Raw genomic sequence first — 72,089 nt, 5'->3', positions numbered from 1 at the left:
TTGTGCCCTCGGCAGGATCTGATAGACAGTAAGGCTTCTCAGCCTTTTTCTTTTGTAGATGTCTGTACTCAGACATGTTAAGCTTCTGCTTGTGCTTGACTTGTTTGCTCTGAATGTTGGGTCATGAGACCCATGATTGTAATATCTCGCTCCTTGGAGCCTATTGAATAAATACTTGAGTCATAGAGTCATGTTGTGATGCCATGTTGTATTTGCACATATCGAGCATATTGTGTGTATGTTATTGAAATGCTTGGTATGTGTGGGATCTAACAACCTAGTTATTTATCCTTGGTAGCCTCTCTTACCGAGAAATGTCTCCTAGTGCTTCCACTGAGCCATGGTAGCTTGCTACAGCTCCGGAACACTTAGGCTGACCGGCATGTGTCCTTCTTTGTTCCTGTGTCTGTCCCTTCGGGGAAATGTCACGCGGTGTCTACCGGAGTCCTGTTAGCCTGCTACAGCCCGGTTTACCGGAGTCCTGCTAGCCCAGTTGCTACAGCCCGGATTCACTCGACGATGACCGACACGTTCGTGGCTGGGTCATGTATGCCTGTCCCTGTAAGTTAGTGCCACTTTGGGTTCACTACTAGCCATGTCAGCCCGGGTTCTTTGTCATATGGATGCTAGCGGCACTATCATATACGTGAGCCAAAAGGCGCAAACGGTCCCGGGCCAGGTAAGGTGGCACCCGTGGGAATACCGTGCGCGAGGCCGCAAAGTGATATGATGTGTTACATGCTAGATCGGTGTGACTTTGGATCGGGGTCCTGACAATAGTATAAGCAGTTTCTTGCAATTTTATCATATTGGAAACATAGAGAGGTGGAGATATAGTTCCTCTCTCATAATAATTGCAAGTAGGAGCAGCAAGCACATGCATATCACATTCATCAAAAGTATCATGTGCAATGGTAAAATGACACCCATCAATATAATCCTTAATAAGCACAAACTTCTCCGATATAGTGTAGTTTGGAGAATTCAAAAAGATAATAGGACTATCATGCGTGGGTGCAATAGCACCAATTTCATGTTTAACATAAGGAACTATAGCAAGTTCATCTCCATAAGCATAATTCATATTTGCATCTTGGCCACAAGCATACCAAGCATCATCAAAAAGGAATATTTCAAGAGAATCAAGTGGATCATGATAATCATCATAGCAATCATCCTTCGGTAAGCACGAAGGGGAATTAAACAATGTATGAGTTGAAGAGTTACTCTCATTAGAAGGTGGGCACGGGTAGCTAATCCTCTCTTCCTCCTTTTGTTCTTTGCTCTCCTCATCATCTTTTTCATCCAATGAGCACACAGTTTCATCAATTTCTTCTTACATAGACTCCTGCAAAATATTAGTCTCTTCTTGGACAGCGGGAGATTTCCTCAATAAATGAATCAATATCGGAATTGTATTCATAATTCTCATAACAATATTTAAGTATAGCAAAATTTTCAGGTCTATAAACCGAATCATCAAAATCTTCACAAGTTTTAAACAAAGATTCAATTTCATAAGCACCCATAAAAGCAACAAATTCTTCTCTTTGCTCCTCATCATAGTAATCATATATATCATTAGCATAAGAAGCCAAGGTGTTATTATCATTAAATTTGCATGAAAAGGAAAGGTGTGGAGCCTTCATCCTAGAGCAACAAGTATAATCATATCTCAAGCATAGTTTCCTAGCATACCAACGCAACATATTGATAACCCACAAGTGTAGGGGATCGCAACAGCTTTCGAGGATAAAGTATTCAACCCAAATTTATTGATTCGACACAAGGGGAGCCAAAGAATATTATTGAGTATTAGTAGTTGAGTTGTCAATTCAACCACACCTGGATAAGATAGTATCTGCAGCAAAGTATTTAGTAGCAAAGTAGTATGATAATAAAGGTAAAAGTGGCAAAAGTAAAGATAATAGTTTTGTAGTGATTGTAATAGTAGCAACGGAAAAGTAAATAAGCGAAGCACAAGATGCCAAAATCTTGTAGGTGTTGGATCAGTGATGGATAATTATGTCGGACGCGATTCCTCATGTAATAGCTATAACATAGGGTGGCATAGAACTAGCTCCAGTTCATCAATGTAATGTAGGCATGTATTCCGAATATAGTCATACGTGCTTATGGAAAAGAACTTGCATGACATCTTTTGTCCTACCCTCCCATGGCAGCAGGGTCCAAGCGGAAACTAAGGGATATTAAGGCCTCCTTTTAATAGAGAACCGGACCAAAGCATTAACACATTGTGAATACATGAACTCCTCAAACTACGGTCATCACCGAGAAGTATCCCGATTATTGTCACTTCGGGGTTGTCGGATCATAACACATAATAGGTGACTATAGACTTGCAAGATAGGATCAAGAACACACATATATTCATGAAAACATAATAGGTTCAGATCTGAAATCATGGCACTCGGGCCCTAGTGACAAGCATTAAGCATAGCAAGGTCATAGCAACATCAATCTCAGAACATAGTGGATACTAGGGATCAAACCCTAACAAAACTAACTTGATTACACGGTAAATCTCATCCAACCCATCACCGTCCAGCAAGCCTACGATGGAATTACTCACGCACGGCGGTGAGGATCATGAAATTGGTGATGGAGGATGGTTGATGATGATGACGACGACGAATCCCCCTCTTCGGAGCGAGATTAGGGCTTGGCAGCGACTCCAGATCAGCCCTCCCGAGAGAGATTAGGGCTTGGCAGCGGCTCCGTATCGTAAAACGTGATTAAACTTTCTCCCTTATTTTTTTCTTGGTGAAACGGAATATATGGAGTTGGAGTTGAGGTCGGTGGAGCGTCAGGGGGCCCACGAGACAGGGGGGTGCGCCCCCACCCTCGTGGACAGGGTGTGGGCCCCCTGGTCTTGATTGTTTCGCCAGTATTTTTTATATTTTCCAAAACTTGTCTCCGTGGATTTTCAGGTCATTCCGAGAACTTTTGTTTTCTACACATAAAACAGCATCATGACAGTTCTGCTGAAAACATCATCAGTCCGGGTTAGTTTCATTCAAATCATGCAAGTTAGAGTCCAAAACAAGGGCAACAGTGTTTGGAAAAGTAGATACGTTGGAGACGTATCACATATAAATTTGATCCCATAATAATTTCCCTTTTTTTGTCAAGCGATAATCCCTAAAGTATTCAGTTGATCCAACGTGTCTACCCTAACATAATTGAATGGGGTTTTCTTAGGATTATCAAAGCAGTACATAATTTCTTTCACATAACGAGCATCAAGGGTTTTAGGAGGTTCCCCATCTCCATGAGTAGCAAGTACACCTAATTTTTTTGGTATTTTGTGTTCCATATCCATAACTAAAGATAAGAACAACTTAGAACAGCAAATAAAAATTACTTAGTGATAAAGTAAACAAGCGCACACGAGAATATTCACCCCACGCTATGACTCCCCGGCAACGGTGCTAGAAAAAGGTCTTGATAACCCACAAGTGTAGGGGATAATTGTATCCTCTTTCGATAAGTTAGAGTGTTGAACCCAACGAGGAGCTAAAGGTAGAACAAATATTCTCTCAAGTCCTATCTGCCACTGATACGACTCTACGCACGCTTAGTGCACGGTTAGTTTCATTCTAGCATTAAGAGATTGCTGCTTCCATTTAGCTAATAACTTTTTAAGATCATATCTATCTTTACAAGCAAAGATATCTCTAGCATCTTCCTCTTCCATAACATAACCCTCAGGAACAACAGGTAATTCATAATCAGGGGGAGAACTTTCATCATCACTATCATCAGTAATAGCATCTTCAATAATTTCATTCTCTCTAACCCTAGCAAGTTGTTCATCAAGAAATTCACCTAATGGCAAAGTGGTATCACGCATAGAAGTGGTTTCATCATAAGTATCATGCATAGCAGAAGTGGCACCATCAATAACATGCGACACATCAGAATTCATAGCAGTAGCAGGTTTAGGTGTCGCAAGCTTACTAATAACAGAATTAGAATCTAGTGCAGAGCTAGATGGCAGTTCCTTACATCCCCTCGTAGTTGAGGGCAAAATCTTGGTTCTTTCATCTTTCAAGTTCCTCATAGTGATCAACAGATATAAATCCCAAGTAACTCAAAGAATAGAGCTATGCTCCCCGGCAACGGCGCCAGAAATTAGTCTTGATAACCCACAAGTGTAGGGGACCGCAACAGCTTTCGAGGGTAAAGTATTCAACCCAAATTTATTGATTCGACACAAGGGGAGCCAAAGAATATTATTGAGTATTAGCAGTTGAGTTGTCAATTCAACCACACCTGGATAACTTAGTATCTGCAGCAAAGTATTTAGTAGCAAAGTAGTATGATAATAAAGGTAACAGTGGCAAAAGTAAAGATAATAGTTTTGTAGTAATTGTAACAGTAGCAACGGAAAAGTAAATAAGCGAAGCACAAGATGTGAAAAGCTCGTAGGCATTGGATCAGTGATGGATAATTATGTCGGATGCGATTCCTCATGTAATAGCTATAACATAGGGTGACACAGAACTAGCTCCAGTTCATCAATGTAATGTAGGCATGTATTCCGAATATAGTCATACGTGCTTATGGAAAAGAACTTGCATGACATCTTTTGTCCTACCCTCCCGTGGCAGCGGGGTCCTAGCGGAAACTAAGGGATATTAAGGCCTCCTTTTAATAGAGAACCGGAACAAAGCATTAGCACATAGTGAATACATGAACTCCTCAAACTACGGTCATCACCGAGAAGTATCCCGATTATTGTCACTTCGGGGTTGTCGGATCATAACACATAATAGGTGACTATAGACTTGCAAGATAGGATCAAGAACACACATATATTCATGAAAACATAATAGGTTCAGATCTGAAATCATGGCACTCGGGCCCTAGTGACAAGCATTAAGCATAGCAAAGTCATAGCAACATCAATCTCAGAACATAGTGGATACTAGGGATCAAACCCTAACAAAACTAACTTGATTACATGGTAAATCTCATCCAACCCATCACCGTCCAGCAAGCCTACGATGGAATTACTCACGCACGGCGGTGAGCATCATGAAATTGGTGATGGAGGATGGTTGATGATGACAACGGCGACGAATCCCCCTCTCCGGAGCCCCGAACGGACTCCAGATCAGCCCTCCCGAGAGAGATTAGGGCTTGGCGGCGGCTCCGTATCGTAAAACGCGATGAAACTTTCTCTCTGATTTTTTTCTCCGTGAAACGGAATATATGGAGTTGGAGTTGAGGTCGGTGGAGCGTCAGGGGGCCCACGAGACAGGGGGAGCGCCCAGGGGGGCGCGCCCAGGGGTGTGGGCGCGCCCCCACCCTCGTGGACAGGGTGTGGGCCCCCTGGTCTTGATTCTTTCGCCAGTATTTTTTATATTTCCAAAACTTGTCTCCGTGGATTTTCAGGTCATTCCGAGAACTTTTGTTTTCTACACATAAAACAACATCATGGCAGTTCTGCTGAAAACAGCGTCAGTCCGGGTTAGTTTCATTCAAATCATGCAAGTTAGAGTCCAAAACAAGGGCAAAAGTGTTTGGAAAAGTAGATACGTTGGAGACGTATCAACTCCCCCAAGCTTAAACCTTTGCTTGTCCTCAAGCAATTCAGTTGATAAACTGAAAGTGATAAAGAAAAACTTTTACAAACTCTATTTGCTCTTGTTGTTGTAAACATGCAAAGCCAGCATTCAGGTTTCAGCAAATATTATGAACTAACCATACTCACAATAACACCTAGGTCTCACAATTACTCATATCAATGGCATAATCAGCTAGCGAGCCATAATAATAAAACTCGGATGACAACACTTTCTCAAAACAATCATAATATGATATAACAAAATGGTATCTCGCTAGCCCTTTCTGAGACCGCAAAACATAAATGTAGAGCACCTTTAAAGATCAAGGACTGACTAAACATTGTAATTCATGGTAAAAGAGATCCAGTCAAGTCATACCCAATATAAACCAATAGTAATGAATGCAAATGACAGTGTGCTCTCCAGCAGGTGCTTTTTAATAAGAGGGTGATGACTCAACATAAAAGTAAATAGATAGGCCCTTCGCAGAGGGAAGCAGGGATTTGTAGAGGTGCCAGAGCTCGATTTTAAAATAGAGATGAATAACATTTTGAGCGGCATACTTTCACTGTCAACGCAACAACTATGAGATGGCTGATATCTTCCATACTACATGCATTATAGGCAGTTCCCAAACAGAATGGTAAAAGTTTATACTCCCCCACCACCAACAAGCATCAATCCATGGCTTGCTCGAAACAACGAGTGCCTCCAACTAACAACAGCCCTGGGGGAGTTTTGTTTAATTATATTGATTTGCTTTGATCTTTTTGGATCATGGGACTGGGCATCCCGGTTACCGGCCCTTTCTCGTGAATGAGGAGCGGAGTCCACTCCTCTTGAGAATAACCCACCTAGCATGGAAGATATAGGCAGCCCTAGTTGAAACATGAGCTGCTCGAGCATACAAAACAGAATTTCATTTGAAGGTTTGGAGTTTGGCACATACAAATTTACTTGGAACGGCAGGTAAATACCGCATATAGGAAGGTATGGTGGACTCATATGGAATAACTTTGGGGTTTAAGGAGTTTGGATGCACAAGCAGTATTCCCGCTTAGTACAAGTGAAGGCTAGCAAAAGACTGGGAAGCGACCAACTGAGAGAGCGACAACAGTCATGAACATGCATTAAAATTAATTCACACCGAGTACAAGCATGAGTAGGATATAATCTACCATGAACATAAATATCATGAAGGCTATGTTGATTTGTTTCAACTACATGCGTGAACATGTGCCAAGTCGAGTCACTCAATTCATTCAAAGGAGGATACCATCCCATCATACCACATCATAATCATTTTAATAGCATGTTGGCACGCAAGGTAAACCATTATAACTCATAGCTAATCAAGCATGGCACAAGCAACTATAATCTCTAAATGTCATTGCAAATATGTTTACTTCATAATAAGCTGAATCAGGAACGATGAACTCATCATATTTACAAAAACAAGAGAGGTCGAGTTCATACCAGCTTTTCTCATCTCAATCAGTCCATCATATATCGTCATTATTGCCTTTCACTTGCACGACCGAACGATGTGTATAATAATAATAGTGCACGTGCATTGGACTAAGCTGGAATCTGCAAGCATTCAACTCAAGAGAGAAGACAAAGTAATATGGGCTCTAAGTTAAATAAACAATCATGCATATGAGAGTCACTAAACATTTTCAATATGGTCTTCTACTCTCGACCCCCAAAGAAAGAAAGGAAATAAAACTATTTACACGGGAAAGCTCCCAACAAGTAAGAAGAAGAACGAGAAATCTTTTTGGGTTTTCATTTTAATTACTACTACCAGCATGGAAATTAAACTAACTAATTTTTTGTTTGTTCTAAAGGTTTATCAAACACACAAGAAAAAGGCTAGAAAAAGAAAATTAAACTAGCATGGATAATACAATGAAAGAGTATGAGCACCGACGACTACAATAGTGTGTGGACATGAATGTAAAGTCGGTGAGAAATACATACTCCCCCAAGCTCAGGCTTTTGGCCTAAGTTGGTCTATTGCCACGGACCGCGGCTACTCTCCCCGGTGTACTGAGAGGTGTAATCAGGATACCACTGGCTGGCCATCTTCGGGTCCCACTAGTAGGATGATGCACGATAAGGATCCAGTGAAGGCTCCAGCTCAGGCTCAGGCTCTGGAGTGGACGCTTGGCCTCGATGAGCGTACACCACTCCCGGCGTGACAAGAAAATTATCTATAGTCAAATCAAACAACAGAGGTGCAAGCAGTATAATAGTCTCATTGTGTTTCTTATTAAATCTCAGGTTATACAGAAGCATCTTATCTTCGTTGTCAATAATAAACTCATGTGCTACCATTCTCCTATAATCTAAAATGTAAGGAGTCAATATTGTCTCCTCTTTCTCATGGTGCCTAATAGGCATCTCAAAATATCTAGCAAGACGTGCAGCATAGATACCTCCAAAGATGGGGCCTTTTGTACGATTCAGGCTTAGCCGTTTAGCAATGACGGCACCCATACTAAAACTATTATATCCAAACAAGGCATGATGAAGAATAATAATATCAGGAACATTGAAGTTTCCACTATTTCCATGACCAATCAAGCATCTACTAGCAAATATGGCAATGTAGCGTAAAACAGGAAAGTGTATGCTAGAGATTCTCGCATCGGAACCCTTCTTTGGATCCCCTACAGTGATAGTGTTAATAAAGCCATCCACATCTTTACGATGTGGTTCCTCTAATTTTCCCTCAAAGGGTATCCTACATACCACGCAAAAATTACGTAAAGACATTTCCCTGAATTCATCATATAAATGAAATGATACTGAAGGCGGTGACTTCTTAGGATAATAATAAAAGTTTTGCACGAAAGTATTGGTGAGTAAGAGATACTGAGCGATCCGGTCGTGGAGGAAATCGGTGAGGCCTGCATTTTCGATCAAAGAATAAAAGTCTTCATAAATTCCAGCTTCTCTCAAGAAATTGTCACAGGGCCATTCACACGGCCGTACTTCCGCTATACGAGGAAGATTATATTTGGCCTTTTCCTTCTCTTTAGCTTGTTTTTCCTGGGAGCCTTGGCTAGAAGAGCCCCTCAAAAATCTCCTTAAAATTTTATGAAAATATCTGAAATTTTAGTAACTTCAAAATAAAAGTGAATAAAACTAAATAAGATTGGTAGCAACTACTCCTACAAGTGCCTAGAGCCTATATCATGCATTAGAATTACTGGGACCTCATAAATTTAACATGCAAGCTCAAGAACATGGTCACCTATGCAGCAAAAATTTGCAATGAATAAAGCACTAGAACAAAAACTAATTGGACCAATGGAGGAGTCACATACCAAGCAACAATCTCCCACAACAGTTTTGTGAATGGAGCTTTGAGCAAGGAGATCGAAAATCGCAGCAAAATGAGCTAGAACTCGTGCTTGAGCTGGATGGGGATTTTTTTGGGAAGAAGATGGAGTGTGTGGGTGCTGGCATAAGTGGAGGGGGGCCACCAGGGGCCCACGAGACAGGGGGTGCGCCCAGGGGGTGTGGGCGCACCCTCCACCATCGTGGCCTGGTGCTTGCCCCTCCTGCAGTGATTTCAGTGCCTAAAATCCTCAAATATTCCATAAAAAATCATACTAAATTTGCAGGGCATTTGGAGCACTTTTATTTTCGGGATATTTTTTATTGCACGGATAATTCAGAAAACAGACGGATAATACTATTTTTGCTTTATTTATTCTAAATAACAGAAAGTAAAAAGAGGGTACAGAAGGTTGTGCCTTCTAGTTTCATCCATCTCATGATCATCAAAATGAATCCACTAACAAGGTTGATCAAGTCTTGTTAACAAACTCATTCCGAATAACACGGAACCGGAGAAATTTCGAATAACACTAAGTTACCTCAACGGGGATATGAACATCCCCAACAATAAGAATATCATACTTTTTCTTGACAGTAGGGAGAGGAAATTCAAAACCTCCAATAATGATAGTTGGAACTTTTCCAATAGAATTGATGCTATGAACTTGAGATTGTTTCCTCGGAAAGTGTACCGTATGCTCATTACCATTAACATGAAAAGTGACATTGCCTTTGTTGCAATCAATAACAGAATGCAGTATTCAAAAAGGGTCTACCAAGGATAATCAACATACTATCGTCCTCGGCAATATCAAGAATAACAAAGTCCTTTAAGATAGTGACATTTGCAACCACAACAGGCACATCCTCACAAATACCGACAGGTATAGCAGTTGATTTATCAGCCATTTGCAAAGATATTTCAGTAGGTGTCAACTTATTCAATTCAAGTCTACGATATAAAGAGAGAGGCATAACACTAACACCGGCTCCAAGATCACATAAAGCAGTTTTAACATAATTTCTTTTAATGGAGCATGGTATAGTTGGTACCCCTGGATCTTCGAGTTTCTTTGGTATTCCACCCTTAAAAGTGTAATTAGCAAGCATGGTGGAAATTTCAGCTTCCGGTATCTTTCTTTTGTTTGTAATGATATCCTTCATATATTTAGCATAAGGATTTACTTTAAGCATATCAGTTAAGCGCATACGTAAGAAGATAGGTCTAATCATTTCAGCAAAGCGCTCAAAATCCTCATCATCCTTTGTCTTGGATGGTTTAGGAGGAAAGGGCATGGGTTTCTGAACCCATGGTTCTCTTTCTCTACCGTGCTTCCTAGCAACAAAATCTCTCTTATCATAACGTTGATTCTTTGATTGTGGGTTATCAAGATCAACAGCAGGTTCAATCTCTACTTCATTGTTTTTGCTAGGTTGAGCATCAACATGAACATTATCATTAACATTATCACTAGGTTCATGTTCATCACCTGATTGTGTTTCAGCATCAGAAATAGAGATATCATTGGGATTCTCAGGTGTGTCTACAACAGGTTCACTAGAAGCATGCAAAGTCCTATCGTTTTTCTTTTTCTTCTTTTTAGAAGAACTAGGTGCCTCTAAATTATTTCTCTGAGAATCTTGCTCGATCTCTTAGGGTGGCCTTCAGGATACAAAGGTTCCTGAGTCATTCTACCAGTTCTAGTAGCCACTCTAATAGCAAAGTCATGTTTATTATTTAATTCATCAAGCAAATCATTTTGAGCTTTAAGTACTTGCTCAGCTTGAGTAGCAACCATAGAAGCATATTTGCTAATGAGTTTAAGTTCACCTTTAACTCTAGCCATATAATCACTCAAGCGTCCTATCTCGAAAGCATTATTCTTTAATTCTCTACCAACATAAGCATTAAAACTTTCTTGTCTAGCCATAAAGTCATCAAATTCATCTAAACATGGGCTATGAAATTTAGTAGAGGGAATTTCAACTTTATCATATCTATAGAGAGAATTTACCTTTACTACCTGTGTCGGGTTATCAAGACAATGTGGTTCTTCGACAGGCGGTATATTAAGACCATGTATTTCTTCAATAGGTGGTAAATTCTTAACATCTTCAGCTTTATACCTTTTTCTTTCATTGATTTCTTTGCCTCTTGCATATCTTCAGGACTGAGAAATAGAACACCTCTCTTCTTAGGAGTGGGTTTAGGAATAGGCTCAGGAGTTGGCTCAATTGGTTCAGGAATTGCCTCAGGAATTGGCTCAGGAAGAGTCCAATTATTTTCATTAGTCAACATATTATTCAATAGTAATTCAGCTTCGTCGACTGTTCTTTCCCTGAAAACACAACCAGCACAACTATCCAAGTAGTCCTTGGAAGCATCGGTTAGTCCATTATAAAAGATATCAAGTATTTCATTTTTCTTAAGAGGATGATCAGGCAAAGCATTAAGTAATCGGAGAAGCCTCCCCAAGCTTGTGGGAGACTCTCTTCTTTGATTTGCACAAAATTATATATTTCCCGCAAGGCAGCTTGTTTCTTATGAGCAGGGAAATATTTAGCAGAGAAGTAATAAATCATATCCTGGGGACTACGCACACAACCAGGATCAAGAGAATTAAACCAAGTCTTAGCATCACCCTTAATGAGAACGGAAATATCTTAAGGATATAATAATAGCGAGACTTCTCATCATTAGTAAACAGGGTGGCTATATCATTTAACTTGGTAAGATGTGCCACAACAGTTTCAGATTCAAGGCCATAAAAAGGATCAGATTCAACCAAAGTAATAATCTCAGGATCAACAGAGAATTCATAATCCTTATCAGTAACAAAGATAGGTGAAGTAGCAAAAGCAGGGTCAGGTTTCATTCTAGCATTAAGAGATTGCTGCTTCCATTTAGCTAATAACTTTTTAAGATCATATCTATCTTTACAAGCAAAGATAGCTCTAGCAGCTTCCTCTTCCATAACATAACCCTCAGGAACAACAGGTAATTCATAATCAGGGGGAGAACTTTCATCATCACTATCATCAGTAATAGCATCTTCAATAATTTCATTCTCTCTAACCCTAGCAAGTTGTTCATCAAGAAATTCACCTAATGGCAAAGTGGTATCACGCATAGAAGTGGTTTCATCATAAGTATCATGCATAGCAGAAGTGGCACCATCAATAACATGCGACACATCAGAATTCATAGCAGTAGCAGGTTTAGGTGTCGCAAGCTTACTAATAACAGAATTAGAATCTAGTGCAGAGCTAGATGGCAGTTCCTTACATCCCCTCGTAGTTGAGGGCAAAATCTTGGTTCTTTCATCTTTCAAGTTCCTCATAGTGATCAACAGATATAAATCCCAAGTAACTCAAAGAATAGAGCTATGCTCCCCGGCAACGGCGCCAGAAATTAGTCTTGATAACCCACAAGTGTAGGGGACCGCAACAGCTTTCGAGGGTAAAGTATTCAACCCAAATTTATTGATTCGACACAAGGGGAGCCAAAGAATATTATTGAGTATTAGCAGTTGAATTGTCAATTCAACCACACCTAGATAACTTAGTATCTGCAGCAAAGTATTTAGTAGCAAAGTAGTATGATAATAAAGGTAACAGTGGCAAAAATAAAGATAATAGTTTTGTAGTGATTGTAACAGTAGCAACGGAAAAGTAAATAAGCGAAGCACAAGATGTGAAAAGCTCGTACGTGGATTAGTGATGGATAATTATGTCGGATGCGATTCCTCATGTAATAGCTATAACATAGGGTGACATAGAACTAGCTCCAGTTCATCAATGTAATGTAGGCATGTATTCCGAATATAGTCATACGTGCTTATGGAAAAGAACTTGCATGACATCTTTTGTCCTACCCTCCCATGGCAGCAGGGTCCTAGAGGAAACTAAGGGATATTAAGGCCTCCTTTTAATAGAGAACCGGACCAAAGCATTAACACATAGTGAATACATGAACTCCTCAAACTACGGTCATCACCGAGAAGTATCCCGATTATTGTCACTTCGGGGTTGTCGGATCATAACACATAATAGGTGACTATAGACTTGCAAGATAGGATCAAGAACACACATATATTCATGAAAACATAATAGGTTCAGATCTGAAATCATGGCACTCGGGCCCTAGTGACAAGCATTAAGCATAGCAAGGTCATAGCAACATCAATCTCAGAACATAGTGGATACTAGGGATCAAACCCTAACAAAACTAACTTGATTACATGGTAAATCTCATCCAACCCATCACCGTCCAGCAAGCCTACGATGGAATTACTCACGCACGGCGGTGAGGATCATGAAATTGGTGATGGAGGATGGTTGATGATGATGACGACGACGAATCCCCCTCTTCGGAGCGAGATTAGGGCTTGGCAGCGACTCCAGATCAGCCCTCCTGAGAGAGATTAGGGATTGGCAGCGGCTCCGTATCGTAAAACGTGATTAAACTTTCTCCCTTATTTTTTTCTTGGTGAAACGGAATATATGGAGTTGGAGTTGAGGTCGGTGGAGCGTCAGGGGGCCCACGAGACAGGGGGGTGCGCCCCCACCCTCGTGGACAGGGTGTGGGCCCCCTGGTCTTGATTGTTTCGCCAGTATTTTTTATATTTTCCAAAACTTGTCTCCGTGGATTTTCAGGTCATTCCGAGAACTTTTGTTTTCTACACATAAAACAGCATCATGACAGTTCTGCTGAAAACATCATCAGTCCGGGTTAGTTTCATTCAAATCATGCAAGTTAGAGTCCAAAACAAGGGCAAAAGTGTTTGGAAAAGTAGATACGTTAGAGACGTATCACATATAAATTTGATCCCATAATAATTTCCCTTTTTGTGTCAAGCGATAATCCCTAAAGTATTCAGTTGATCCAACGTGTCTACCCTAACATAATTGAATGGGGTTTTCTTAGGATTATCAAAGCAGTACATAATTTCTTTCACATAACGAGCATCAAGGGTTTTAGGAGGTTCCCCATCTCCATGAGTAGCAAGTACACCTAATTTTTTTGGTATTTTGTGTTCCATATCCATAACTAAAGATAGAGAACAACTTGGAACAGCAAATAAAAATTACTTAGTGATAAAGTAAACAAGCGCACACGAGAATATTCACCCCACACTATGACTCCCCGGCAACGGTGCTAGAAAAAGGTCTTGATAACCCACAAGTGTAGGGGATAATTGTATCCTCTTTCGATAAGTTAGAGTGTTGAACCCAACGAGGAGCTAAAGGTAGAACAAATATTCTCTCAAGTCCTATCTGCCACTGATACGACTCTACGCACGCTTAGTGTTTGCATTACCTAGAACAAGTATGAAACTAGAAGTACTTTGTAGGTGTTGTTGGATAGGTTTGCAAGATAATTAAGAGCACGTAAATAAAAATTAAGGGCTGTTTAGATAAAGAAGCAACAAAGTAAATATAGCGAGTGTGGAAAAGTGGTGGTAGGAGTTGTGAAATTGTCCCTAAGCAATTGACTACTTTACTAGACCAATAGCAAGTTTTATGTGGGAGGGGCATAAGCTAACATACTTTCTCTTCTTGGATCATATGCACTTATGATTGGAACTCTAGCAAGCATCCGCAACTACTAAAGATCATTAAGGTAAAACCCAACCATAGCATTAAAGCATCAAGTCCCCTTTATCCCATACGTCACAACCCCCTTACTCGGGTTTATGCTTCCTTCACTCAAGCAACCCACTATAAGCGAATCATGAACGTATTGCAACACCCTATAGTGGGAATCCCTCACGGTTGAGCGACACGGAGGGCACAATAGGACAACAACATAACCACAAGCAAATTAAATCAATCATAGCAATTCACCAATCACCGATAGGACAACAAAAATCTACTCAGACATCATAGGATGGCAACACATCATTGGATAATAATATGAAGCATAAAGCACCATGTTCAAGTAGAGGGTACATCAGGTTGCGGGAGAGTGAACCTCTGAATATAGAAGGGGGAAGGTGATGGAGACGTTGGTGAAGATGATGGAGGTATTGGTGTAGATTGCGGTGATGATGATGGCCCCCGGCGGTGTTCTGGAGCCACCGGAAGCAAGGGGGAGAGAGCCCCCCTTCTTCTTCTTCTTCATCCTTGACCATCTCCCTAGATGGGAGAAGGGTTTCCCCTCTGGTCCTTGGCTCCCATGGCGTGGGAGGGGCGAGAGCCACTCCGAGATTGGATCTGTCTCTCTGTCTCTCTTTGTTTTTGTGTTCCCAGATTCTGCCCTTTCACCATTTCTTTTATATCTGGCGATGCATAGCTCCGATTGGGTTGAGACCTTCGCCCAGATTTTTCTCCAAAAATTAGCTTTCTTGAGGCAAAAGAAGAGCATCAAACGCCTTACGGGGTGCCCACGAGGGTCAGGGGCGCGCCCCCCTGCCTCGTGGCCCCCTCGGGCACCGTCTCGCGTTGGTTTTCTTCCCAAAAATCATAAATATTCCAAAAATGATCTCCATCCGTTTTTATCCCGTTTGGACTCCGTTTGATATTGGTTTCTGCGAAACATAAAACATGCAACAAACAGGAACTGGCACTTTTTTTGACCAAAGAACAGTAGGGTAAACCCCCTACAATGAGTCATTTTTTCATTAATAAATAAGGGTATCAAAATACATAAAAATGGTTGTTGGGGGGACAACCAAGGAGGTACTATCTAATGAGAAGGTAGCATGGAAATTATTGGAAAATTAAATATTGTCTATCCAAGAGGACATGCCCTCTTTTAGAGTGGTCCTAGCCCTTAACTTGGTCATTTTGAAACATCTGACAAAATCATTGTTGCATTCATTTATTGAGCAAGGGATCCCTTAAAAAATCATCCCATTTCTTTGATTCCATATGCTCCAGCACCCAAGAATCATGGCTTCCATGAAGTGGTCAATTTTATATCTGTGTTTAGCATCAATAATCATATTGCTGATCTCCAGATCCGAATTCCATTCAAAACCAATGTTCCACCAAAATCCTTGACTAAATGGACATGTGAAAAGAAGATGCGTCCTCTCCTCTATGTCTTCATTGTTGCATAGAACACATACAGTGGAGTCCAGATGCATGTTTTTCTGGATCAAAAGATCACATGTATTTATTCTGTCATTTAGCATTAACCAACAGAAAAATTTGTATCTTGGTAGACAACATGATTTCCATATCCATTTAAAAATGGCAGCAGCATCCTCACCATTCATAAGATATCCATAGATTTTCTTGGTAATGTTCTTATAATTGCCCCATTTGAAAATCCATGTGTCCTTATAATAGGTGTTTCTGATATTGCTTAAATCACATGATAACAAATGGAACTGCTGGTGTGCTTGTATGGATAATGGAAGTTGAAATAGGCTGTAAAGATTTTCCAGTTCCTTGGCTTCTTTGACTGATATGCTTTCGTTTTTGGTAAAAGAATGAAGCTCAGGGTACTTAATTTTCATAATATCACCATTCCAGTTGTCATCCCAAAGCAAATTAGTGCAACCAGACTTGATGTCACATGTAGTCATCTCCCTGAAAAGGTCAAACATTTTCATGCAATCTTTCCACCAAAAAGATCCTTTGTTCCTATTATAATGTGGGACATCATTATTTTGATAGTGAGCTTCCCAAATTAACTTTACCCATGGTACATCAACTTTGTTATAGAACTTGAACATGTGATTTATAAGGAGTGCTTTATTTTGTTCTCTTAAACTCAGAACCCCAAGCCCTCCTTGTTGTTTGGGTTAGCAAATCATCTCCCAGCGGGCCAGACATTTGCTTCCTTTATTGATCTCATTTCCATACCAAAGGAAATTCCTGCTTGATTTATCCACATGATCCAGAATGGTAACATGGACTTTATGTGAGAACATAGCAAATATTGGCATGGATGCAACAACAGAGTTGATATAAGTGAGCCTACCAGAGTGATTCATGAATCTGGCAACACGTGAAAGTCTCTTATCAATCCTAGATATAACTGGGATGAGGTCATGAACAGAGGGCTTTGTGGTGCCCATAGGAAGCCCCAGATAAGTGAAAGGGAGGCTTTCAACTTTGCATCCAAAAGAGTTTGCAAGGGTGTTGAAAGATTGTTGGTCCATATTAACTAGGATCATGGATGATTTGCTGAAATTAACAAATAGCCCAGTGGACATACTGAAGAGATTAAGGAGATATTTGAGGTGGTTGAGTTGATCATCATCAGCAGGCATGATCAATAGAGTATCATCAGCATATTGTATAATAGGGTAATCCAGACCATATGCCTGATTTGTGGGGAGAGTGAGTTCACCATTTGCCCAAGCAGCATTAATTATAGACTGTAGGAGATCAGCAACAATAATGTACAGAAGTGGAGAGTGAGGATCTCCTTGCCTGACTCCTCTTTTACATATGATTTTTTCCCAGCAACACCATTTAGAAGGACATATGTTGAAGCAGTTTGGAGTATATTGTTTACCCAATTAATCCATCTTGGACCAAAACCTTTAGCTTTCAACATGGCAATAATTGCTTTGTATTCAATCTTATCAAATGCTTTCTCAAAATCAAGTTTGAGAATGATGATAGGGTTTCTAGATCAATGACATAGATGAATATATTCAAAGGCAAATCTCAAACAGTCTCTGATATTTCTCCCTTTTGTGAAACCATATTGATTCTGATGATTGACAGAGGTAATGATTTTCTGAGCTCTATTGGCATAAGCTTTGTAATAATTTTGAGAGCAAGGCTGACCAGGGAAATGGGTCTGAAGTCATAGATGTTAAGTGGGTTTGCAATCTTTGGAATGAGAGTAATGAATGCAGTGTTAATACTCTGAATTTCCAAACAATTGCAGCCTTGTGATCATGATTTTGGAAAGGATTCCCATCTTCATCATGTATAGTAGTTATGAAATTTTTTCCTGTAACTTTGGGTAGCCATGGCATGAAAAAATTCAGTATTTTCATCATCAAGTTTTACACTCCTCATCTTAAACCTGGATTTCCAATATATTCTTTTGACTTCCAATAGCTTGGTGATGTGACCCTTAAGAATATTTCTGAAATTTGCTTCAATAGTACTCAGATTCCTTTGATCTTCAATACCATCAATCATAGGTAGAACATAGTTACATGCAGATATGTTGGTGTTGAGTTTTGATAGGTTTTTGCTCCATTTTTTAAACCCATTCTGAGACATTTGAACCTGGCAGCAGTATCCTTGGCGGAGTTTGTCAGTTGTAGATTTCTGTTCCAACATTGAATACCAGTCTCATAGAATCCATCAAATTCAAACCAATAATTTTCAAATATGAATATAGAGGAATTTGGTTATATCACTGCCAATCTGAATGTGAATTGGGATATGATCTGATGTAACTCTGGCTAGTGGGTGTGCCGGAGTATTTGTTACTGGATCAATATGTTAGTCCCAAAAATAGTATAAAAAGTTGCCATAAGTATATGAAAGTTGAAGAATATTGGCATGGAACAATCAAAAATTATAGATACGATGGAGACGTATCACACACCCATGGAGCAACGGCCAAGCTGAGGGGGCCAACGCGGAAGTCCTGAGAGGCCTCAAGACCAGGACCTTTAAGAAGAAGCTCGAGGCCTGCGGCAGGGGCTGGCTCAGCGAGGTGCAGTCCGTGTTGTGGTCCATCCGCACCACTGCGACCAAGCCAACGGGAGAGACACCATTCTTCCTCGTTTACGGAGCAGAAGCGGTTCTCCCTCAAGAGGTCAAGCATCGCTCCACGCAGGTCCTGGCGTTCGATGAGGAGCGACAGGACGCCACACAGGGGATGGATCTCGTGCTGGGAGAGGAAGGCCGCCGTCAAGCCTCGCTTCGAGTGGAGAGGTACCAGCAGGCGCTGCGGCGGTACCACTGCTGCAGCGTCCGCTCCAAGACGTTAGAGGTGGGCAACCTCATCCTGAGGCAGGTGCTCTCCAGGGAGGGGTTGCACAAGCTCTCTCCCATGTGGGAGGGCCTGTTTAGGATTTCCCGTGTCTCTAGGCCTGGCGCCGCGCGCCTGGAGACACAGGACGGGGTCCCCATCCAGAACGCCTGGAACATCTAGCACCTCCGGAATATCTACCCCTGAAGAAAGGCTTTGGCCTATGAAGTAAGGCTTCGGCCTGTGAAGGCCTCCGCTCGTGACACTCTCACGTAATAATGAGTGGGGCTGTACACGCCCTGGTGTCTCCTGAGAGTCGCCCTGGGGCCTCACGGGGGCTCCCTCCCATGTCTTAGTGGCAGCACTTAGCTTCGCGCTGGTGAGAAGACTAGATTAGGTGTCGGACGCGGTTGTTCATTTTCTTTTCGAAGTTGCTTGCAGTTTTTTAGTAACCTTCCAATGGATTTGGTATTTTCGAACCCTGGTTCCTCGAGTTGTTTCTTCCTCCTAAGCTATTTTTTTCCTAAGGGCATGAGAGAGGTGGCAGTCGCCCACCTCTTCTCGCGCGCCTTGCGCGTGGGGTAGGTAGGTGTGTGCGAGCACGCACCACGCCGAACCCTGGTAATTCTGCTTCATCCTCGCGAGGAGCTCTCGATCAAGCTCACGGGGACCAGCACCCCTCATGTCCGTGCCCCACGGGCAGCGCGAAGCTGTGCGTCGATTCCGAGCTAATCTATGGCAGGGGGCTCGCGTAAGGGGGAGTGAGCCTCTCGTCAGTTTTCTCTTCATTCAAAGACAGCCCTACAGTGGCTCCTCAGATCCCAAGGCGTCTTCCGAGGGCTGCACGTAAGGCTCACTGAGAAAGGGGCCCCATCATGTACCTGAGGCCAAGTCCTCGCGAGGCAGAAAACTGCTATGCACATACCATGCTAAGTTCTCCTACCCTTGCCCATCCAGAGCATAAACGTTACGACACAACATTAAGATAGCAGGCATAGCATAAAGGGCATAACTGCCATAGTTCATTACACACCCCAGCGGGGTACACCATATTTTTTTCGAATTATAGGAGAAAGGAAAGGCTAAACAAAGAGGGCCCGAAGGCGTACGAACCCGGCACCAGCACTGCATCCGCAAGCAGTGCCTCAAGGTGCCGTTCTTTAGTCCAAGTTCATCGGCCCCCAGCCTCACGCCGAGCTCCTCTCCAGTTTCACTGGGGCGCCGCGGCGGGACAAACCACCGGCATCCTCGACACGAGCACGGGGATGCGGAGGCCGGTCGTGGCCACCACTTCTCGAGCTCTCATTCCAGGAAGAGCTGCCGTCGCAGGAGGAGGAGCACGCGTCGCCAAGACCAAGCTCGACATCGCCACCTTCGTCATCGCTGCTATCCTCCGGGCAGCACCCCACGCGGCAGCCGTCCTCCCTGAACACCCTCACGTAGAGTGTCGCCAGGCCGTCATACTTGAAGTGAAGAGTGCACCTTCCGCCCAGGACTCGCGCGTGGGAAAACGTATTCCAGCCGTGGGTCAGGACCACACTGTCGGAAGCGGCAACCTCGGCCCCTACCCACGAAGCTCTGTCGTAGCACCTGTCAGCCTGCAGCCAGAGGCCATTGAGCCCCGATGAAGGAAGCTCGCCGGAGAAGAAGCGCGGAAGCCGGAGTGATGTGCCGGCCGGGCTCTCTAACCACACCACAAACTCAGGGAGCACGTCCAGCAAGGAGAAGCGCGGCAGAGGCAGGCGCACGATCACGGCGCGCCTCCCTTCGTCATGGGGCTGCTCCGAAGCCGGTGGGCCCCGCTGTGGGAAGAGGTGCCATCGTGGGCGCCAAGAGCAACGCCGCCTATGGGGGGTGCGCGCCTGCACCCCCTAGAAGCCTCCACAGGAGCCACGAGGTTCTTGCGGGGACGGCCGCGTCCCCTCTTAGGAGGTGGAGAGGCTGGCCCCTCCTTTGAAGCTTTCCCCTTCTCGGCCGCTGAAAACCTCCTCGGCGATGCCATGGGAGAAAGATGGAGAAGAGAAGAAGTAGGCGAAAGCAAGATGAAGGAAAGATGGGTGAGGGGCTCTGTCTCTCCCTCACATTTATAACCGAGGGAGGCCAACCGCCGGCCTCCACGACCTCGCGCCATCATGGCCATCTGCATGCCGCATCATCCCGTCAAGTCGAACAGTTGCTGAGGCGGTATTGGGAAGCAGAGTCGCCCACGTCCCATCACTTGCCATGTGTCATCAAGGCCACAGGCGGTTAGGGCCCATGGTGCTCCGCACTTGCCCTTTGTCTTTTCCTGGAAGCCAAGTCCGAGCGCACCTTGGGTCCGGGGGCTACTGTCGGCGTCCTGGATATGGGGGTATCCAACCCTGCCTGCTTGCATCCCACCACGTGGCTCCTTCGACGGCCTAGTACGGCCCAGCTTCAGCATCAACAACACAAGACCCTCGCGAGGGGCCAAGCCTCGCGAGGCGGTGATGCCAAGACCCCCGAGGGGATCGACCTCCTCAGGCTGGCTCCTGAGGGGCGGAGAGTTCTATGCAAGGTTTACCTCACGAGGCTCGGCTGATGTGAGGCATGACGACCAAGGCCAGGCGGGCGGCAGGCGGGCGTAGAGCACAGGTTTCCTCTTTGGTGCAAAGGAGGCAAGCCACAGGCGCGGAGTCCCGAGGAATCAGCCAAAGGTTTCCATTCTGGTGCAACGAGACCAAGACCGCCAGGACGGCAGGACGGAGGTTATCGACGAGCCCACCGCAGCGTCACGACCAGAGGCTCTTTGCAGGCGAAGACTACTTTTGTCAGGATAAGCTATACTACTTGTCCCCTTTCAAATCTGGTCGTTGTGGGATCCGTTCCTGCCAACATTTGGGAAGAGGACCGAGGCCACTATAAATAAGACTAGCCACCACCATAGAAGGAAGACAAGTCGAACTAGCTCACACCACACCAGCTCCGTTGAGATCAAGAACACCTCACCTCCTGAGGCCAGTTCATCCACTATACTAGTTCATCCTCATCCCTCTAAGGCAATCCACCAAAACGTTGGAGTAGGGTATTACACCGTAAGGTGGCCCGAACCAGTATAAACTGTTGTGTCTTTTTGTCTCTTTGTGCTTGACGCGCTAGGCTTAGGAGGATCATGGGTAGGTAGGCTGGGTAGGTTGAGATCTCCGCACACACCCCAGAGTTCGAACCTCTCAAGGGTTTTCGGATCCCTTAATCCGACAATGTTCCATAGCAGTTTGTTGCTTAGTTGCAATTTAACCAAGTGTCTTATAGCTAGGTTTGGATTCACACTCAGAGTCATCTTCACTGGAGGTTTGGAAATAGGCATCGCATGAGGTTACCTTGGGACCACGTGCCATGAAGCAGTAGGTTGGAGCAGAGTCGTCATCATTATCAGCTTTGCATTCAACGTCGTGACCATTGTCTTTAGTGTTGAAGATTGACTTGGTGACGAAAGCTGATGCCAGAGCCAAGCTTGCCACGCCTGAATCAGACTATTCCTGGGACTCCACCTCTGCCTCCTCAAAAGCAGACTCCTCCTCTAAATCCATCTCATTGCCAATAAATGCACGAGCCTTGCTTGATGAGGTCTTCTTGTGAGATGAAGACTTAGAAGAAGAATTTGAAGAAGATTTTGATGATTTCTTATTTTTCTTGTCATCAGAATCATATTACTTGCTCTTATTCTTCTTCTTCTTCTTCTTCTTCTTCTTTGATTCCTTATCTCACTAAGAACACTCGGAGATGTAGTGGTCTGTCTTCTTGCATTTGTGGCAAGTTCTCTTCTTGTAGTAACGTGATGAAGCCTCATCATCTTTGAGCTAGATCTTGAAGACTTGCTGAACCGATTCTTCTTGGAGAACTTTTGGAACTTCCTCACAAGCATTGCAAGCTCTTTGCCAAGCTCTTCAGGATCACCAAAACTACAGTCGGATTCTTCTTCAGATGAGGAAACAACCTTTGCCTGCAGGGCATGGGTTCGGCCATAGTTGGGACCATAGATATCCCGCTTCTCATATAGCTGGAACTCATGTGTGTTGAGCCTCTCAAGTATATCAGACAGATCGAGATCTTTGAAGTCAGGACGTTCTTGTATCATCAAGGCTAAGGTGTCAAATGAGTTATCAAGTGATCTGAGGAGCTTCTTCATGATCTCATGCTTGGTGATCTCAGTGGCGCCAAGAGCACGAAGCTAATTTGTGATATCAGTCAGGCGATCGAATGTGAGCTAGACATTCTCATTGTCATTTCTCTTGAAGCGGTTGAAGAGATTACGAAGAACATCGATCCTTGACTCTCTCTGAGTTGAGACGCCTTGGTTGACCTTGGACAGCCAGTCCTAGACCAGCTTTGCAGTTACTAGTGCACTCACATGGCCATACTGCCCTTTGGTCAGATGACCACGTATGATGTTCTTGGCGGTTGAATCCAATTGCGCGAATCTCTTGACATCAGCAGCTGTGACATCTTCACCAACTTTGGAAACGCCAGTCTTGATGACATACCAGAGATCCACATCAATGGCTTCAAGATGCATGCACATATTATTCTTCCAGTAGGGGTAAGCAGTGCCATTGAAAACGAGGCATGCAGCGGAGACCTTGATTATCCCTGCAGTCAACATAGCTAAAACTCTAGGTGGTTAAACTGAATCACATAGAACAAGGGAGTACCTTGCTCCGATACCAATTGAAAGTGCTAGTTATCAACTAGAGGGGGGGGGGGTGAATAGGCGATGTTTATGGAAGTCTTCAAAACACGGTGGCTTTGAAGATAAACAAATAAATTGAACCTATATAGTAAGCAGCGGAATGTAAACTACACTAGGCAAGCATTAGTCAAGCATACAATACAGTGGAAGCACGATGACTAACTGCAGCTAGGTAGACAGAATCAGGATGGAAGGCAGTACGAAGCCAAACCGATATAAGTCTTCACATAGTGAAGTGAAATGAATCTGGCCGGCAAGCAATGACTTCACGAAGACAAACTATAGAGTAATGAGAGTAGGGGATAGAACCAGTTGCTTGGTGAAGAGAAGGATTTGGTAGACCAGTTCCAGTTGTTGTCTCAACTATACGTCTGGTTAGGGAGGCTGAGATTGAACTCAGAAGACCGAGTCTTCACCTTATTCCCCTTGAGCTAAGGACACCCAGACCTCACCCAATCATTCTGGTAAGTCTTCAAGGTAGACTTCCAAACCTTCACAGACTTCGTTCACCGACATTCCACAATGACCCTTGGATGCTTAGAACACGATGCCCAACCAGCTGGAGGATTCACAGTCCTCAAGTGTAACAAGTCTTCAGATCACGCGGACAGAAAGACTTTAGTGATGCCTAACACTCCTTGGCTCTGGGTGTTTTGGGCTTAGTCCTCGCAAGGATCTCTCTCTCAAATGCTTCGGAGGTGGGTTGCTCTCAAACAAAAAAAGGCATGCACTAACTCTGAGCAGCCACCAATTTATGGTGTAGGGGTAGGCTATTTATAGCCAAGTAGCAACCTGACCTGATATGTCCGAAATGACCCTGGGTCACTAAGGAACCAACAAGTGTCCAACAGTCAGATTTCAAACACACGCGGCAGCTTGCCTTGGGCTACAAGCAAAGCTGACTCATCTAGCTCTGGATAAGGTTTGCTCTCATTGTCTTCACTTGAAGACATAGGATTTGGTTGAGCATCACATCAGTCACTCTTACTTTGTTCACTTGGACCCCACTTAACAGTATAGTGGTTCCTATGACTCAATAAAGAAGAAAGGAAACTGTGAAACAAGTATGTATTCGCAGTCCATAGTCTTCAAGTGAATATCTTCACACGTCAAAATCTTCATCGTGAATGTCTTCACGAAACACCATTGTCTTCAATGTCTTCACACATTTTTAGGGGTCATCTCTGGTAGGTAAAGCGAACCAATGAGGGACTACTACCTGTGTTATCCTGAAATTCTCACAAACACATTAGTCCCTCAACTACCTTTGTCGTCAATACTCCAAAACCAACTAGGGGTGTCACTAGATGCACTTACAATCTCCCCCTTTTTGGTTATTGATGACAAGATGGTTGAAGTTTTCAATGGGGATAAAGTATGTCAAAGTTCAGTTTTGTGAGCATTGTCTTCATAGATCAAAAGAGGCTCCTTCTGAAGATGTGCATATAAGTAGTTTGCTTTTGAATGCAAATGCACATGGCAGGTTTTGCTTTGTGGAGGCCATCTTCAATGTATGAAGACAATTCATCATGCATATATGAAAGTAATGAAGATAATTATATGCACAATGAAAAATGGACATCTACAAAATGACTTCATGCGGAATTTATCATCGCATCACAATGTAGCAGCAAAATTAGCAGACGACCATCAACTTTAAGTGTTACAACTCAAAAGCCAAATACTTTTAAAAACGAGAGTTGCAAGCACTTAGCAAAAATTAAGGCAACCACCCCATATGGACCCGCTTGAAGACTACCAACCTCATCTGCTGGACTTAAGGTGAATCCGCTCCTCTTCGAAATTTACATGAATATCCATTGGACTTGGTTCCTACCTCACCATGGAACGTTGTGCATCATTAGGTATGAGGGCGACCACCACCAAGCAGCTAGGAAGCTTCCCGAAGGCCAAGGAGAAGGACTCCAAGGCCAGGATGAAGAAGGAGAAGCCCATCAAGAGCAAGTCTGCAAGTCCCAGGCAACCCCTTGCGCACGGGCCCTCGAGACCCTGTGTCCACGGGCTACATAGAGAGCTAGCGCTATAGCACCCCGTGCGCACGAGCTTCTACCATGTGCACGGGCTTGTACCATGCCCACGGGACCCCCGTGCGTATGGGCCCATCAGGATAGACGGCTATGAACTACTGTTGGGCCTCCACTTCGTCCCATTCATCCGCCTACCTATATATTCCATACCTAGATCATATGTTAGGGTCAACAAAGTACATTATATGTTCTTGAGAGCTTCACTCCAATCTAGCTTCTCCCATGGGGATCAAGACCTCCTAGGAGAAGATCCCTAGTGGATTCAAGACCACATCTAGGGAAGGATCTCTTTAGATCTCAAGACCTTATCTCCCTTTGGGATTTGGAATGAACTCTATCATGTGTCCATGTTCCTCTTGTTCTTGTTTATGTACCTTTGTGGATCTTGTGTGGATTTAAGTCTAGTGGATGTGTAATTAGGCTTGTTCTTGAGTGTTCCTCTTGTGTTTTCCCCTTTGTGTTCATCTTGTTCTTGGGGATTTCCCCTCCAATTCATGAAAGATACATCTTAGGGTTGCACCCTACAACATTATGGTATCATGAGCCATGGTTTCTCACGAATTTGGACCCCCCTCTTTGTTTTCTAGCCTAATTTTGCTTGTTCTTGCCAAATTTCGAAAATCCCCACAAAAATAGCCCAAAAAATGTTTTCTTGCAATTTGTTGGTTCTTGTGAGATTTTGTTGTGTTTGATCCATGATTTTGTGGTTTGGCAAGTTGATCTTGGACTTACCCTCCTCGCCACCATGAGATCCACCACCAATTTCTCTTTCCACCTCAAATTTGAGCCACGAAATCGCGAAATTTCTGCCCACCATGTGCCCACGGGCCCCAGACCCCGTGCGCACGGCACCCCGTGAAGTCCCTGGAGACTCCGTGTCCACGGCCTTGTACCATGCACACGGGACCCCATGCGCACGGCCCCCCTACAGCAGCCAACTGCACTTCACCATTTTGGCCATAACTTTCGCATCCGAAGTATATTTTTGACGTTCTGTAGCTCGTTGAGTAGATATTGACACCCCATCCATCTAGATAGGTTCCCACATCATTTGACTCCATCAAAATTTTGAAATTTTGGCATCTTTTCCTAGGCCCTCCACCATATCATCCACAAAACCACCATAGCTTTCCACAACCTAACCCATTTTGCTCCATATAGCATTTTTGGTTGCTTGAGTCGTGACTTGAGTCTCCTAAGGTGTTTCGGCTACTTAGGGATGGTTGCTTATTTATCAACCACTACCACCACTTCCCATTGCCATCTCCGACACCACCACCACATGTCCGCTACCACCATTTGACATTTGACGTTTGAGATTTTGAGTTCGCGGCTTTTTCGTTTCCTAAGGTGTTTTGGCTACTTAGGAACAGTTCGACTTCGACATCACTGCCACTCATCATCGCCCCGGTTTTGACATCAACAACGACCACTTCGTCACTATTCGTCCTTGCGTACACATGACAAACCATTGACGGTAACCTTGACGACATGATTGTACATATTCCTTGCCATTGCATTGATTGCCCCGAGCCTATTGTGTGCCTTACCTATCGAGACCAGCAAGTTGAGAATTGCCAGGCCACGCTATTTATGGACCTTAGTGATATGCTTATGATTCATAGCTAGTTTTAGCATGTAATCATCTTGCTATCATCTTTGTTCCATAAGTCTCTCCCATGCATATCTTACATACTTGTCTCATATCATACTTGGCTCGAGCATCAAGCATATAAAAAACGTGCAAAAAGCTTTTAAGAAAACGAGGAGATACAAAGGAGCTTGTAAGCAATAGAATACAATTGAGCCATTTTGCATAGTTATACACTTGGAGCATACATACATAGCATACTTGGGACTGAAGACGACACATTTACTCTCATAGGTTTGTGCACAAGCGTATCTTGCCCATTTGATCAATCGATCTAGTGTCTCTCTAGCATCCATGCAAGAAGAGCTTTTTCCATGGCAACACATTTTGTGCTCATTCCTTGGTTGTGCGGATCCCATCTATCTATTCGTGTGTGTGTTTCTTGTGTTAGCATAGCTTTGATCTATTTGCTTTACATTGCAATTTTGTGAATCTTGCTCAACATTTTCAATATCTTGGACTAACATTTGCCTGAATTTTGTGCCACTTGTCCTAACCAAGCCACTCGATAAGCTTTTACTTTGTAGGTGTGAGTGAACAAGTCCGGTACCAATTCCACTATTCTTTCGTTTCACATTAAGTGACACGGGATACATCCTCAACTTTGGGAAATGGTATCTTGGTATTGTTTATCTCATTTCGTACTCACGCCTACTCGAGTCTTGTGATGGATAGGCAAAGCACATCATCTTTGGTCTTCGGCCGCATCGAGCGACTCGCCATCAACCTACGACACTCTGAAGCAAGGAAAAGGGACTACCTCGACGACAAGTTGGACGCACACAAGCAGGACATCCGACACATGTTTCCCAACTACAAGTCTTCTTCCCCTTCGCCATCTTCAAGGCGGAGACGCTCAAGTTGCACGCTTTTGGAGCGGCCACACGATGCAAGTACCGCACGGCACCATCATCATTTTCGAGACGTCCACCAAGAGAACCGCAAGACACATGTGCATGACAAAGAAGAATGCCACCGACTACAAGTTCAATCACAGCAATGCCACCACCAAGAGGATTCTACGGCTACCACCACCACTTCGGCATCTTTGCCAAGTGTTCTCAAGGCATCTTCGCCTTTGGACGTACGACATCTTCACCTACTTCCCACGAGTATGCCTACTTTGACATCATCAAGTCCAATGCGACCAATTGCAAGCAAGGGCGACACTTCCATCTTTGGAAGCCCCTCAAGGAAGACGTCCAAGCATGGTAAAGTCCCTTCGGTCATGGAGACGAGCTACGAGGGGCCACATCATATGGGCCTCATACAAGACAGCGACAAGACGGTCAAGCAAGGGCCATCCCGTTCGACCACGGTAACGAGCACGAACCTCTTTAGCAACATGAAGATGACGCCCCAATGGGACTCCTACTCCGAGTCTAGCTATGATACTGCCCATGATACCTTCTCTTTGGTCTCCGAGGAGAGCGATGATTTTCCACATCCTATGCCATTCATCTTTGGATGCATTATGGATGATGAGGTTGAGCATGGAGACATTTGCACCCACATCTTGCCGACACCCACATATGATGAGATGCTACATTTTCCATGTGAGGAGAGCCACCACCCCATGAGTGAGATGAGTGACTCCACCATATATGACATTGAGTGCAATTCCTATGGGAGGATGAGTGTGTTCACCACTAGCCCCACACACGAGAGCAGGCCACGCATCCTATGTGAGGTTGAGAGCCATTTGAGTGACTCCACCAACTATATGAGTGAGACCATCCTAGCGGGAGTGTGAGACACCACACATAGTGAGTGAGGTAGTTGAGAGGGCACGTGAGACCACTATGATTTCTAACAACTTAACCTCTACTCCGAGTGTGTTTTCTTTGGTGCTAGATCTCCTACATCACTAAGCACCAATCCTCGATGGTTCCATACCTCCAAGGGAGACGAGGATGGCCATGGTGGACGATGATACCCACCCCCACATGGTTCCATCACGAAACCTCACCTAAACCACATGAGTGGAGCTCCAAAGGTACCATAGGTGATGGTCCTTCGTTTGTCCCACAAGTGGACTATCTTCATATTGATGGCTTGCATGATGATGATCACCTATGGATTCACCACATACTATGTCTTCTACATGCTTAGATATCCACCTATTTATGATGAATATGATGATGAGCATGTCAAATTGCCTAGTTGTGATGCTATGATCCATCAGATATCATGTGAAAATTCCATCTGTCACGTCATGTTTGACAATCCCTTAAACTTGTCATATGCTATGAGTGAGATCTCCCATATTGCATCATTACAATCTCAACATAGTACCTATGCATGCCCCATTAAAATAAATCCCATTTGCACATATGCCATAGATGACAAGCCCATGGTTATTGGAATTTGTTTTTCATGTGATGATATTGATATGCTCCCTTTGCATCACATGGCATGCCATGACCGCCTACCTTCGGACATGCATTGTTTTTCATGTTTTCAATTTTCTCCATATGATGATTCCGTTATTGCACATGAGGATACCCCCATCGTTTCGTCATACATTTTACGGGATTTTGATCCATTCCATCCATTGCATGATCCTCATAATTGTGTGCACCCTATGCTCTCCATGAATAAACATGCTATTGATGTGCCATATACTAGCACTCTCAATATGTGTCCCCATCGTGTCATACATAATGATTATTCTTTCATGATGGATGACATGTTCATATAACATGCCTCAAATTTCTTTGAGCAATGCTTATCTTGTTCTAACGCTCACATACACATACACATCGTGATGGATGATGTGTACGTTTACCACGCACGCGCTTTGTTTGGTTTGTGTCTCTTTTGTGTAGGTACCCATGAAGACTTGTGAACTTCACAATCCCATGAGTTGACGAAACAAGCTCTAGAGAGCAATGATGACTTGGGATTCTATGGATTTTCATTCCCACCTCTCACTTCACACCATGACGTCACGCATCTCTTCTACATGGCTTTCACATGGTTATGGGTTATTTAACACTTCTCACTTTATGGCCATATTGCCATGTTCACTTTGCATGATATGACTCTTTCCATGATTTTGCCATGCAATAGTTACCCTTGCTTGCACTTGCATATGATTCACCACACTACTACTACCATGTGTATTTGCATGCTCGATGGAGATCCTTGTTGCTATTGCCATGTTCTATGTGTGCCCCATGATATTGTGCATACTTTGCTCACATCTTGTTTTATGCTTGAAATGGATGCACATTGCGTATGCCAACTATTTGCACACATGGCATGATGACCATGATTACCTCTAGTATGTTGCATCTTCACACTACTAGCTTGCATGACTTGTTTGCTATGATCGCTTGCTTTGTCGCATCACCCATGATAAATAATTGCTCATTGCATTGGTTTGATGGCATATATGATCATGCCTCTCACTTGCATTGTCTAGATCATTGTACCTTGCCTCCATTTGTTGCCTCTCTCATCAAACATTGTAGTGATTGCAATGATGCTATGCTTATTGATCTTGGAGACTTAGACACTTTCATTGTGAAGCATGCTTGTCCATTTGAGATTCATGTATTTGGTTGTACTCGCAACATAAGCTTCCATACCATGTCACACTACCTTGTCCTTTATTATGATAAGCATGATAAAAAACTTGTTGGGTATCTCACCACCCGAATGATAGGTTTTGCATTCACGCTAACCTCATTGGTTTTTCCAAGTGTCTTTCATGTTCTTTCGTTTTGAAGGATTCACAAGGCGGCACCATCATGAGATTTATTAGTCATGTGAAGACATACACATTGCACAGCACCATCCTCTTAGGGAACCTCATCAAGCGATAAGACATCTTGGAGTGCTTCGATCGCGCCATCACATACACTCCAAAAACAAGTCCATCCATGCTTATCGTGTACATGGCGATATGGTTTACGATATGAGGTTGGATCTTTCCCAAGGGGGAGGGGGTGATGCGGAGCATCCTATGGTCATCTCTATGCACACTTTCATTGCACCTGAAGCCCCAAGTGGACATACCAAACTTAAGGTCAACCCGCTCCTCTTCAGATTTACATGAATATCCATTGGACTTGGTTGCTACCTCACCATGGAACGTTGTGTCTCATTAGGTACGAGAGCGACTGCCACCAAGCAGCTAGGAAGCTTCCCGGAGGACAAGGAGAAGGACCCCAAGGCCACGATGAAGAAGGAGAAGCCCATCAAGAGCAAGTCTGCAAGTCCCGGGCAACCCCATGCGCACGGCCCCCCGAGACCCCATGTCCACGGGTTACACAGGGAGCTAGTGCTGTAGCACCCCATGCAGACGGGCTTGTACCATGCCCACGGGACATCCGTGCGCATGGGCCCAACATACTCTATGCGCATGGGCCCAACTTACCCCGTGCGCACGGGCCCATCAAAGATGGACGGTTTGTGAGCTGCTGTTGGGCCTCCACTTTGTCCCCTTCATCCACCTACCTATATATTCTGCATATGTTAGGGTCAACAAAGTACATGATATGATCTTGAGAGTTTGCTCCTATCTACCTTCTCCCATGGGGATCAAGACCACCTAGGAGAAGGTACCTAGTGGACAAGGATCTCTTTAGATCTCAAGACCTCATCTCCCTTTGGGATTTGGGATGAACTCTATCATGTATCCATGTTCCTCTTGTTGTTTATCTACCTTTGTGGATCTTGTGTGGATTTAAGTCTAATGGATGTGTAATTGGGCTTGTTCTTGTGTGTTCCTCTTGTGTTTTCCCCTTTGTGTTCATCTTGTTCTTGGCGATTTCCCCTCCAATTTGTGAAAGATCCATCTTAGGGTTCCACCCTACGACATATATATATATAGGACTACATGATCATCTTGGAATACAATGCAAGGTAGAATAAATCCTAAGCTATCCTACGTTTCCTAAATAACCATGATACTCAACATCCCCCTGCAATCAAAATGATATAGACACAGATGATGAGGCTAAAGAAGAATCTGAAGGTAAGTTGACGAACACCCCCCCCCCCACAGTCATAATGGTCGATGCATCATGGAAGTTGTGGCTGGAGTTGAAACCGACAAGGTTGGTCAAGCAAGGCGATAGCTGTTTTTGCCGGTGTCGAGGTAGCCAAGAGCATAGGGTGGTGTAGCCATGGTCGAGGTAGCTGTGCAACTGACACTGTGGTCGATGTCGAGTTGGTGTGCCTGTGTGGAGGTAGTCACCATGGAGCGGGAAGAAGAGCGGGAGCGGCGGCAACTAAGTTAGGAGCATGGCGACGATGCTCGAAGTAGGTGAGGAAGAATCCAATAGCGTGACAAAGATCAGCATGTACGGTGGTGTTCCCGGTCGTAGGAAGGCAGCAAGGAGCATACCACATGGAATTCACGCATGCATGGTGATGTGGACCATGTGCCGCGGCGCTACGGCCTGAAGGGGCGACGTAGTGGCAGCACAAGGGTCGAGGCAATGGCGGGGAAAACCTCATGGCGGCAGGGACCGCGTGCCATGCTCACTACGACCCGATGGGGTGACGCAGCGGCAGCGCGATGGTCGGTGAAGCCACGCGGATGGCTTGGAGCGGACGGCCTCGGGGCAGCGGTGGACCACTAGCCACGACACTACAGCCCGAAGGGGCGACATAGCGGCAACGTACGGGACTATGCAACCATGGGGAGAACCACGGGGCGATGCCAGGGATTGTACCATGTTAGAAGGGAATAGAGGGATTGGTGTTACCGTTGATATATTGCTTGAGCCTCGTTGACATATATAGGAGTACATGACCATCTTAGAGTACAAGGCAAGGTAGAATAAATCCTACGCTATCCTATGTTTCCTAAATAACCATGATACTCAACAGTAATATATTATATCACTAAGCTCCCTAGAGTTTGGAGAGCTAAGAATCGATTGAGACTGTGGATTTAGATTTTGGTCTCCTAATTTTGAACATGTCGCTAGGGTAGGGGTTTGGACTATGTGAAGGGGTCTCTCATTGGATAACTATACAGGCTTGTTCTGCTCCAACAGCGAGCGGACCGCCTCTCTTTCTCTCCCCACCCAGTATGCTGCCGCTTCCTTTTCTTTCTATCGCCATCGCCGCACTTATGTCACCGTCCAATGAGCCCCCTCCTCCTTACCCCGCGCCGCCACCAGGCACATCTCTGAAACCATTCTATTCGTTGATATGACTGTGTTTCCTGGCCGACAAAGCCATGTTGGACTCGCCCTCCCCTGCCCCATCGTCTAATCTTGGTTGAGTGCTCTCGGATCCGGTCGCCCTAATCTACATCTCTACCGGATTTGCTGCACCACCTCTGCGTAACACGACCAAATCCTATGGCCTAATATCTCTCAAAACAAATTTGGTCGTCTCTCTCTCTCCCTCTCTCTCTCTCTCTGGGAATTTCATCCCAATCTAACCTCGTTCTTCGGCGTTTGCGTTTCCAATCCAATTAGACACCCATATCCACTGGAGCCAAAGGTGACCAGGTCGGCATGCCGCAGATTTAGAGCATTGTGTGGGGGTGTCCGGGAGAGAGCATTTTTAGGGATGGCTCTTCTTGGCGCCACTATCTCTTTCGCAAATCTCCTCACCATGCCCATGCCGGCGTAGGCAGCAATGCAGGAGCCAAATGTTGTCATGTATTTGATAACCCACAAGTATAGGGGATCGCAATAGTCTTCGAGGGTAGTATTGTTGGAAATATGCCCTAGAGGCAATAATAAAGTGATTATTATTATATTTCCCTAATCATGATAAAGGTTTATTATTCATGCTATAATTGTATTGGTCGGAAACATAAATACATGTGTGAATACATAAGAAAATACCAAGTCCCTAGTAAGCCTCTACTAGACTAGCTCATTGATCAAAAGATGGTTAAGGTTTCCTAACCATAGACATGACTTGTCATTTGATAAAGGGATACAAGACCCATCCATTAGCTTAGCATATGATCGTTCAATTTATTGCTACTGCTTTCTTAATGTCAAATACATATCCCTTCGACCATGAGATCATGCAACTCCCGGATACCAGAGGAATACCTTGTGTGCTATCAAACATCACTTCGTAACTGGGTGATCATAAAGGTTGTCGGCGTTCTGGGAACGGGGGTCCCCAGACTTGCCTGCCTGCGGCCTACGACGTGGCTCAAAGGGGGCCCAGCATGGCCCATCTTCATCAAAGCAAGCTCAAGACCCTCGCGAGGGGCCAAGCCTCGCGGGGCGGGCGACAAGGAACTTCCTCAGGCTCGGCCTCGTCAGGCTGGCTCACGAGGAGGCGGAGAGTTCGAGGCGGGGTACCTCGCGAGGTGCCCATGACGCAAGCCATGACGACCAAGGGCGCCAGCCGGGCGCCAGCCCGCACAGTGTCCTTCTTTCCTCTTTGGTGCAAGGGGAGTAAGCGCAGGCGAGAGCATCAAGCAAAGGCATCCATTTCGGTGCAACAAGACCAAGACCAGTCCAACGGCAGGATGGAGGTCACCGTGGAGCCCAAGTCGGCGTCACCACCAGAGCCTTTGACAGGCGAGGACCAACTTTAGTCAGGATAAGTGTACTAGATGTTCCCCTTCAAATTGGCCAATTGTTGGCGCCCTTCCCGCTCAATATTTGGGAAGAGGCCCAGGGCCTTCGCCTATAAATAGGACTAGCCACCGATAGGGTGGAGGGACCGATCCATCCGGCCGGCACCAAGAGAGAGACCACAAGAACAGACCCTCGCGAGGCTGTTCTTCCTTGTATTGTCATCAGCCCAAGAGGCAATCCACCACACCACACACCTGAGTAGGGTATTACACCACAATGGTGGCCTGAACCAGTATAAACCCTGTGTCCCTTGTGTTGTTCTTCTCGTAGTTTAGATCCTAGCGATTCGGTGAGGAACAGGTAGGTAGAAGGCGAAACCTCTGCGCGCACCCCAGTGTTCGAACGTCAAGGGTCTGCCGGAACCCGAAATCTGACATTTGGCGCGCCAGGTAGGGGTGCGCCGGAATTCGGCTTCCGTCGCCCTTCTCTTCTCCGACCATCGCGCCCAAGGCCGACGCTCGTCGGGCTGCTCGCGCCGCTCGAGTCGCTCGGACGGCTCCCGTCGGCGCGCCCTCGTCGCTCCCCGTAGCCCGCCGTCAACACCGCCACCGGCCCGTCGGGGAATGAGCAATGAGTATCGCCCCTGCATCCCTCCGTGGCCTCTTGGGAAGAGCCGAGCAACCTCTTCCTCGCCCGCCACGCCGCTCCGGCCTCCCCGGTAGTCGCGGCCCTCCTGGGCGGCTCGCAGGCGCCGCCCTCCAGTCACCATGTCAAGCCGTTCATCCGCCATGTCGGCGCCACCTCCGCGCGGCAGGGGGCTCCCCGGGACCGGACGGAACCCCAGGCCAGGCTAGCCTTCATTTCGGAAGACCACCCCTCCAACTCGGCCTGCTCGGGTGCGATCCTGATTTTGTGCACCCCCACCATCTGTCAGGTGGCTGTCACCAGGACCCTCATCGACGGTGGCACGGGCCTCAACGTGCTTTCAGTCAAAACTTTTGACCTCCTCCACATACCCCGGGGGCGGGTGCGGTCGAGCCAGCCCTTCATGGGCATCGGGGGCGGGTCATCCAGCTCCTTGGGACAGATCCTGCTCCCAGTGACCTTTGGCACCTACGACGATTTCCGCACGGAGCTGGTCGATTTTGACATCGCCCTAATCGGCCTCCCCTACAATGCCATCCTCGGCTACCCAGCGCTGGTCCAATTCATGGCCACGACTCACCCGACATACAACCTCATGAAGATGCCCAGGAGCAGCGGAGTCCTCACCGTGCCTGGGGACACCGGGGACGCGCTGCGAGCGCTCCAGCTCGCCTTCAAGACGGCGGCGTCAGCACAGCCCGCCAACGCGGGGGCCCAGAGCCCAAGGGGGCTGCACCAGCCAAGAAGAAACAATTGTTCACCCAAGACAAGGCGGAGACCAAGCAGATACCCGTCGACGAGGACGGGTCCACCAGCGCCACTTTCACCATAGGCGCCCACCTCGGGCCCGAGCAGGAGGAAGCCCTGGTCAAGTTCCTGCGTGCAAACAAGAAGGTGTTCGCTTGGGAGCCCGATCAGCTGGCAGGGATCCCACGGGGCGTGATCGAGCACCACCTCAACGTGTGCCCCAACGTGCGCCCCGTAAAGCAGAAAGCAAGGCGGCAGTCCACTTAAAAGCAGGCCTTCATCGTCCAGGAGACCCGCAAGCTAGAAGCCGCGGGGGTCATTCGCGAGGTTCGATATCCAGATTGGTTGGCCAACCCTGTGGTGGTACCAAAGAAGGGAGGGAAGGAACGCATGTGTGTCGACTTCACCAACCTCAACAAAGCATGCCCGCAAGATCCTTTCCCGCTCCCACGCATCGATCAAATCGTCGACTCCACCGCTGAGTGTGACCTGTTATGCTTCTTGGACGCCTTCTCCGGGTATCATCAGATCAAGATGGTGGTGGAAGACGTGGAAAAGACGGCCTTCCTGACCCCGTGTGGGGTATACTGCTATACGTGCATGCCCTTCAGACTGCACAACACGGGGACAACCTTTCAGCGGCTCATGCACATCACCTTGGGCCCGCAACTCGGGAAGAACGTGGAGGCATACGTCGACGACATTGTGGTAAGGTCTCGCGAGGCCAAGACCCTGATACATGACCTGGAGGAAACCTTTGCAAGCCCCAACGCAGTAAGCCTGAGGCTCAACCCGGAGAAGTGTGTGTTTGGAGTCCCCTCGGGCAAGCTCTTGGGTTTCCTAGTATCCCACCAAGGCATCGAGGCCAACCCAGAAAAGGTCAAGGCGGTCGAGGACATGAGCCCGCCAAAGACCCTCAGAGAGATGCAGAAGCTCACTGGGCGCGTGACTGCACTGGGGCGCTTCATCTCCAGGTTGGGGGAGCGGGCGCTACCTTTCTTCCAGTTGATGAAGAAAAAGGGGCCCTTTGAATGGACTGAAGAGGCCGACAAGGCATTCCAAGACCTCAAGAGATACCTGACTAGCCCACCGGTGATGGTGGCCCCACGCCCACAAGAGCCCTTGGTACTCTACCTCGCCGCCACCCCCTACTCAGCCAGCGCGGCCCTGGTGGCGGTTAGGGAGGAGCGTCAGACCAAGGTTGCGGCAGCTGCCCGCACCAAGGCAAAACAGGACCAAAAAGGACTCGCAGAGATCACCACCACGACTGAGGAAGATCAGCCGCTGCAGGGGGACGCACCAGGACCGGGAAAGGCCCTTCCCCTAGGCAACCAGCTTCTGGAGGCTCCGCTCCCTCAGGAGGCACCACGGTTTCTGGATGATGCCACCAGCACCGACGCTCCAAGCCTCGTCGAGCACCCGGTGTACTTCGTCAGCACGGTGTTGCGAGATGCGAGGGCACGGTACCCCATGCCTCAAAAACTTCTCCTCGTGCTACTGGAGGCCTCGCGCAAGCTGCGGCACTACTTTCAGGGTCACCCTATCAAGGTTGTCTCCGCGTACCCCTTGGAAAGAGTGCTCCGAAGCCCTACCTCAGCCGGAAGGGTCGCCGAGTGGAACATTGAGCTGCAAGCATTTCAGCTCGAATTCAACACGACCCGAGTCATCAAGGGGCCGCCTTGGCAGATTTCGTGGTAGAGTGGACAGAGGCGCTGGGCCTAAAGGCTGGGGAGGATCGATCCCTCTCCCCGGGAAGTGAGGCACCGGACGGTTGGGTCATGTACTTCGACGGGGCGTTCTCCAGGCACTGCGCGGGGGCTGGTGTGGTACTTATATCTCCTACCCAAGACAAGCTCTACTACGCCGTGCAGCTCTGTTTCCAACACGGAGAAAAGGTCTCCAACAATATAGCAGAATATGAAGGCCTGATAGCGGGCCTGAAGGCCGCGGACGCCCTCGGAGTACAGTGCCTTATCATCAAAGGTGATTCACAACTCCTCGTCAACTTGTCCAACAAAGTATACGAGCCAAGGGATGAGCACATGGAAGCCTACCTTGCGGAGGTCCGCAGGATGGAGAAGCAGTTCTAGGGGCTGGAGTTACAGCACGTACCCCATGGCACCAATCAAGAGGCCGACGACATCGCCAAACGAGCGTCCAGGCGGCTGCCTCAGGAGCCAGGCGTCTTCGAGGAGCGGCTCTTCAAGCCCTCGACCGCGCCGTCACTGTCAAGAGCGGTGCAGCCTCGGGAGGAGCTCCCCCAGCCGCCAGCCTCGGGAGCCCCAATCTGTGGGCCAGCCTCGGGGGCGCGTTTGCTGTTGACAGTGGAGCCTCAGGAGGGATGCTGGGTCACGGAGCTCTGGAGCTATCTGACACAAGGGATCTTGCCAGAGAAGGAGGAGGAAGCAGAGCGCGTGGCGCGGCAGGCCACAACATACTGCATCATGGATGGGGAACTCTACCGGAAGCGACCAAATGATGTATCCCTACGCTGCATCTCCAGGGAGCAAGGGAAAGAGCTGCTGGCAGACATACACGGTGGAGACTGCGGGCACCACTCGTCATCGCGAACCCTCGTGGGCAAGGCATTCCGAAGCGGTTTCTATTGGCCTACCGCGCTCAATGACGCCGTCGAACTGGTAAAGGCCTGCGAAGCCTGTCAATTCCATGCAAAGCAGATCCATCAGCCGGCGGGGGGTCTGCAGACCATACCCCTCACATGGCCATTCGCAGTCTGGGGGCTTGATATCCTGGGCCCGTTTCCCCGGGCACCAGGGGGCTATCACTACCTCTACGTCGCCGTGGACAAATTCACCAAGTGGGCCGAGGTGGAAGCCGTCCGCACCATCCCCGCGGGTTCAGCGGTCAAGTTCATCAAGGGCATCGTGAGCTGGTTCGGGGTGCCGAACCGCATCATCACCGACAACGGTTCGCAGTTCACCAGCAACCTCTTCAAAACATACTGTGCTAACCTTGGAACGCAGATATGCTACGCTTCAGTGGCGCACCCCCGAAGCAACGGACAGGCCGAGCGGGCCAACGCAGAGGTCCTGAGGGGCCTCAAGACCAGGACGTTCAAGAAGAAGCTGGAGGCTTGCGGCAGAGGCTGGTACGACGAGCTCCAATCCGTGTTGTGGTCCATCTGCACGACCGCAACCAAGCCGACTAGAGAGACCCCTTTCTTCTTGGTCTATGGAGCCGAAGCGGTCCTCCCTCACGAGGTCAGACGTCGGTCCGCACGGGTCCTGGCGTTCGACGAAGCGCAGCAGGACGCCATGCGGGCAATGGACCTTGTGCTGGGGGAGGAGCGTCGCCGAGAAGCCGCGATGCGAGCGGCGGGATATCAACAAGCACTGCGATGATACCACTGCAGCAACATCCGCCCCAGGACTCTCGAGGTAGGGGACCTCGTGCTCAGGCGGGTTCTCTCCAGGGAGGGGCTTCATAAGCTCTCTCCCATGTGGGAGGGCCCCTTCAAGGTTGTTCATGTTTCCAGGCCCGGCTCCGCGCGCTTGGAGACTCAAGAGGGGGTGCTAGTCTAGAATGCGTGGAACATCCAGCACCTCTGGAGGTTTTACCCCTGAAAAGGCCCAGAGCCTGTGAAGAGGGCGAATGCCCGTGAAGACCATCTTTTTGGAAAAGGCCCGGAGCCTGTGAAGAAGGCGAATGCCTGTGAAGACCATCTTTTTGGAAAAGGCCCGGAGCCCGTGAAGAAGGCGAATGCCTGTGAAGACAATCTTTTTGGAAAAGGCCCGAAGCCTGTGAAGAAGGCGAATGCCTGTGAAGACCATCTTTTTGGAAAAGGACCGGAGCCTGTGAAGAAGGCGAATGCTTGTGAAGACCATCTTTCTGGAAAAGGCCCAGAGCCTGTGAAGAAGGCGAACGCCTGTGAAGCTATCGCATTTTGGGAAAGGCCCGGAGCCTGTGAAGAGGGACAATGCCCGTGAAGCTTGCTTCCCCTGAAGAAAGGCCCGGAGCCTGTGAAGAAGGCCAACGCCTGTGAAGCTCGCAGCCCGTGACACTCTCACGTAATAATGAGTTGGGGCTGTACATGCCCCGGAGTCTCAGGAGCGCCGGCCTCAGGCCCTGGGGCTCCCTCCCACGCCTAGTGGCAGCACTTAGCTCCGCGCTAGTGAGAAGACGTTGAAGACTAGACTAGGTGCCAGACGTGGCTTTTTCATTTGCTTTCTGCAGTTGGCTAGTTCATTCTCATTTGAAGTTTTATTGAAACTGTCGCTGTCTTTTGACTTTTAGCTCTTCGGTTTTTCGCCCTCCGACCCTGATTTCTCTTGCGCGAGGTCTCGCGAGGGACGGCCCTGGCGCCCTCGCGAGTGTTTCGATCCTTTCGGTCAAGGCCTCACTACCCGGGTCCACTACAGGAGCATCCCTCCAGTCCATGCCTCACGGGCACCGCGGCACGAATACAGGACCTGGGTCGGTCGCCCCATGGCCAAGGCTGGGGATTACCTACGCACAGGCGTTCAACACGAAGGAACAATACTAGAATAACGGAAACATTACGATGACTGACAACGATAACACAAACATGCCCCCACAGGGCCCACACATAGCTGTCTTTTTGCGCAGGAAAAAGGGAGAGGAAGGAACAAATCAGGCAAACCTCGCCAGGCGCCGAGCCCGAGCTGCCTCCGGAGCTCAAGTGGACTCCCTCTCACGCTTCACCAAGGGGTGATGGCGGGCGGACTCGCTACCGCCCTCCAAGCGGGCACGACGGCGCGGAGGCAGACCGCGGCCGCTGCTAGAAGAGTCGCTACCCGAAGAGGAACCAGTGAAGCTTGAGGAATCCTGGCCGCCACCGGCCGCGCGCTCGCTGCCCTCTCCATCCTCGCCGGGGCCGGGTCCCCGGCCGTGGCCGTCGTCTTCAGGGCAGCACCCAGCACGGCGACCATCTTCCCCAAACACCCTCACGTAGAGCGTGGCGTCGCCATCAAACTTGAAGTGCAGTGTGCACCGGCGGCTCAGGCCTCGTGCGCGAGCAAACGTCTGCCAGCCGCGGGTCAGGGCCAGGCTCCCAGACGTGAAGACCTCCAGCGAAGCCCAAGAGGCCCGGCTGCAGCAGCCGTCTGCCTTGAGCCAAAGGCCGCCCGGGGCGCCAGCCGGGAGCTCACCTAGGAGGAAGCGAGGGAGCTGAAGCCGGGCGCTGGCCGGCTCCGCGCCCACACAACAAACTCCGGCAGCACCTCCGCAGTGCGAGAGCACGGCCTCGGGGGCCGCACAGCCGAAACGCACCCCCCGGCCGCGGCCGGCCGCCCGGCGCCGTGCGGGGAGTCACATCTGCTGATGCGAGGAACCGCCATGGAGGCCACGGGGTGCTTGCGAGGGCGGCCGCGACCGCGCTTTGGCTGGGGAGAGACAGGCTCGGCCTGGCGAGCTTTTCCCTTCTCTGCGGCCGAGAGCCTCCTTGGCGGGGCCATGAGGAAGAAGGAGAAGCAAGGGGATGAACTGGAAGGGCACGCGGCGTGCCGTACTTAAAACCAGAGGAGGCCAACCATCGGCCTCCGCGACCACAGGTAATTATGATTCGTTTCGCGTGCAGGGACTTGTCGAATCCATGCGGTTGCCGAGGCGTCGTGGGGAAGTGGAGGCGCCCACGTCCAATCGACCGCCACGCGGCGCCCAAGGCCGCAGGCTGTTAGGGCCCACGACGCTTCACACTTGCCCTTTCACTTCTCTGCTCGGCCAAGTCTGGGCGCGCCTTGGGCCCGGGGGCTACTGTCGGCGTTCTGGGAACGGGGGTCCCCAGACTTGCCTGCCTGCGGCCTGCGGCGTGGCTCAAAGGGGGCCCAGCATGGCCCATCCTCATCAAAGCAAGCTCAAGACCCTCGCGAGGGGCCAAGCCTCACGGGGCGGGCGACAAGGAACTTCCTCAGGCTGGGCCTCGTCAGGCTGGCTCACGAGGAGGCGGAGAGTTCGAGGCGGGGTACCTCGCGAGGTGCCCATGACGCAAGCCATGACGACCAAGGGCGCCAGCCCGCGCAGTGTCCTTCTTTCCTCTTTGGTGCAAGGGAGCAAGCGCAGGCGAGAGCATCAAGCAAAGGCATCCATTTCGGTGCAACAAGACCAAGACCAGTCCAACGGTAGGATGGAGGTCACTGTGGAGCCCAAGTCGGCGTCACCACCAGAGCCTTTGACAGGCGAGGACCAACTTTAGTCAGGATAAGTGTACTAGATGTTCCCCTTCAAATTGGCCAATTGTTGGCGCCCTTCCTGCTCAATATTTGGGAAGAGGCCCAGGGCCTTCGCCTATAAATAGGACTAGCCACTGATAGGGTGGAGGGACCGATCCATTCGGCCAGCACCAAGAGAGAGACCACAAGAACAGACCCTCACGAGGCTGTTCTTCCTTGTATTGTCATCAGCCCAAGAGGCAATCCACCACACCACACACTGGAGTAGGGTATTACACCATAATGGTGGCCTGAACCAGTATAAACCCTGTGTCCCTTGTGTTGTTCTTCTCGTAGTTTAGATCCTAGCGATTCGGTGAGGAACAGGTAGGTAGAAGGCGAAACCTCCGTGCGCACCCCAGTGTTCGAACCTCAAGGGTCTGCCGGAACCCGAAATCCGACAAAGGTGCTCTACAGGTATCTCCGAAGGTGTCTGTTGAGTTGGCCTGAATCGTGAATGGGATTTGTCACTCTGTATGATGAAGAGGTATCTCTGGCCCTCTCGGTAATACACCATCACAAGAAGCTTGCAAACAAAGTGACTCAGGAGTTAGTTACAAGGTGGTGTATTACGAAACAAGTAAAGAGACTTGACAATAACGATATTGAACTAGGTATGGAGATACCGACGATCGAATCTCGGGAAAGTAACATAACGATAGACAAAGGGAACTACATATGTTGTCATAAAGGTTCGACCAATAAAGATCTTCGTAGAATATGTAGAAGCCAATATGGGCATCCAAGTCCCGCTATTGGTTATTGACCGGAGAAGTATTTAGGTCATGTCTTCATCATTGTCGAACCCATAAGGTCCACAACCTTAACATTCGCCAACAATATAGTACTATATGAGTTATGTATGTTGGTGAACGAATGTTGTTCGGAGTCCCAGATAAGATCACAGACATGACAAGGAGCTCCAGGATGGTCTGGAGGTAAAGATTGATATATATATATATAGGATGATAATATTTGGTCTCCGGAAGAGTTTTGGAATGCACTGGATAATTATCGGATGACCGGAAGGGGTTCCGAGAGGCCACGAGGAGTTATTAGGCCAAATGGGCCAACAAGGGGAGCACACCGGCCACAAAGGGACTGGCATGCCCCACCTCATGGCCGCCGGCCCTAGGGAAGGTAGGAAGAGGGAAGGCCCCCTCTTGCCCTTCTCTTCCACATGCTAAGAAAGGAAAGGGTACCTCCCCTTGTGCCTTCTCCCCACGTGCCAAGAATGGAAGAGAGTGGGCGCTGAGGGAGTCCTGGACTAAGGGGTCCTTGGACAGCCGGACTATATACTTTGGCCAGACTGTTGGACTATGAAGATACAAGATAGAAGACTTCGTCCCGTGTCCGGATGGGACTCTCCTTTGCGTGGAAGGAAAGCTTGGCAATTCGGATATGTAGATTCCTTTCTCTGTAACCGACTTTGTATAACCGTAGTCCCCCCCGGTGTCTATATAAACCAGAGGGTTTAGACTTCTAGAGTTTAGCCGCAACAATCATAACCTCAGGCTAGGCTTCTAGGGTTTAGCCATTACGATCTCGTGGTAGATCAACTCTTGTAATACTCATATTCATCAAGATAAATCAAGCAGGAAGTAGGGTATTACCTCCATAGAGAGGGCATGAACCTGGGTAAACATTGTGTCACCCGCCTCCTGTTACCATTAGCCTTAGACGCACAGTTCGGGACCCCCTACCCGAGATCCGCCGGTTTTCACACTGACATTGGTGCTTTCATTGAGAGTTCCACTGCGTCGTCACCAAAAGGCTTGATGGCTCCATCAATCATCTACAACAACGTAGTCCATGGAGAGATCTTCCTCCCCGGACAGATCTTCGTATTCGGCGGCTTCGCACTGCGGGCCAACTTGCTTGGCCATCTAGAGAAGATCGACAGCTATGCCCCTGGCCATTAGGTCAGATTCGGAAGCCTGAATTTTGTGGCCGATATCCACGGAGACTTGATCTTCGACGGGTTCGAGACCATGACGGCTATCCCCGGCCACCATGATGGACATGACCTAGATCTGTCATCGGGCCACACGCAGGACATAGCGCCTGTTACCGCCCTGGCCCTAGAGCGGGAGTGGACTGTGTTGTCCAAAGACGGGAAGCTTAACCTCGCCACGGAGGCCGCAGACTCAGCGGCGCTCGATCTGCACGCAGACCCAGCATCGAGCTGGGCTTGTGTCACCGGAACCTCGGACTCGTCTCCGGTGATGGGTTCCGGACCACGTGCATCCGCGTCCATCGAACCTGATTGTGCGCTAGTCTTGGAGTTCAGCTTCACAGACATCTTTCACCACTCACCTTTTGGCGACATGTTAAACTCATTGAAGTCCCGCTCCCTGTCAGGGAATTCTCGGCCGAACTATGTCTGGCTCGAATGGGAAGCGGACGATGAAGAACTTCGTTTCCCACCCACCACCCACTTCATTGCCACTGTCCAGGACGTAAACGACACACTCGATTACAGCTCCGAGGACATCGACGGTATGGATGACGATGCTGGAGTGAAGCAGGCACAAAAACTACCACCTTTAGGGCAATAGACAGCTACATCATCATACGATATATACATGGTGGACACACCAAAGGAGAATGAGGCCGACGGCGATAACAACATGCCTGTCGAAGAACCTCCCAAGTGCCGACCTCGATCTGGCAAAAGGAAAAACATCAACATTGTCACGGACGATGATGATAATCTGAACCAAGCCGAGGACCCCGCAGACCCAGTGTTGGAGCAGGGCGTGCGAGAGGACGCCGAACACAGTCCGGAGATGTTGTCAGACCACAGCGACGCCGAAGATAGCAATTACCAACCTGTCTCTTAAGAGGAAATCAGCCTGGGCGACGACGAGTTTGTCATCCTAGAAGAACCATTAGAAAAATAAAGCCTCCACCAAAGGTTTATCGCCACTGCAAGGAGCCTGAAGAAGCAGAAGCAACGGCTTAAAGCCGCACAGGATGCACTCAACGACAAATGGAAGGAAGTGCTAGACACTGAGGAAAAATACGGTGGTAATTGCCAGACAAAGAGCTATCAGGTCACACCCAATATGCGACCCTATCCAAAAGGAACTCGAAGGTCCCACCAAGGATAGACTCGCATATTGAAACGCTTTTACAAGGTGGATATCATTACATCAACATTACATAATAGATGGGGATACATACATAACGCGTAAAATGCCACACGAATACAACATCACAATACATTACAGCATCATCCGACTACGGATGAAACACAAACAGAAACTCAAATGACATCCACCCTACTAGCCCAGGCTGCCGACCTGGAACCTATCCCCTGATCGAACAAGCAGAAGAAGAACTCAACGCAAGCAAGCATCGCTCTCGCGTCTTGATCATTGCAAAACCTGTACCTGCAACTGTTGTTGTAGTAATCTGTGAGCCACGAGGACTCAACAATCCCATTACCATGGGTATTAAGACTAGCAAAGCTTAAAGGGAAAGGAAGGGGTAAGGTGGTGAGGCTGCAGCAGCGACTAAGCATGATATGGTGGCTAACATACGCAAATAAGAGCGAGAAGAGAGCAAGTGGAACGGTCGTGAAGCTAGCAATGATCAATAAGTGATCCTGAACTCCTACTTATGTAAAACATAACCCAAACCCGTGTTCACTTCCCGGACTCCGCCGAAAAGAGACCATCACGGCTACACACACGGTTGATGCATTTTAATTCGGATCTGGTGTCAAGTTATCTACAACCGGACATTAACAAATTCCCATGTGCCTATAACCGCAGGCACGACTTTCGAAAGATTATACCCTGCAGGGGTGTCCCAACTTAGCCATGATAAGCTCTCACGATCAACGAATGATATACCTTCTCCCGGGAAGACCCGATCAGACTCGGAATCCCGGTTTACAAGACATTTCGACAATGGTAAAACAAGACCAGCAAAGCCGCCCGATGCGCCGCCAATCCCAATAGGAGCTGCACATATCTCGTTCTCAGGGCAACACCGGATAGGTCAGCCTACGAGTAAAACCAGCCCTCGAGTTGCCCCGAGGTGGCCCCGCAGTCTGCCCGGTTCGGACCAACACTTAGACAAGCACTGGCCCGGGGGGAGGGGGGGCTAAAATAAGGATGAACCTTGGGTTAATTACTCCCAAGGGAAAAGTAGGTGGTGGTGAGGCAAATGGTAAAACCAATGTTGAGCCTTGCTGGAGGAGTTTTATTCAAAGCGAACTGTCAAGGGGGTCCAATAAATCACCCGACCGCGTAAGGAATGCAAAATCTGGGAACATAACACCGGTATGACGGAAACTAGGGCGGCAAGAGTGGGACATAACACCAGGCATAAGGACGAGCCTTCCAACCTTTACCAAGTATATAGATGCATTAATAATATAAGAGATATTGTGATATCCCAACCAAAATCATGTCCACCATGGAGTAATCTTCAACTTCATCTGCAACTAGCAACGCTATAAGAGGGGCTGAGCAAAGCGGTAACATAGCCAATCAACGGTTTGCTAGGAAGGGTGTCAAAGGTTAGTGGTTCATGGCAATTTGGGAGGCTTGATGAGCAAAAGATAGGTAACACAACATAGCAATAGAACGAAGCAACTAGCATAGCAATGATAGTAGTGAGATCCAGGGTAGCGGTCATCTTGCCTGAAATCCCGCAAGGAAGAAGAACGAGTCCATGAAGAAGACGAAGCCACGAAGACGAACCAAGCGTAGACGAACGAATCCTCACGATCGCAACAAAACGGGAACTATCGAGAAGAAGCACACAACATAGTAAACACACCACACATGAACAAGGCATGATGCACATACAAGTATGATGCAAGACAAGACTACATGAAGTTACTCATACCAAGGGATGATGCAAAACAAAACAACACATCAAGGCAAGTTTAAATGAGGCCAGGAACAACATATAACCATTCCGGTAAGTCCTCATATGCATATTTCGAAATTGGTCCAGATCTGAATAAACCTTATGTTCAAGTTATTAAACAGCAAGTTAAGATGCACAAAGATGATCTACACGAGATTCTAGTCAAGTTACATATAAAGTTCATTTAATTCGGAGCTACGGCCTAGAAGATATGAGCAAAACAAGTTAAATATGGCATTGATGCAAAATGCATACAAACATCAAGCAAACACCTCAAAACAAGGATGCAACATGATAATGTGAAACTACATGAAAAATCAATCAAGTTTCATATAGAGCACACTCAAAACGGAGCAACGGTTCAACACACACACACTATACAAGTTATAGCAACAATCTGTCCAAAACAGCAACTAGGCATATTGCAAGCATCAAAACTACATGCTACAGGACCTCAACAAGAAAAAAAGGCATGCACATGATGTACAGGTAAAGCATAACAAAACATGAACACTGAGCTAACTCCAGAAATCACTAGAACATACTCAAACACAGATGGCAAGATTGCAAATAATAACAGTTCAGACTTTGCAGAAAATACATCAGGTTGCAATGTTTAGAGCTATCAAACAACATGTTACAGGAACTTATCATGGCAAACAAAGGCATGGCATGATACTACTAAGTGCATAGAACAAAAGTCCCTTACTGACCATAAGCCAAAAAGGATCAGAAAATATGATGGCACCCATGTAAACATGGCAAGTTATATTATAGATTCAAACATGGCAGGAACAACGATAAGTAGGCATGTTGATGAGCTTGTACCACTCACTACAGAGCAATACATGACATGGAAAGGCAACCAACAGTTAGAAGGCATGTTGATGAAGCTAAGCATGGCAAGAGAAAGTTCACAGGGTGCATGTATCACTAACAACAAGCATGATAACAACTGAACTTAATGTTAACAGGCTGACAGCAACATTATTTAGCAACTTTGGAGCAAGATATGAACAAGCTACAGCAAGCCATAAATGCAATCAGGGGCATGGATGGATAGAGCATGACATGTAGAACAAAACACACTTAGTGAATATCTCCAGATTATGCATAGAATGACTAGTAGGATCAGGTTTACATAGCATCACGAAATAACAGATTCAACCTAGCAAAACAGCAACAGCAAGTACACTACTTAACAAGCTTGATACACTCACCACAAGTCATTGCATGACAATATAAGCATAGCATCAGCAAGAAGACATGTTTATGAAACAATCCAAGGCAAGAACAAGTTCATAGCATGCAAGGATCAACTACAACAACCTTGGCAAAATTGAATAACATGTAAACAATCTACCAGGAAACATTTTGAAGCAAAAGTAGAGCACAAAAATGACATGCTAGAGTACTCCATAATTGCAAAGAGGGGCATGAATGGATATATCATAACCATATGTTCAAAACATCATTACCGAAGTATCTCAAAATATGCATGGATCTCTCCGTAGCATCAAGTTTACATGGCATCAAAATAACAGCAGAACAGGGACTAAAATTAGCAACTTCACGAAGCCTAGTTTGCATGCTTGTTCTAGTCACCACATAGATCACAAAAATACATGGCAAGCACCTCTGTAAATAAGACATGGCATAGTTCAAAACACATGTAGACATCAACCTCATAGGATGCACACATCAATCATCGCAAAAATGACAACAGAGCTAGTTCTGTTAACAGACAGGAGACAACATCATGAAGCACTCTAGAAATGATGATTCAGGCATGAAGATGAAAATGTAATGAAATGAAGTACTCATTGAGACGAACAATTTGACATATTACACGCACAAAACGGAGCTATGGATGCAGAGATACAATGCGATGAACATGGCATGATTATGTCAGGGATTCGGGGACTTGGCAGAATAATCACCTCGCGGGCTAGGGTTGATCGCGGCACGATTTTCGAGGCGGTGGTGGATCTGGCCGGAGATTCGCCGGAGACGACAGGGACGGCGGCCGGAGTTGCCGGGGAGGCACGGGGAGGCGCCGGCAGGGGGCGGCGGTGCCGGATCCGCGGGCGGAGGCGGCGGCCGACAAGGTCCGGGGCGGCGGGGGCCCGCGGCTGCAGGGACGAGGCGGAGGCGGCGGGGGCTCGCCGGACGGTGAGGGCGCGAGGGAGGCACTCGCGGCGGCGTGGCCGGGAGCCCGGGGGAGGCGCGGGCCGTGGCGAGCGGCGCGAGGGCGCGGAGGCCGGGCGCCATGGCGGCGGCGGCGGCGTGCCGCGGTGGAGGCGGCCGGTACGGGCGGCGGGGAATCTCAGGAGGCGTGTCGGCGGGGCAGCGCCGGCGCACGCCGGCGAGGAGGCGGACGGCGAGACGGGCGGCGGCGCGCGGGCGGCACTCGGGCCCTGGATGGGCTCGGGCGGGCCCCGCGCGGGTTCGGCGGGCCGGCGGCGGTGGGGAGGAGAGAGGAGGCGCTGGAACACGTGGTGGCGGCGGATTGGGCGCGGGGGCTGCGGTGGACGCGTCCGGCCAGGGCGGACGTGTCCGGTGCTGAGAGGAATGAGATCTAGGGTTTGGGGGAGAATTCATCCGCGAAAATTCCGGGGGGGGGGGGCACATATTTATAGTTTCTGGGAGCTAGGAGAGTCCAAATGAGGAGCGGTTTTTGTCCACACGATCGTGATCGAACGACCGAGAGCATGGAGGGGACTTTGCTGGGTTTTGGGCCACTTTGGAAGGGGTGTTGGGCTGCAAAGAGAGGGGTTTTTTTTGGGCTATGCGGTTAACCGTTGAAGTATCAAACGACCTCCAAATGGCACGAAACTTGACAGGCGGTCTACCGGTGGTATACCAAGGCCGCTTGGCAAACCTCGGGCCATTCCGAGAAATTTTAACACCCGCTCACGAAGAGAGATAAGAAGGGGACGCCGGGGAGCATAGGAGCGCCGGATCGCGAAACGAACAACGGGGAAAATGCTCAGATGCATGAGACGAACACGTATGCAAAATGAGATGCACATGATGACATGATAAAATGCAACACGCACGCAAATGACATGGAAACGAAGGCGAATAACTGACAGACACCCGGCGCATCGAATCCGGGGCATTACAACACTCCTCCACTAACAAGAAATCTCGTCCCGAGATCTTAGGACCGAGACGGAAGGAAAAAAGGGATGAGGTGAAGCAAGAACTTAAGAGAAGAATCAAAGAATTGAGAGCACTCGGGAATAAGAGAGGAACGGTGAGAATGACGATAATCGAAAGCTCAGGGAATTAGATAGACTATGAGACAACTCTGGTTCAAACGAGATAAGAAACGAATAAGACTGAAAGGATTAGGCAGCACTCCGGCTGAAAATGGAAGGATTAGAACATGAACTTCACAAGATGGGATGACACTTGACGAGATGAACAACACAATGCCTCCGGAAGAATTGGAAGAATTGAAAAGAACTTAGAAGGAAGGATTGAATGGAGTTGTTGAGAAAATCAACAACGAAAAGAATAAGCTTGTTGTGGACTTATGGATAACATCTCCGGAATTATGAGGTGATAACCAGCCGCAAACGGAAATGATTGGATGACTTAGAAGAACGAAGAAATGCAAAACTCCACTTCAAAAGAATACGGAGAATTAATTGCACTTCGAGACGCGAGAAGAAATGATACTTGGATTTCTCCAACAAAGTCTTGATGAACTCTTGAAGAATGAATTAAATCATGAAGAACCACCATGAAGAACTCCGTTGACAAAAAGGATGATGAGATCGAATGAAGGAAGCAAGAATAAGATGAGCCTTGCGATGATTTAGATGGAGGTTCCGACGAAATGACCGAGGAAATTGAACTCCTGAAAAGAAAAGATTAAAACACTTGGAACTAGAATTTATTCATCAAGAACAAACTCCGAAGGAAGGGATTACTCACTTTGAGGAAATAAGAATAAGATTTATTGTATGCTTATCCTTCATCAAATTTAATTGATGACAAGCAAACGATTTTGCATTCTACTTATTCTTGTTGGAAAAAAGATTAAGGGGAATATGGCGGAAAACTTGAGAAAGTCTTCATGACCCACCGGTATGATTGGAAAGAACGAATGAATTGAAATGATAAACAAGGAAAAGAATCTTGAACGAACCACCGTAAGAATTCGAAAATGAAGGACGAAAAGAGAAAGAATCGCCGGGAGGAATTAGAAGATCCAATATGCTCGAGGGGATTTAGATGCAAAAGAACAAAGAGATCATGAGCTGATTAAAGAACACTTGTACGAAGCACCGGGATAAATAGAGAATGATAACTGGAATGATGGCCTCCGGTGAAAAGAAATGGAAAAACAACTCCTGACAAACTCCGGATGGTTAAGAAAGAATGTCTGACAAACTGAAATAATTCGAGAGGATGATATGAAGCTAGAACCACGAATCTTTGAGAGGACAGACAATATTTAGAGGAAAACTATTCTTCGGTCTTCAAATGATGACGAGGAACGCCACCAAAATTACTGAGATACTTCGGGAGAATGAAAAGCGAAGAGGTTGAGCCAACGATGAGAAGAGTTTGAAAACAATATTGGAAAAGCATCTGACTGATGAAATTCATTGTTACGTCACACTTGGAAAGAATTGAGAATAACTCCGGGGAATTAGAAGAGTCAGGTAAGATCCTGAGAAAAGACCTGTGGGTTAGGGCCCACTGGAGAGAAAACACCGTTGGAAAGGGTTATTGAACAGATAGATGATGCACCAGAACAATTGAAATATTTGAATGAGATGACAACCTCAAATTAATTCGAACACAGACGAATCTCCTGAGATGTCTTGAACACTCCGGAAGGATAAACTGGCAAGATGCGAACGAGCAAGGAGAACACTTGATCCAAGGAAAAGAATGTGATCAACCCAAAAATCTTGAATTGAGTCCACCGGAAAAGAGATGAAGAATGTCCACCGAGATGAGAATTCACCGGTTGAAATGATTTACGAAAGACTGAAAAGGATCCGCAGGAATGAGATAGATGTTTGAGAGAGAGTCAAACTCCGGGAAGAAAAGGGTGGGAGGGCAGGAAAACAAAGACAACTTGGAAAGGGGAATCGACGAATATCTTGAAGAGAAAACACCGGTTGAAATCATTGAGGAAAGAAAGCAAAGACTTCGCACGAGTAGGATGGATACTCGATTATGAACTCCGGTTCCGAGAAGAAAAAGGGGTGGGCGGGTGGGAAAAGAAAACAACTGAGGATTAAACTTGCCAAAGGCGAAGAGGCTCGAGTCAACTTGACGAGAAATGCACCGGATGAAAAGAGCTGATAACCCACGATCGGAAAACTAACTGCGTGACCCTAAAGAAGAATTTGAAGGGGAAGAGGAGTAGTCAAAACACCTACGTCAAGATTCCTGACCAGAGCGACGAAGGGGCTGAGGAGTAAAAAGAATTCCTACTCTCCGATATAACTAGACTCTGAAAACAGTTTTCTTCTAGACTCAACATTGGCCAGACTATACGATCAATCAAGGGGGCTCCTAGGGTCGGTCGAGGCTCTGATACCAACTTTTCACGCCCAATATGCGACCCTATCCAAAAGGAACTCGAAGGTCCCACCAAGGATAGACCCGCATATTGAAACGCTTTTGCAAGGTGGATATCATTACAATAACATTACATAATAGATGGGGATACATACATAAGGAGTACAATGCCACACGAATACAACATCACAATACATTAGAGCATCATCCGACTACAGATGAAACACAAACAGAAACTCAAACGACATCCACCCTGCTAGCCCAGGCTGCCGACCTGGAACCTATCCCCTGATCGAAGAAGCAGAAGAAGAACTCAACACAAGCAAGCATCGCTCTCGCGTCATGATCATCGCAAAACCTGTACCTGCAACTGTTGTTGTAGTAATCTGTGAGCCACGGGGACTCAGCAATCCCATTACCATGGGTATCAAGACTAGCAAAGCTTAAAGGGAAAGGAAGGGATAAGGTGGTGAGGCTACAGCAGCGACTAAGCATGATATGGTGGCTAACATACGCAAATAAGAGCGAGAAGAGAGCAAGCAGAATGGTCGTGAAGCTAGCAATGATCAATAAGTGACCCTGAACTCCTACTTACGTCAAACATAACCCAAACCCGTGTTCACTTCCCGGACTCCGCCGAAAAGAGACCATCACGGCTACACACACGGTTGATGCGTTTTAATTCGGATCTGGTGTCAAGTTATCTACAACCGGACATTAACAAATTCCCATCTGCCTATAACCGCAGACACGGCTTTCAAAAGATTATACCCTGTAGGGTGTCCCAACTTAGCCCATGATAAGATCTCGCGATCAACAAAGGATATACCTTCTCCCAGGAAGACCCGATCAGACTCGGAATCCCGGTTTACAAGACATTTCGACAATGGTAAAACAAGACCAGCAAAGCCGCCCGATGCGCCGACGATCCCGATAGGAGCTGCACATATCTCGTTCTCAGTGCAACACCGGATAGGTAGCCTACGAGTAAAACCAGCCCTCGAGTTGCCCCGAGCTGGCCCCGCAGTCTGCCCGGTTCGGACCAACACTTAGACAAGCACTGGCCCGGGGGAGGGGCTAAAATAAGGATGATCCTTGGGTCAATTACTCCCAAGGGAAAAGTAGGTGGTGGTGAGGCAAATGGTAAAACCAATGTTGGGCCTTGCTGGAGGAGTTTTATTCAAAGCGAACTGTCAAGGGGGTCCCATAAATCACCCGACCGCGTAAGGAACGCAAAATCCGGGAACATAACACCGGTATGACGGAAACTACGGCGGCAAGAGTGGAACAAAACACCAGGCATAAGGCCGAGCCTTCCACCCTTTACCAAGTATATAGATGCATTAATAATATAAGAGATATTGTGATATCCCAACCAAAATCATGTCCACCATGGAGTAATCTTCAACTTCACCTGCAACTAGCAATGCTATAAGAGGGGCTGAGCAAAGCGGTAACATAGCCAATCAACGGTTTGCTAGGAAGGGTGTCAAAGGTTAGAGGTTCATGGCAATTTGGGAGGCTTGATGAGCAAAAGATAGGTAACGCAGCATAGCAATAGAACGAAGCAACTAGCATAGCAATGATAGTAGTGAGATCCAGGGTAGCGGTCATCTTGCCTGAAATCCCGCAAGGAAGAAGAACGAGTCCATGAAGAAGACGAAGCCACGAAGACGAACCAAGCGTAGACGAACGAATCCTCACGATCGCAACAAAACGGGAACTATCGAGAAGAAGCACACAACATAGTAAACACACCACACATGAACAAGGCATGATGCACATACAAGTATGATGCAAGACAAGACTACATGAAGTTACTCATGCCAAGGGATGATGCAAAACAAAACAACACATCAAGGCAAGTTTAAATGAGGCCGGGAACAACATATAACCATTCCGGTAAGTCCTCATATGCATATTTCGAAATTGGTCCAGATCTGAATAAACCTTATGTTCAAGTTATTAAACAGCAAGTTAGGATGCACAAAGATGATCTACACGAGATTCTAGTCAAGTTACATATAAAGTTCATTTAATTCGGAGCTACGGCCTAGAAGATATGAGCAAAACAAGTTAAACATGGCATTGATGCAAAATGCATACAAACATCAAGCAAACGCCTCAAAACAAGGATGCAACATGATAATGTGAAACTACATGAAAAATCAATCAAGTTTCATATAGAGCACACTCAAAACGGAGCAACGGTTCAACACACACACACTATACAAGTTATAGCAACAATCTGTCCAAAACAGCAACTAGGCATATTGCAAGCATCAAAACTACATGCTACAGGACCTCAACAAGAAAAAAAGGCATGCGCATGATGTACAGGTAAAGCATAACAAAACATGAACACTGAGCTAACTCCAGAAATCACTAGAACATACTCAAACACACATGGCAAGATTGCAAATAATAACAGTTCAGACTTTGCAGAAAATAACATCAGGTTGCAATGTTTAGAGCTATCAAACAACATGTTACAGGAACTTATCATGGAAAACAAAGGCATGGCATGATACTACTAAGTTCATAGAACAAAAGTCCCTTACTGACCATAAGCCAAAAAGGATCAGAAAATATGATGGCACCCATGCAAACATGGCAAGTTATATTACAGATTCAAACATGGCAGGAACAACGATAAGTAGGCATGTTGATGAGCTTGTACCACTCACTACAGAGCAATACATGGCATGGCAAGGCAACCAACAGTTAGAAGGCATGTTGATGAAGCTAAGCATGGCAAGAGAAAGTTCACAGGGTGCATGTATCACTAACAACAAGCATGATAACAACTGAACTTAATGTTAACAGGCTGACAGCAACATTATTTAGCAACTTTGGAGCAAGATATGAACAAGCTACAGCAAGCCATAAATGCAATCAGGGGCATGGATGGATAGAGCATGACATGTAGAACAAAACACACTTAGTGAATATCTCCAGATTATGCATAGAATGACTAGTAGGATCAGGTTTACATAGCATCACGAAATAACAGATTCAGCCTAGCAAAACAGCAACAGCAGGTACACTACTTAACAAGCTTGATACACTCACCACAAGTCATTGCATGACAATATAAGCATAGCATCAGCAAGAAGACATGTTTATGAAACAATCCAAGGCAAGAACAAGTTCATAGCATGCAAGGATCAACTACAACAACCTTGGCAAAATTGAATAACATGTAAACAATCTGCCAGGAAACATTTTGAAGCAAAAGTAGAGCACGAAAATGACATGCTAGACTACTCCATAATTGCAAACAGGGGCATGAATGGATAGAGCATAACCATATGTTCAAAACATCCTTAATGAAGTATCTCAAAATATGCATGGATCCCTCTGTAGTATTAAGTTTACATGGCATCATAATAACAGCAGAACAGGGACTAAAATCAGCAACTTCACGAAGTCTAGTTTGCATGCTTGTTCTAGTCACCACATAGATCACAAAAATACATGGCAAGCACCTCTGTAAAGAAGACATGACATAGTTCAAAACACATGTAGACATCAACCTCATAGGATGCACACATCAATCATGGCAAAAATGACAAAAGAGCTAGTTCTGTTAACAGACAGCAGACAACATCATGAAGCACTCTTGCAACGATGATTCAGGCATCAAGATAAACTGAAATGAACATGATGCAATGGAATGAAATGATGTACTAGTTGAGACGAACAATTTGACATATTACACGCACAAAACGGAGCTATGGATGCAGAGATACAATGCGATGAACATGGCATTATTATGTCAGGGATTCAGGGACTTAGCAGAATAATCACCTCGCGGGCTAGGGTTGACCGCGACACGGTTTTCGAGGCGGCAGTGGATCTGACCGGAGCTTCGCCGGAGACGACAGGGACGGTGTTCGGAGTGGCCGGGGAGGCACGGGGAGGCGCCGCCAGGGGGCGGCGGTGCCGGATCCGCGGGCGGAGGCGGCGACTGACAAGGTCCGGGGCGGCGGGGGCTCGCCGGACGGCGAGGGCACGAGGGCGGCGCTCACGGTGGCGCAGCCGGGAGCCCGGGTGAGGCGCGGGCCGTGGCGAGCGGCGCGAGGGCGCGGAGGCCGGGCGCCATGGCGGCGGCTGTGTGCCGCGGCGGAGGCGGCCGGTTCGGGCGGCGGGGAATCTTAGGAGGCGTGCTGGCGGGGCGGCGGCAGCGCACGCCAGCGAGGAGGCGGACGTCGAGACGGGCGGCGGCGCGCGGGCGGCGCTCGGGCCCTGGATGGGCTCGGGCGGGCCCCGCACGGGTTCGGCGGGCCGGCGGCGGCGGGGAGGAGAGAGAGGAGGCGCTGGGACACATGGCGGCGGCAGATTGGGCGCGGGGGCTGCGGCAGACGCGTCCGGCCAGGGTGGACATGTCCGGCGCGGAGAGGGATGAGATCTAGGGTTTGGGGGAGAATTCATCCGCGAAAATTCCGGGGGGGGGGCACATATTTATAGTTTCTGGGAGCTAGGAGAGTCCAAATGAGGAGCGATTTTTGCCCACACGATCGTGATCAAACGACCCAGAGCATGGAGGGGAGTTTGCTGGGTTTTGGGCCACTTTGGAAGGGGTGTTGGGCTGCAAAGAGAATGGATTTTTTTTGGGCTACGCGGTTAACCGTTGGAGTATCAAACGACCTCCAAATGGCACGAAACTTGACAGGCGGTCTAGCGGTGCTATACCAAGGCCGCTTCGCAAACCTCAGGCCATTCCGAGAAAGTTTAACACTCGCTCACGAAGAGAGACAAGAAGGGGACGCCGGGGAGCATAGGAGCGCTGGATCGCGAAACGGACAACGGGGAAATGCTCGGATGCATGAGATGAACACGTATGCAAAATGAGATGCACATGATGACATGATAAAATGCAACACGCAAGAAAATGACATGGCAATGAAGGCAAATAACTGGCAGACACCTGGCGCATCGAATCCGGGGCGTTCCATATCCTAAACGCAAGCTGTTGCCCGAATTCAATGACAAGGCTATCACACCTATACCGCCGAAAGACAATATGGCTGACAGGCCGGACGACCACCTCGTGGTCGAGACAGAGTGGCTAGCAATGCCATACACAAGCCCGCAACCCCCTCCCCATAGAGGAAGGAAGGTTGCGGTCCAGTATCAGAAACACGATCTACGTGAGGACCTGGACAAAAAAGCTGGCAAAAACAGGTCCATCTATGGATCTAGGGAACGTGCTCCTACACGGGATCATGATTATCAAACAAAATACACCGGCCATCTACTAGCTTGGAACCAATACCGAACATTACAACCGTCGGACCCAATCCATGACACAGCGAGATACAGGGGTGCCACACACCCCCTGTGCTTCACCGATGAGGTGCTGGAACACGATTTTCCAGAAGGGTTCAAACCCGTAAACATCGAGGCATATGATGGAACAAAGGACCCTGTGGTTTGGATTGAAGACTTTATTCTTCACATCCACATGGCCCGTGGAGATGATCTCCACGCCATCAAATATTTACCCCTCAAACTAAAAGGACCAGCTCGGCACTGGCTAAAAAGCCTCCCTGAAAATTCCATCGGAAGCTGGGAGGAACTTGAGGACACTTTTCGGGCCAATTTCCAAGGGACCTATGTCTGGCCCCCGGATGCAGACGATCTAAGTCACATAATCCAACAACACGGAGAATCAGCCCGTTAGCTTTGGAACCGTTTTCTCACTAAGAAGAACCAAATAGTCGACTGTCCGGACGCCGAAGCCTTAGAAGCCTTCAAACACAGTTCCCGGGACGAATGGCTAGCCAGACACCTCGGTCAGGAAAAGACAAGGACAATAGCCGCCTTGACCACACTCATGACCCGCTTTTGCGCGGGCGAAGACAGCTCGTTAGCCCATAGCAGCTGTCGGTGTTCTGGACTTGGGGGTATCCAGTCCTACCTGCGGCCCACCACGTGGCTCCATCGACAACCTGGTACAGCCCAGCTTCAACATCAACACCACAAGACCCACGCGAGGGGCCAAGCCTCGCGAGGCGGATGATGTCGAGACCCCTGGAGGGGCTGGGCTCCTCATGAGGGCTCCTAAGGGGCGGAGAGATCTATGCAGCTACCTCATGAGGCTCAGCCGACATGAGCCGTGATGACCAAGGCCAGGCGGGCGCCAGGCTGGCGCAGAGCGCATGTTTCCTCTTTGGTGCAAGCGAGGCAAGCCACAGGCACAGAGTCCCGAGGAATCTACCAAAGGTTTCCATTATGGTGCAACAAGACCAAGACCGCCAGGACGGCAAGACGGAGGTCATCACCGAGCCCACCCCAGCGTCACGACCAGAGGCTTTTCGCAGGCGAAGATTACTTTTGTCAGGATAGACTGTACTACTTGTCCCCTTTCAAATCCTGCCGTTATGGAATCCCTTCCCGCTCATATTTGGGAAGAGGACCATGGCCACTATATATAGGACTTAGCCACCACCATGGAGGGGGACAAGCAGACCAAAATTAGAGCAAGTTGAGTACCACACCAGCTCAAGAGCACCTCACCTCCTGAGGCTTGTTCATCCTTTGTACAAGTTCACCCATAGCCCCTCGAGGCAATCTACAACACCACACTGGAGTAGGGTATTACACCACAACGGTGGCCCGAACCAGTATAAATCTCTATGTTTTTGCGTCTCTATGAGCTCTACGCACTAGGTTAGGGAGGATCGCGAGTAGGCAGGCTGGGCAGGTTGAGATATGTGCACGCACCCCAGTGTTTGAACCTCTCACGGGTTGCCGGATCCCGAAATATGACATTCGGCGTGCCATGTAGGGGTGCATCGGATCCTCACTTCCGTCGTTCGACTCGTCTCTGCTCTGACATCTCCATGGCCGATGCGTGTAGCGCTCGTGCCGAGCATCGGGCTGCGGTCGCCGCCCATGTCGCTCAGGCAGCTCCGGTGGGTGACGGATGCGCCCGCCGTGCTCCTTCCCCGGTGGCCAATGCCGCCACGGGCAACGCCAACCACCAGCAGCAAGCTTCATCGCTACAACCGTCGGTGCGGCACGACGGCTGCACCGCTACTACGTCCCTGACCCTAGAAGCTTCGTCATCCCACGCATGCTGCGGCCAGGTGGATGCGCAGGACGCTCTGCTCACGGTGCGGGAGCTTCTTTGCTACCTCCCCTTGGGTGATCCCTACGAGGAGTGGCTCGAGCGTATGGGCCGGCTCGCTCGCTGCCTCAGCAACCACCAGCAGTGGGCGATGTTGTGCACGGGGCTCCTCCTCTGCCTCCGGCCCGGGGCGCCATCATCGAGCCAAGGCGTATGGCTCCACGACGCCACCCGTAGCGCCCGGCGCCAGCTCGGGACGACGTGAGCTGCTAGGTGGTCCAACGTCCCCAAGCAGAAGTGTGCGTGCTTCCAGCACCCCAGCACCAGGCTCGCAAGCCGTCATAGGAGGTGGCGGTGCGCGTGCATCAAGACTATGTTCCACCCCCTCGATGACCTCCGGTGGCCACGGCAGGATGTCGTGCGTTCACTACAGAGCTCCACAATGTCGTCTGGCTGATCAAGTTCAAGCCTGACCTGCTTCCACGCTATGACGGCACCGCAGACCCCGCCGAGTTCCTGCAGCTCTACGAGCTGAGCATCGAGGCGGCGAAAGGGCGACGAGAAGATCTTGGCAAATTGGTTCCCGATGGCCCTCAAGGATGGCATGCGTTCTTGGCTCCCGAACATGACCGAGGGGTCGGTTTCTTCCTAGGAGGAGATGCGCAGCCGCTTCATCACCAACTTCTAGGGCACTCGCGACCGTTCGCCGGCCGCAGGCGACTTGCGCCGCGTCAAGTAGCAGCCTGGGGAGACCCTGCATAAGTACATCCAGCGCTTCAACTACGTCCGCCTCAAGATTCCCAAGGTGTCGAACGAGGCCATCATCTTTGCATTCACTAATGGCTTCCGTGATGTCAAGATGAAGGAGGAGCTCGCCATCCACAAGGACCTCTACACTGCTCTAGAGATGTTCAACATGGCTAACAAGTGTGCGAGAGCTGAGGAGGGACGCCTTTCCCTCATCGAGCTCCCTAATGTTGATCCACAAGACAAGAAGACTAAGACCAAGGAAAAAAAGCGCAAGGAGCTAGCCATGCTTGTGGCAGAGCCTGAGACCAAGCGCGGCTGCGACCACCCCGAGTCATCCAAGGGCAAGCCGCCATTCTGCGCCTTCCACAACGTCTATAGCAACAACACCAGTGACTGCCAGGAGCTTAGGGCTCTCCGCGACAGGCGCCTCAGTCGACGCCCCGAGTGCAATGATCGGGGCTACGGTCGCGAAGGTGGCCGAGGTGGAGGACGCTGGGATGGATGCGACTGCCGTCAGGAGTGGCGCGACCAGCCTCGTGAGGACTGCTGGCAAGACCAGCCTCGCAAGGGCAACTGGAGGGACCAGCCTCGTGAGGATCGGCCTCAGGGCAATGCAGCTTTGCCTCCTCTGCCTCCACCGCCAAGAAGGAACAAAGATCAACATTAGGACGAGGGGGCTGGTGGCTTCCAGGAGCCGCGAGCCATCGCCTGCATCTTGGGTGGCTCACAAGCCCCAGCTTCTCACCGTGTCTTCAAGCCGTTTGTGCGCGAGGTCAATGTGGCGCTTCTCGAGCTTGACGCAACTCGCCCTCTCAAATGGTCCAAGTGCACCATCACCCTCGACTCCTCAGACCAGATCAAGTGTGCGGCCACCGCTGGCGCGCTCCCCATGCTCTACTCCCCCGTCATCAGCAACAAAACCGTCACCAAGACTCTCATTGATGGCGGTACGAGGCTCAATTTTCTCTCCGTCCAGACGTTCGACAGACTCCAGGTGCCATACTACCAGCTGCACCCCACCAAGCCATTCTCAGGAGTGACCGACGGATCCACACACCCGATCAGGCAAGTTTGCCTCCCTGTCACCTTCGGCGAGCGCAACAACTACTTCACTGAGCTCATCGACTTCGACGTCGCCGACATTCGTCTTCCCTACAACGCCATCCTTGGGTACCCAGCACTGGGCAAGTTCATGGCAGCCACGCACCACGGCTACAACATCCTGAGGATGCCAGGAAGCGGCGGCATCATCATGGTCGCCTGTCATGAGAAGGATGCGGTGTGCTCCCTTGAGCGCGCCTTCCAGGCTGCTGCAGTTGAAATACCACAAGACGAAGATGGCGCCCTCCCTCCTGAGGTCGCCCCAAGACAAAGAAGCTGCAGCAGGGCCAGGGGTCTCATGAGGAAGCATCACTCAAGGACGCAACGCTGAGTCTTGCGTCTCCAGACGCAGCACCTTCAGCCATTGCACAGGAAGGCACGCCCGACGCCCCTCTCAGGCTGGGCTCAGGGGCTCTCCTCTGGAGGGCCTCAGACTTAGCCCATGTCACGAGAGCGGCCCTCGGGGACCATGTGGAAGCGCTCTTCAGAGCATGCTTCCCCGAAGAAGGCAGCAGGCATGAGGCACCAGGCGTTCAGGAGTTCATCAGCGAGGCGATCAAGGAAATTCAGGAAGGAAGGGTTCTGCAAGGTGACCATTGCCTGCTACGAGGTGGAGCTCACTTCCCTAGCAAGGGTAAAGAGTTCCGCATTTGCATCGACATCCCTGGGCTCAGCAGGGCCGCGTCTCGGCAGCTCATGTGGTCGTCTCGTGTCGGCCGATGCGAGGGACCACCGCACAGCTACGTCTGCATGCTTTTCGGCCTGACAGACGCGGATGAGGCATTCCTGCGCTGCATGAGGGACGCTCAGGCGGCCTGCAAAGCCAGGCACTGGGCGATCTTGGCGGAGATGGAGGAGCACACTCAGGAGCCTGCCGGTCCCCTCGAGCCTCCCGAGGTTCGGGACCGGAGCGGCTCATGAGAAGCGGCTTCAGCAGCTCACGTTTTTTTGGCTACTTCAACAACTCTTCAGCAACGGTACCAGGTGACATCTCCCTAGCTTGTTCAGTTTGGGGGTGCCCCTCGGGATGCACCACCCTAGGCCGTGTGGGTCCGTCCCTACGACGCGTATCATGTTGCATTCACTAGGATTATCTAATCGTTTCCGTGAATTTATCTATGATTGTCATCTCGTGACCTCCGCCTCATGACCCTGATGCGTCTGACTAACTTCATTTCTGCACAACACACACATCGGCATGGCGCTTGTGCTCGGGTCCGTCCCTGCAACGCTGATAAACCCAGGGATCGAGCTTTGGTTCGCGGCCTGCTCTGCATACGCCACCTCCCAGGGTCCTCGGTGCCTCCGTCTCACGCCTGGGGCTCTCAGCCTCCTTTGTCATCTAGCTTGCAGGATCACTCTACGATAAGCCAAGGGTGGGCCCAGACGACAACCATCTACCCTCATGAGTCGCTTGAACATTAAAGGGGGGCCTCCCAAGCATCGCGTCTCGGGAGCTCCTACTAGCTCTCCAGCCTTCGCCCCCTAGCCTTGACCACAACATCACGACCTGGCATACCAGCGGCGGCTGAGCTTGTTCGAGGGGCGGGTCCCGACGACATAGAGCACTTTGGCAAGTGAGGCAGGAGGATGGCCAAGACGGGCTGCACCTAACGGCACCGCAGGCGCGACAACAAGCGTTGCCTCTATGATGGACTCGAACCGCAAAAGATAAGTCTCAGCTCACTACGGCATCAGTTCCGCTCCACATGCCTCACCGTGCAGTTCCACTTGGGCGGTTCGACTCCCCTTTTCAATTTCCTACACAGATGCTTGCATGCCAAGGGGGACCTTGTGAGCATCACGTCTCATGAGCTCTTACCGGACCTTGGGCCGCTCACCTCCTAGCCTTGACCACGACATCGCGACCTGGCATACTAGCGACGACTGAAGCCTTCCTGGTGACTGGGTCCCGCCGGCGTAGAGCGCCACGCTGTCTAGGGAAGAGAAAAGGGAGGGACTCAGCCAGACTAGAATACGCGCGTTCATTACATGGTCAAAACGAACAACGATACTATTGAATACATCTCGGTCCTTACAAGCCCCATGGGGGCTGATTTTCATCTCGCACAGGAGAGAGACCTACAGGGCCTTGAGGCATCGCTGACGACGCCGGGCGGCAGCCGCAACAGCACTCCGACCCCGGCGGGAGCTCGACAGCATGTAGCGGTCGCTCCTCGACTCCGGAGAATCGCTTGGCTCAGGAGAGTCGCTGGATTCCCAAGAGTCGTCGCTGCTGCTGGACGAAGCGCTAAAGGGGGCAGCTGCACACCCAACGCCCATCACGGTGTCCCTTGAGCTATCTCCTCCGGGACAACACTCCAGCAGCTCACCCCACTTGTTGAAGACCTTGAAAAATAAGGTGGCCGCGCCGTCCTACTCGAAGTGGATCGCCAGGGATCCTTCCACTCGGCAAGCCCGGGCGACCTCACCCCATCCGCGCGTCATGAAAACGTCTCCGTATGACACCACCTCGACCTCAACCCCGGTGGCTAGGCTGCTGCACCCCTCGTGCTGCAGCCACAGCTCCACCGTTCCACGCGGAGGTAGCTTGCTGGCGAAGAACCGCGGGAATCGGATCCAGGTATCGGAGGCATCACCACCCACACCACGAACTCGCGCGAGCTATCCTTGGCATGGGTCCATGGTGCGACCGGCAGGGCAATGGCAGCCCTGTCATCTTTGCGAGGCGCTGCTCGACGGCGTGCTCCTTCACCCTAATCACGGTCATATAGGGGGGGGGAGCCAGGCGGAGGCCTCGATTGTCCGTCCCCTCTCTAGGAGCCTTCCCCTTCTCTGTCGCAGAGAACCTCCTGATCGGCGCCATGGGAGCGAGGAGAAGAGGAGGACAAGCAAGAAAGAGCAAGACGAAAGAGAAATGGGAAGGGGCTCAGCCCACTCGCACGTTTATAGCCGGGAGAAGGTAAATCATCGGCCCCCCACGATTTCCAGTAATGATAATCCTTTCTACATGCAGCATGTAGTTGTCAAGTCGAGCAGTTGTCGAGGCAGCATGGGGAAGCGGAGTCGTCCACGTCCAATCAGTCGCCACGTGTAATCAAGGCCGCAGGCTATTCGGGCCCGCAGCGCTCCACACTTGCCCCTTGGCTTCGCAAGGAAGCCAAGTCCGAGCGTGCCTTGGGCCCAGGAGCTACTGTCGGCGTCCTGGACTTGGGGGTATCCAGTCCTGCCTGCCTGCGACCCACCACGTGGCTCCATCGGCGCCCTGGTACGGCCCAGCTTTGACATCAATAAAACAAGACCCACGCGAGGGGCCAAGCCTCGCGAGGCGGACGACACCGAGACCCCTGGAGGGGTTGGCCTCCTCAGGAGGGCTCCTGAGGGGCGGAGAGATCTATGCAGCTACCTCATGAGGCTCAGCTGACTTGAGCCGTGACGACCAAGGCCAGGCGGGTGCCAGGCGGGGGCAGAGCGCAGGTTTCCTCTTTGGTGTAAGGGAGGCAAGCCACAGGCTTGGAGTCCCGAGGAATCTACCAAAGGTTTCTATTCTGGTGGAACAAGACCAAGACCGCCAGGACGGCAAGACAGAGGTCATCATCAAGCCCACCGCAGCGTCACGACCAGAGACTTTTCGCACGCAAAGACTACTTTTGCCAGGATAGTCTGTACTACTTGTCCCCTTTCAAATCTCGCCGTTGTGGAATCCCTTCCCGCTCATATTGGGGAAGAGGACCAAGGCCACTATATATAGGACTTAGCCACTACCATGGAGGGCGAGGAGCAGACTAAAACCGGAACCAAGTAGAGCACCACACTAGCTCAAGAACACCTCACCTCCTGAGGCTTTTTCATCCTTTGTACTAGTTCACCCATAGCCCCTCGAGGCAATCTACCACACCACACTGGAGTAGGGTATTACACCACAACGGTAGCCCGAACCAGTATAAATCTCTGTGTTTTGCGTCTCTGTGAGCTCTACGCGCTAGGCTAGGGAGGATCGCGAGTAGGCAGGCTGGGCAGGTTGAGATCTCCGCACACACCGCAGTGTTCGAACCTCTCACGGGTTGCCAGATCCCTAAATCCAATAGCAGCACCAGCGACCCCGACACATCCGAAGTAAGGGATGGTAATGGAAAACGACGATGCAACAAAAATAAACATCGGAATAATGAAGAAATCCTAGACAATACAGCGGTAAACGCGGGATTCCAGGGCTCCAGACCCAGTTAACAGAACAAGCCATTTAAAGGCAGCAAAGACAGTCCATCCAACCTGGACAGAATCCTAGACAGGCCCTGCCAGATCCACGACACTCCCGATAAACAAGCCAATCATACCAACAGAGAATGTTGGGTCTTCAAGCTGGCCGGCAAACTCAACGCCGAACACAAAGGGAAGGGACCTCATAGAGAAGACGAGGATAGACCTCGCCAGCCGAACACCGGGGGACAGGAGAAATTTCCACCAGAGATCAAAACAGTAAACATGATCTATGTCACTCATATCCCAAAGCGGGAGCACAAACATGCACTCCGAGACGTCTATGCTATCGAGCCCGTCGCCCCCAAGTTCATCCCATGGTCGGCATGTCCTATCACTTTTGATCGCAGGGATCATCTGACTAGTATCCGTCACAGGGGTTCGACTGCCCTAGTGCTCGACCCAATAATTGACGGATACCACCTCACTCGAGTCCTCATGGACGGCGGCAGCAGTCTCAATCTGATATACCAGGACACTGTCCGCAAGATGGGGATATACCCGTCAAGAATCAAGCCAAGCAGCACTACCTTTAAAGGAGTTATACCGGGCGTGGAAGCCCGCTACACGGGCTCTCTAACATTGGATGTTGTATTTGGCTCCCCCGACAACTTTCAAAGTGAAGAACTAATCTTCGACATTGCTCCATTCCGAAGTGGCTATCATGCACTAATCGGAAGATCGGCCTTCGCCCGTTTTAATGCAGTCCCGCATTATGCTTATCTAAAACTCAAAATGCCTGGATCGCGTGGTGTCATCACGGTCAGCGGAAATACGGAGTGCTCTCTTCGTACAAAAGGATACACGGTGGCTCTAGCAGTCGAAGTACAAAACGGCCTATTCAAACCGAGCAGCTCATCGGTCTTTAAGACCGCGGACACAGCCAAACGTGCTCGGCGCACACCTCGGTGTGGCAGCTCAGATAAAGCTGGGCTCGATTAGCAGCTACGCCCCCATCGGTCGCCCCACAAGGAGATAGCGCATGTGCCATTTATACATAAATATACAGCCAAAATTACTTGGGTGGCACTGGGAGCACGATGTACTCAAAAAGTCCATAGTTCGGCTCGACCCTATTCGGACTACAGAAGTTATATTTCATGGTTCATTAAAACGGACCAGCCTTACTTATGACCACACCATATTCTTTTACCTGGTCTCTTCCTTTTTTACAGATGGCCATCATGCTATACCCTTCAAGGACACTTCACAACGGAGACAAAGGTGCATACGTGCAACAGGGCGCCGCATTAAGGTTTCTTTTTTAGATTAAGACCCTGTGTAAACCTTTTTTATCTCCTGTTGTTTTATACTTTCTTGGCATGTAAAATGTCGAGGAAAGATATCGGCATTATCTGTAAACATACGGCTCGCCGTACTAAAGTGGATGTTATAGAAGTAGCCCAATTCATATTGTGTTTTGAGATTTATGCTCTCACCACATGCGCTCTTTCCCCACGATGGATTGCCATACGTGCCTTGATACTAGGGTCTATCACCAGGGGCTCTATTCGGCCCGGTGTACACTGAAAAGTTCGGACACCTATAGGGAGTGTCCAACGTCGCGAGTTTGGCCTTATATGCATCAGCTCTGAATCATGTCTTTCGTCAGTAGTTGGGTTGCCCGGCTCCTATGCTTACTACCATATGTTCTGCTACATCGGGTAGGGAAGTAAAGGGAGAACTTCTGCGATTGTGTCCTGGCTCGTCCAGATGAGCACCTTAGTAGAGAAAGCCGAAAACTGACTGTCGTGATGCGGCGAGAGCTGGTCAACCACTCGATGATTCATCGGAATCTTCACGATTGCATCCGTGTTAAATGAAGGACCGTCCTTCTGGTCACGTATGTCCATGCACCGTATTCGAATAACCACAGACATACCAGGGGCTATATAGTAGCCCCACCGTCAAACTCCTCTGGCTAAGTGAAAGTGTTAAAGCTCTATAGTCTGATTGCCTAGTTCGCCGCACTAACACCTCCTTAATGGACCAAGATGTTGGGTCAAGTGTGATCAAGTGCTTTTCCGAACACACCCGCGTTATACGCGAGGGGGCTGAAGCCCACGACCGCAAACTTTCAGATTGTATATAAAAAGACGGCCACACAGGAGGCACCAAAACTTTTCGGGCGAAAAGTATAAAAACACAGCCTTAAATATATCATAATATTGTTATTATAATTATGATACACTTTACTCGGACATAATATTTTTCGAGCACTGACCCTCTATTAAGCGGGCACCCTCTAGGACATCCTCAAAGTAATGTTCTGGCATGTTAAGGTCCTTGCCTTTGGGTGGACTCTACGCTACAATATCGGTGGTCTTCACCTTCGCCCAGTATAACTTGACACGGGTAAGGGCCATCCGTGCACCTTCTATGCACGTCGACCACTTCACAGCATCGATACGCAGCGCCGCATTAACAAGTTGCCGCACCAAACTGAAATAACTATTTGGAATAGGTTCAGTTGGCCACAGTCGGGCTATGAAGTCCTTCATGGCAGTGCCGGACATCTTGTCGAGATCAGCCCACTGGGCCATCTGCTCGTTCAACAGTGGACGCTTCGGCGTGTCAAATTGTGACCAAAACAGCTTTTCCGTTGCATGTCCTTCTTGCTCGTGCAAAAACTGATTCACAGCGGCACCACTCTTCGGCAGGTCCATAAAGGAGTCCGGAGAACTCCACCATTGATTAAGTGGCGCATACTTTGTATTGCCAAACTTAGTTTGCAATAAAAAGGGCTTCCCAGCCGCGATCTCCCCACCTTGTCGGATCTCCTCCCGAGCTGCTCTAGACTCAGATTGGGCTTCCTTCGCCTCTTGTAAGGCCTTGTCCAGATCGGCCGCTTTGGCTTTGTTGTCCTTCTAAAGAACTTGGCATCGGCTAGTGGCAATCTTCAACTCAAGTGCCATGGTAGATATCCTCTCCTCGCACTGACGCCGAGTAGTCTGCTCTACTTTCAATACGGCGGCTACCTTCTCGGCAGCCACATTAATCATCCTGGTTTGCTCCTTGGCCCGGGCAAGTTCCGCCCAAAGGGTCTCAACTGCGGCAGCACTATCTGCAGTTATGCATTTACAAAGTTTGAGTATCACACTCATTTCACAACACTAGCATGTACTGAGTGCCCCAGAGACATACCTTGCGCCTTATTGAGCCGCCTATTAATAAGCGTGATGTCATCATCTGCCACATCAACTTTCTGCTTCAAATTTGCTACCTCGATAGCTTGGGCAGTCCCCACGGATATAACAACCTATGTTTCAATTAGTCATATCAATTCCTGGGCATATATTTTTGATCCTCTAATCGCATCCCTTCGGATGTCAACCAGAGTCTCAGGGGCTACTATCTATACATAGGTGCAAGTTGCACTTACAATATAATTGAAATTACACTACGTACCTCAAAGCCTCTTAGTAGGCTAGAAAAGGCTTCATTCAATCCGCTTTTCACGGACCGAACTCGTTCCAACACCGTACCCATCAAGGATACGATGTTCCTCTGAAACGGAGGCATGTTGCAAAATGTCCATTAATGTATCCGGCGTCCCTTGGACATTCGATAGTCCGGGACTTTTGTTGTTCCCTGTAGGGGCCACACACCCCGAACCCTGTGCGGCTGAAGTATTACCTTTGGCCCCGGTCCTCACTGTCCCTTGTGCCACTGCAGATCGGGAAGGATCCTCTGGGAAGACACCTCGGTGTCGTCTGCCTTATCAGGCAGGGAGATCTGTGGAGGCCTCTCGCTCTCCATCATCTCCGAAGTAGATCCCCCGAAGAGGAGGACTATTGAGGTGGGCTACGTGCCGGACTACAAACATGTGTTTAAAATATTACCCTTATAGCCAGGAAAGAGCGGGACATGTTTAAAACACCCGGATTCACTTACGATTTGGATAAGGGCCTATCTTTGCGGGGCGACTGCATGTTGACACCATCCCCAGACTGGGATACCTTCCCCCGCTTGGAAGCTTCTCTTTCCGAGTCATTGAAGGCGGCCCTTTTCTTCCCACGCGGAGAAGGGATGTCAGTTCGCCCTTCCCTTCCACTTTTGGAATTGGAAGTTCTAATCTCCCCAGACAATATGCCTGGTGCGCCTCCAGAGTGGAAGCCGCCTTGGGCCTCTTCGTCCTCCTCCTTATCTTCCCCCGTCGGCACTTGATAAGGCACCGGAGCCAGCATCCTTGGTAATAACGGATCGACAATGTCTTCGAGAATCGGAGCCGAACACCTGATTCTCTCCGCCTTCTTTAGCCAGCCCTGGCCGACTAGAGTTTATCAGTACATTTTCATGAATAATTCGACTAAGCCGTGTTCGGGGGTTGAGTACTTACTGGAGTATCGGGATGGTTGCAGTCAAGACCAATGTCTTCTGTAGTATTCGGCCACTGTTTTCGTGCGCCGAAGAACAATTTTCACATCTCTCTAAGCATCATGCCAGAGAGGTGCTGAAGGGTCCGTGGACCTTCCGGATTGAACTCCCACATGCGGAGAGGGCGTCACTGATAGGGTAGGATCCTACGGACGAGCATTACTTGGAGTACGTTGATGAGACCGGTGTCCTTCTCAATGAGGCTCCAAATGTGGCTTTGCAGCATCCACACTTCGTTAGTAGATCCCCAGTCCAGCCCCTTGTTAATCCACGATGCGAGCTGTGGCGGAGGGCCGGACCGAAATGCAGGTGTGGCTGCTCACCTTTTACCGCGGGGTTCAGTGATGTAAAACCACTCCCATTGCCAGAAGTCAGAAGATTCTGCAAAGGAGCCCTTTGGCCAAGTGGAGTTGATATGCTTGCTTATTGAAGCACCTCCGCACTCCGCTTGTTTCCCGCCGAAGTGTTGGGAAATATGGAGGAAGGCCTCTCACGTGGTGATGAACATTGAGATGTGGAGGAAGGAGTCCGGGGCTAGATGGTGGAAATCTAGCCCGTAATAAAACATGACCCCTCGAACGAAGGGATGGAGGGTAAACCCAAGCCCTCGAAGGAAGTGAGAGATAAACTGAAAGCACAAGTGCTCCCTCGGTGATTTTGATAAATAATGTCAACATATCTCTTGTTGGACTAACACCTTTACCTAGTATGTTTCAGACAAGTTCAATAATGGAGTGGCATGGACTAAAGGATGTGGAACCCCTTCAAGATGTTAAGGACAAAGGATTGGCTCAAGCTCCAAGATCAAGACTCTACATTTTCTATTTTGGCAATACAAGATCACATTGAGTCTATAGGAAAAGCCAATACTATCAAGAGGGGATGAGGTGTTGCTTAATGGCTTACTTGCTCAAAGTGCTTACTGATATGCTCCAAAGCCTTCAACTACTTTCTCACATCCACATTTTTCCTAAACCCAAAAGTCTAACTCGGCCCCACCAATTCTTTCTATCCGGCACCACCGAGTTCAGATGTCTTAGCCACTGCCACAAACCCTAGGCAAATTGGTCTCACCGATAGGGATCTCGGTCTCACCGAGATGGGATTGTAATCTCTCTGTGTATGTCCATTACCAAAATCGGTCTCACTGAGTTTGAGTAATCGGTACTACCAAGATTACAATGCAAACTCTCTGGTTAGCTTATTACCAAATTCGGTCCTACCGAGTTTGTGTAATCGGTCTCACCGAGTTTGCCAGACCAACTCTCTGGTTAGCTTATTACCAAAATCGGTCTCACCGACTTTGTGTAATCGGTCTCAACGAGATTACGTTATGCCCTAACCCTAACCATATCGGTCCCACCGAGTTTGTGTAATCGGTCTCACCGAGATTACGTTATGCCCTAACCCTGAAAATTCACGAAGGCACTTTTTGGAATTAATAAGAATTTTTGGCGAAAGAATCAAGACCAGGGGCCCCACAGGCTGTCCACGAGACAGGGGGGTGCCCTCCCTAGGGCGCGCCCTCCTATCTCGTGGGCCCCCTGGACCTCCACCGACCTCAGCTCCAACTCCATATATTCATGTTCGGGGAGAAAAAAAATCAGAGAGAAAGTTTCATCGCGTTTTACGACACAGAGCCGCTGCCAAACCCTAATCTCTCTCGGGAGGGCTGATCTGGAGTCCGTTTGGGGCTCCGGAGAGGGGGGTTCATCGCCGTCATCATCATCAACCATCCTCCATCACCAATTTCATGATGCTCACCGCCGTGCGTGAGTAATACC

This window comes from Triticum aestivum, chromosome 4B, assembly GCF_018294505.1.
Source record: "Triticum aestivum cultivar Chinese Spring chromosome 4B, IWGSC CS RefSeq v2.1, whole genome shotgun sequence".
NCBI classification, from domain to species: Eukaryota; Viridiplantae; Streptophyta; class Magnoliopsida; order Poales; family Poaceae; genus Triticum; species Triticum aestivum.
This window is presented reverse-complemented; position numbering follows the sequence as displayed.